Below are 72,089 nucleotides of genomic sequence, written 5' to 3' on the forward strand. Positions count from 1 at the left end.
GCCTCTCTTCTTCATATGAATAACTTGAACACAGTATGAGAGGGGGAAAACACACTTTGATTGAATTGCTCAAAACATACACCGGCAACTTCTAACATATTGCTCCATATTAATTGGTCACAAGAATAAAAAGGTCAGGAACTATTGTAATACATTTTCAAAAAGTTCCATACCCTAAATGGAGACAAACAACAACATTTACTGAGAATCATTAGTACCAGTGATTATTTCATATTTTAATGATATACAGAAAAGTAACTCAAAGTGAAGGTGACATTTATAGTGGTTGACTCTTTATTTGTATTTGGCGCCCTCTGGTGAACATTTTTAGCTATGGCAATGGCCAGCTAAAAAAGCAACCTTAGAAACACACAGCCTTCAACTTGAACACCCCTGTCTTGCTCGGCTTTCATCTACATGATAATCTACGTTCTGTAAACTCCAAGGTCTGTCTGACCCAGAACCCCAAATATTCAGACATCGAAGAACAAAATCTTCCCTGCGGGAATGAATGAGATATAACCAAAGAGAAAAGAAAATCTCGGCATCATCACGCTAAAAGCTTTATTTTCCTATCCTATGCTATATTTGCTCTCCGTCATGGTAACAACAGTTTCCATGTCTTGCTAATCACAGGCCCTCCGGTCATGGTTGACTATGAGATGAACTCAACACTGGTCTGACATTCAGAGTGGGTAGCAGGGCTGGATACATGTGACTAACTCATAAACAATTACATACACTGTGTCAAAGTGTAACTCATATCTTTTGTATAATTTCACGCTCATTCAAAAAGACAAAGAACTTTTTTCTCTGTGAAAAAGGAAGGAAAATAAATCAGCGCATAACTGTTTCATTGACGTCATACGTATGAATTATAATCAAATCTGACTTTAGGTACAGTGTGTAGCTTTTCAACCAAGTCTCAAGGCATTTTATAAAATAGTCACGAAACGGAAATCTTGTGATTAATGTTCATGGACATGAATTTTTCTTTTTTTTATGTCGCTCATCTCGAAACAGAATGCCAATAGAAAGTCATGGGTCCTTTTTTAGTGGTGGACACACAAATTAAAAGCATCCACATGACTATGCAACAGTCAGAGGTAGTGACCATAAACTGTATCTAAGAAGTGGAGGTACTCATCGTGAGGTCACCCATTGGTTTGTGGACTTCTGTTTGAAGCCTCTCCATCTTTGATTAAGGCCGTGGCCATATTTTTTTTTGCAACCGATGAACAGAAGGCTCCAGTAGCGGCAGCGACCTGTCAATCACAGTTAGCCCACCCTAAAGCATACTCTGCTTTATTGTTTATTTTACTCTAAAAGGAACCATAATTTACTAAATGAACATCATGCTGTATTGAAGAAGACTTTAAACTGGCGATTGTGACCATAAACTCTTGTTTACAATGTTTACTGAGGTAATAAATCAAGTGAGAAGTCATTTTCTCATAGACTTACAATCTGACTCCTTTTTGCAACCAGAGTCGCCCCCTGTGGGTCAGTAGAAAGAACGCAAGTTTTAAGACACTTCTGCATTGGCTTCATTCTGCAGAACCAGAGGTTGCCGCCTGGTAGTGACGTAGTTCTAAATATTGAATAAAACATTTATGGTGGTCGAGTCAAACAAACACAGGACGTTCAGCCAAAAGACCCGTTTTACAAATCGCGTCTCCCAAAGTGATGCGCTTGTGACGATTTTCTTAAACCTGATGTGGTTTTGTTGCCTAAATCTAAGTTTACACACATATTTTAAGCCCAACCATGAGGTTTCTCCTGAACGTGACTAAGTGGTTTTGTTGTACCAAATGACGGGAAAAAAAATGATGCAGGCACAAAAGATACTTCCAATTGAAATACAATAAGTTTGAATTTTGTGCTGAGCGACAAACAAAATGAAAAATTTGTGTTCATGTCCACAAATCTCTAGATCAAAATTACCTGTATCATTCTGAAAAGTCAGCTTTTAAAAACCAACATGGCTCAGGTCAAAATTTTGTTTCAAAACAAAACTCCTCAGTGTTGAGGATATATGGGGGTCTAGTGGAAGGAATGTAAATTTTGTAATAATATGTTTGTTTTCTTAACTGTATCACATGAGAATAAGAAATGTTGTGTTCTCCTACAGACTTGGAACATGGGACGAGTTGCAGTTGGATCCAATCTGCAGCCCCGCCGCTAGATGCCCCGAAATCCTACACACTACAACTTTAAAGTACACTTTTAGTCAACTTAACTTGATTTATATACTATTTAAACACAACAATTTGACCCAAAGTGCTTTACAGAGCACAGTGAAAAAGAACAAAAGGAAAGAAAAGTACAGAGACTCCTAGAGAGAGACAGAGCTGTTTTTTATGTTAACTGATGAAAGCATCAAAAGAGTGAGAAAAAAGTAAGGCCTGGCTCAATAAGGCAATTTGATCTCACAGAAATACTTGAAATGACCTTGCCCTTCTCACATGGTGATGTCAAGGAAAATTAAAAATATTATGTTGTCACCCCAAAAAAATTTCAAGCAACAAAACTGCGTCATTGGGTAAAACAATTTAATGTTTGGTTTTGGCAAAACTTGTTTTAAAACATACTTTATTGCAATTGTACCATTACAGATATTAGCATGCAAAAACAACCTTTGTTAGTTTGAGGAAACAAAACATGGCTTAAAAGAACTACATTTACGTAACTTCTTGTGCAGCCTATGTAATTTAAAAATAACTTTTCAGGACCTGAACATCTGGCTCCTGGTAGAAAGTCCCGTGTACTCTACACAAAAATGATTGCAGTTGATTTTCCATTGCCATTGTTTCTGTGGTGAAGGCACTTCATTTTAAAACATTCCATACCACCACCACGTAATGCGCTGTTAAGAAGTCATGGTCGTTTCACGTGAGATCAGGCTGCGTAAAGTGAGAGTTCAGAAATAATAATAATAATAATAATAATAATAATAATAATAATAATAATAATAATAATAATAATAATAGTATCTACTAATATTTTAATTATAAAGTTAATTTATACAGCACTTTTGAGGAGGAAAGATCACAGTTAATAAAAGACAAAACAAAACAGACAAGAAATGCAGACATCAAGTTAAAAACATAAATTCACCCAAAAAATCTTAACAAAAGCAAGTTCAAACAAATAGTTATTTACTGTTTTTTAAAGTTTACATAGGAGGCATGGTCCTCTTTTAGGAGCTGTAGCTGAAACAAGTTGGGGAAGGGATATAGAGGTTTGGCCACATGTAAAGAGTTGTAGTAATCAAGGAGAAAAATGCAAGAGGAGAGAGGTTGCATATGGATTAAACAGTGTAGAAGAACTCACTTACAGCTGAATCCATCGAGGATCAACAAAAACTAATTTGTTTGTTCCAAGGTAAGAAGCTAATAACGTTAGCTAGCTTAACACGTTAGCAAACAAGGACAGTTGATAATTTACTTTATTAATTTATGAGGTCCAGTGTAAGGATCAAGCTGTTAATGTGCTAGCAATATCCTGACGAAATTTTAGCGAAGGGTTAATTGCATTCAAACCGGAAGTGAAAAAATGGTCAGGGCAGCATAAGATCAACAAAAAAAAAAAGCTGATATAAAAGATAACATATTTAGACTGGGGCTGCACGGTGGTGTAGTGGTTAGCACTGTTGCCTCACAGCAAGAGGGGCCTGGGTTCAATTCCCAGGCTGGACAACCTTCTGTGAGGAGTTTGCATGTTCTCCCCGTGTCAGCGTGGGTTCTCTCCGGGTTCTCCGGCTTCCTCCCACAGTCCAAAGACATGCAGCTTAGGTGCATTGAAGACTCTACATTGCCCATGAGTGTGAGTGGTTGTTTGTCTCTATATGTCAGCCCTGCGACAGACTGGCGACCTGTCCAGGGTGTACCCTGCCTTCGCCCATTGACAGCTGAGATAGGCTCCAGCACCCCTGCGACCCTTAACTGGATAAGCAGGTTACGGAAAATGGATGGATGGATATTTTGACTGCCTGATATCATGAGTGTGCGGCACACTTAAGGGTCCCAGTTTGGGGGAGTGAAACATGGTCACCCTTGGTGGTGAGAAACTTTACAACATTTAAACAAATTTGATGATTGCTGTAATGTACTTTTTGTGCTTGACCACACTCCCAACTCCAGCTGATACCAACTCTTATTACTCGTTGCCTCTGTTGGTTGCGTTGGTTAGGTCTAGACGTTAGACATTTAGGGTTGAGGGTTAAAATATCAGGGTAAGCCAACCAGAGGCAGAGTAGGGTGGGTCATACCTTTGACATGGTAGGAAAAAAAATATTGCAACTATGAAGGTCCACTGACATCATTTTGCATAATAATTAGCCATGTGTTTTGTTTATAGCATGGAGAGTTGGAAGTTTCGGAGTAATGTGATTGTGGCACGGAATGTTTTAAAATGACATGCCGACATCACACAAACAATGGCGATGGAAAATCAATTAGGATTCTTTTTTGTGGTGGACACACAAATTCCCAGGTTCAACAGAAATAGGTTTTAAGCAAAGTCTGCAAAGGGAGGTGGTCAGGGTGGTCAGGAGATCTGTGTTTGTCTGCTGTCTAAAACCAAAGTCAACATTGACTTATTTTAAATTACTTAGGCCAGGTATTTTAACCTAATCCATTTACTTTTCTTTCCTAAACCTAATGAAACATTTGTGTTGCCAAAACAGGGATAACCCTAACCCCTGAAGAACAATGTGTATTTATTAGAGACTATTTAATTAGAATGTCAGTAAAATATGAACACAAGAAGTATGCTCAAGTAAATCAATTTATGGACTTATCCAATCATGACTACAATTTTTTTTACTGGAAACTTAAAATAAAAATCTGTAAAATATTGTAAAGGGGCATCTCCCCAGGATTCCTACTGGTCAAAGCATGATCCACAACCACCAAATTTCTTCTTTGTAATGAAATGGGCTCTATAAATTAGGTTGGCTTGCATGGAACTCTCCATTTAATTGAGCTACTTGTGGCCTTCCTTGGTTGGGTTGGTTAGGTTTAGGCATGAGGGGTGAGATGAGGCAGATTAAGGGTAAGAATATCAGGGTAAGACAACCAGAGTCAGAGCAGACTGGGCCATGGGACATTTTTGGGGTTTCAGAATAATGGGCCATCGGAACAATGGCATGGCAACCATTTCTTACTGTTGGATAGCTATTATGCTATATTGATAGATATCTTACACATATTACAAAAAAAGTATTTATTTTTTGTTCAAACGTATGGATCACCCTCCATATGATTCTTATATTAAAAGTTTAAACATTTTTATAGTAATAACTTTCTTAAAAAACACGGAGGCTTATTTTGTTGTATCAAAATATAACATCAAATTGCTTCAAAACCTCTTATTTATATTGCAACGCTATGGCTCTATCTAGTAGTCAGAAGGCAAATTACAGGCCGAAGGGGAATTCCCCCGGCTTACCCTTTGTTCCAACACCATGCACTGCTCTGTTCAAGAGTTCATGGTTGTTTCAAGAGTTTATGTGAGATCATTTTGATTATCTGGGTGTCAACAGTGTAACCAGAGATGTTGGATTTTTGTAGAATGTCATATAACATTGACATATGGATATAGAAAGAAAAATAACCTTGGGTGACCCCACAGCAGACAGGGGCTGAGGATGAAGACAGTGAGGGATCTGTTGAATAAATACAAAGAAAACACTCCATTCTTTTTCTCTTTCTATTTCTGATGATGAAAGCCTTTTGGTTGGGGACAAGGGACATCTGTGTCAATTCAAACACAACATGTAGGCTCATATAGCTGTTTTTAGCTTCAAAGAGAGGCTGAATTATGAAAAAAATACCAGATACACATATTGCAACAAAGCAGAGCTAGTGGTACCACTTATAGTACTGTAATGTTACCTAAAAATGTGGGTCAACCTCACAAATTGCAACAAAAACAAAACTCAATGGATTTGTGTCCTTAATATGTTCTGAATGAGAAAAAAAGTCCTCAGGAATTGTATGAGAGGAAGTTACAAAAACCAGGTCTGGCTCTATTCTACCCAAATCTGCCCTATTGTACCTAGATCTGGTGCTATTCTGCCCTGATCAAGTCCTATTCTACCCGGATATAGTCCTATTCTACCCAGATCTGGTCCTATTCTCCCCAGACTTGGTCCTATTCTAACCAGGTTTGGTCTTATTTTTACCAGATCTGGTCTTTTCCCTTTTTTTATGCCAAAGAGGATACCTTTAGGGGTGCATTACATGCAAAAAAGCTTTTGTTGCAGTTTGTGTGAGGTCAAGTGACATTATTGCTGGACCATTAGTTGTAGACCACACATAGATGTGATAGATAGCTCCTGTGAATAACTCATTATCCTGGCGAGAGAACACACAACGTTGCTTTGAATTGTCCTTTTGTGCGAAGACAACCAGCCTTGTAATGAGTCGCATCCTTGCACATGAACCAGCAAAATTAATTTTTATGCTTCACCCAGTTATGGAGCAGAGCAACACAGTGAATTTTTCCAGGGAGTTCTGCATGAATCAAAACACATCTGATAAGTCGTATTTTTTAACTCCACTTTCTGTGCAACGCATTATTGTTATTTGATGTGTCAAATGGGGATTTTTTAAGCTTTATGTGAGAGGATCTCAAAACACATATTTCACAACAAAAAAAAACAACTAAATCATATAAAGTGACTGAAACAAGACGATTGTTAATCTGGACTATGTTGGTATACTGCCATAAAAAGGTTGCGTACTACCACTGCCTTGTAAAAAGCTTTGCGATGGTATTTAACAGTCTCTCAACTCACGCAACTGGGAGGAAGGTGATGAAACAGTCTAGAAAGCACCTATTTTTGAGCTTCAGAATGGAAATGGCTGAATCACAACATATGCTTCCTGTTTTCAGTGGCTGCAATTGCTGTGCTACATTTACAATCCTGGAAAATTCAAGTTTCAAGAGGAAAACAGAGATTAGCCCTTAACATTATGTTCCACATGTATTTGTTTACCTGTATGATATTTGCAGTGGAGTCGTGGATCTTTGCTGAACATTAAAAAAAAAATCCTCATGAGATTGATTGTCATTAAACCTTCTGTGATGACCACTTAGCACAGTAAAACAACACTCTTAAACCCTATAAATCATAATTCCAATATAACATAGACACAATGCTGATCTCATCCAGGGTACTAGCTAAATCAAGGAAACAAGACAAGCATCTCTTTTGAGAATTTGAGGACACTGACCCTGTGGAGTAAATATCACGGCTTGTTCCTTGGTTCAGAGCTGTATCACCACTGTGAAACGATATGTAAAAGCTCAGCAGACACAGAAGCACATACAGTGGTTATATAAATTGTGCTTTTCATTTTGTGTTGTTCAGTTACTCAGGAGTGGGTAAGAGTTCCTCACCATGATGTTATTTGAGTATTATGACATTCTGAGATTACAGATCATTTTACAAGTAGTTTGTAAGTGAATAATAAATTGACAATAAGTTTTTTAAATCGACGATTTGGCTCTTCTTATGCAACATTTTATGAATTTATTTTCATATGATTTAAAGTAGCATTACAGTAATTCAGATGTACTTTCATGTACACAAATGGACAAAACAATGACAGAACACGGCGGGTTAGCTAAATCTAAGGCCACAGCCAGGAGATAGTTAGCTTATTGGCACAGAGACTGGAAAAATGCATATTCATTCTCTTGTTGAGAGTTAGATGAGAAGATTAGAACTGCTCATTAAATATAAAACTACCACCAGCTCAAATAGAAACAGGTGGAAGTAGCTAATGTTAGCTTGACTCTGTCCAATGATTCAAAAAAGAACAACAACACTTTGGAACCAAGTCACATAGTCCCGTTAGTGTGTTTAATTTGTGTATCCACCATGAAAAATAAATCTTAATCATCAAATAGCATACATCATCAAAACTACTAATGCCAACCTTATTTTATCAAAACAAAAACAATCCTTCATTTCCTAATAATTTGAATTGTATGTTTCTATGCAAATTAGCACTACAGATGATTATAACAAAGGATAATAGTTGATGATAATTAGAAATATTGTAGTTCATTAGCTATCAGCTTTCTAGAGATATTCAGATTAATAATCTTGGAAACTGATATTTTCTCTGACAATAATCACATTATCATTATTTCATATCGTCGCATCCCTAAGTGAGACCAGGCTGGGTGTAGTAGTCTACACCCAGTAGTCTACACCCAGCCAAGTAGTCTTTCTCACTTTTTATACCACGTCACTTTAAGCGTACTCACAAGTATGCGTTTACATTGCAGTCAGTGCAGACTACATGGTGTAAAATTAAATGCAAAATGCAAGAATGGCGTTTTTATTGCATGCTTACTAATACTAATACTAATTTCTGTTAATGTTAGTTAATACAAAAACACCGTAGGACACTGGGTGCCCCTGACCCTGATACTGTCACGGTCCTGCAAACATTCAGATAGTTTTCCGAGTTTAACCTTTTAGCTAAATTATTCTATAATCCATGGCTCATTTAGCTCAATTCACCAGCAGCAATGAATAGAGATAGTGTGCAAAATAACTGCTCCTGTTGCAAAACTTCAGAACTGCACGTCCTCCTTCCCTAAACCAATATGTCCAATCAAACCACAAAAGCCAAAACATCTGGGACTCGTCAATGTGTCAACTTGCAAGTGAGACATTATTGTGTCACACCAGGAAGTCCTGACATCCTAGAGAGCTTTAAAAGGACCTAATTCCTCAAACCACAGCAAACGTGAAGTGGGGACCCTTTGTATCTATCACTGACTTAAATGAAAATAAAAAGGTAAGAAACCTCCTTCATCTTCTGAAAATGTTGATTTGGTTATAAATTCACTGGACAAGTGTGTTATACTTGAGCTTGTAACATTCCCACATCCTAACAATTGGAAACACATCAGCTGTGTGTCTGAGATACACATGCACACTAATTATTTTCTACGGCCTCTTTTAAATGCTGACTGTAGAGAATCGGCTTTCTGTGTCTTCAACACAATGAACAGGCCTTGTTTGGAGAGAGAGCTGTCCTAATTTTCCAAACAGAAGTCAGTGAGACTGATTCTGCCGTAGACACAATGTCTTTATTCATTTAAGCGCAACGTTTCACCATGCTAGGAGATGATTGACACCGTTAGTGGGTCAAGGAGTTGCTGTTAGGTCAGGACATGTCAATGGATGCAACAAATCAGTGTTCTGCTTCTTCAGGGGAAAAATGAGCAGCGTACAGTCTACAGTATGGTCTACTGAGTCATGCGTATGTGCAACTATGAGTCTGCTAATTGTTTAAACCCTAAAAAAAATATGTTTTAAATCGGGATTGGGCTTATTTTCTTTTCAGAAGGCCATGCTGATTTATGTAAAGGAAGGTCCCTACATTAGGCAATATCATAGCATAGAAACGTTGACTTTTATCTTTTTATTTACAACTGTATGTGTACTCTGAGGTTACAATGGAAATATTACTTACATAAAACAATCCACTTAAAAAGAGCATCAACTTTTGAATTGGCCAATGCATCTTGCCAGTTGTCCACTGCATAGATCATTGATGCAACACATTGCATTGTTATAAACATGGAGACAAGGCAGACTGCTTTACAATGATGTTATATTTACCTTTAGAGTACAGAGCTGCATCACTGCATGACAAAAAAAATGAAGAACAAATACATAATCGAACTCGCAAATATATACATTCTTTATTTTTTCTTAAATCAATTTCTGTTCTGTTATTACTTGCATAACTGTGTGACAGTTTTTACTTCACTCAAACTTTAATACTATAGCAGAACAGACCTGCATCACTAAATGCTAAAAAGATGTTTGTCACTGAATAACTTTTTTTGTATTCATTTTGTGTGAATGAATACATTAATTCCCCTAATTAATTCCTGTGTGACTGTGTAACTAACCTGTGAGAATGAATTATGAATGTGAGATATTTCTGAATGACACCATGTGTCATGAAAAAGCTTTTCCTGTCCGTGTAATTTAGCCTGATGGGAACAATAGAGATGGTCGCCCCTCTTCGCAAGACCATCAAACTCTGGCGTCACGTCTGATGTTGAAATACGCAGCACGGACGACAGATGATCTGTGGCGTGACTTGTCGTAGATCATCATAGAAAAAGTTTGTGCCAAACAAAGCGAGCGTCCTCTCAGCTCCAGTTCTCAGTTCAGTCGAAACAAAAAAACGTAGAGACGCCTGTTGAACGAAGGCCGGATGTTTGGGAGAGTAGTGGCATAGTAGTGGTGTTGATATTTCCTTAGAGGCTAAATTGAGATGTTGAAATGTGTGGTTTAGATATTGTCGATACTTAATTAAACATTTTAAGTGACTAATATATTTCCTACAGAAGTGAGGAACAAGGTTTAACCACATCGGATATGACCAGAACATGACTCGCCCTATTTCTCTCTTCTTCTTTTTTTTGGGGCCAGTTGTGCTGAGACTTGTGTTTCCATACAAATATTCACTTTCAATGAATATTATTAATAAATGAAAATAGTCTACAATGTTTAACATCTTTAGGTTCCCAAGGATAAGGGTCATGTTGGGTCAAGATCCTGTCAATACACGCATGTATTCTTATTTATTTTGTATGCTTTAATCTTGAAGACAGGTTCGTTCAAGCGTGCTGCCCTTACAGGTGCAAGAACGTGAATGGCCGTGAAAGGCCCTTATTTACTTTCTTGCCTAGAGTTGGATGAGAAGATTGATACCTTTCTAATCTCTGTCCTTTATATATAAGGCTAGAGCCAGCATAACACAGGGGAACATAGCTAGCTCTGCTCAAATATAAAAAAAAAAGAAAAACAACAGCTCCTCTATAGCTCTCTAGCAGTCTTTATATGTTTTTTACTTAATTCAACTAAAATTACCAAGCACTGTGGAGCAATTTAATCAATAGTAAGTGCATTTCACTGAATATGAGAGACATATGCAGAAAACTACTGCTCGGATTACTTTGATTCTATGAATCACACTTTTGTCTCAGTCTGGGCTCGTATAGGATTCAAGTAGGTTAAGGCGTAAGTCATGAACAAGAATCTTTTTAAGAACAGGTGCAGATTTCTGTGAACTAATTAAGATATTAGGTAAAAAAAGAAAAAAAGAAGATCATTGCATTGCCATTGGTGATGTTAAAGCGATAGCTACAGACCGGGGGTAGATTTGACATGCCAGCCTAATTAGTGCGATTATCGCACAGCTGCACAGGCTGAGAGGATTTGAAGTGGTTTTATCAAAAGGATCATTTTCCCGGGGAATGCCTCATCCCGACAGCGTGTGCACTGCCAGATCCATTTGGGTTTGGGATGTGCAGGCGCTGTCTGCTCCAATATGCTGCAAATTTAAAAGGGTGAACTCAGTGTATTATTGCACATGAGTAAAGCTGCGAAGTTATTAGCTGCATTGTGTTTGCCAAAAGGGCACAGGTACATCCTCGGACCTCACAACAGACCAGTTATTGGAAGTGTAGTGGCACGTAATCACAGCAGCTTACCCCCTAAAGCATTCTCTTGCAGAGCTTGGATGGAAACCAAATTTAGGCCTAATCTTACCAAACAGATTTGGCCACTGATGGTGTGCTAATTAATAGAATTAACGATTGATGTAATGTTTCAGTTCAGCTTGGGATTTGTCTTTCTTTTACTAACAAAACAGGGGTAAACAGGAAGACACTAAATTGGGACTAAAAGCTGCTCCAATCAATATTTCCATTAACAGCAATGGATCAAATGGTTATGTGTTTGTGCAAGAAGTTGCATGCAATGATGAATCCGCAAAAACTTTTTGGATACTTTAAACAGGAGAATTGTCCATCATGCTGTCCGGACAAATATCTTTAAAACACTCAAATATCAATACTTAATTATCCCACTTTTACCACAATTAAAATAATAAAGATAATATAATTCAACACCGTTTTGTCTCTATGTGTTTTAATCAATCAATGTGTCATAGTCAAGGCTGTTCCTATGACTCTTACGGTTAACTGTCAAGCCAAAGAAAGAGTCGTCTTTTTCTAAGTAGCTCCAGTAGGCGTACTTCTTTCTTCGTCAAGTTCCCAGCAATGAAAATGCTGCATTATGCACATTACATAAGAGTGCTTTTTCGGTTGCACCATTGGAAATGCCGATATAAAGACCAAATCAGAGCTAAAAGGCGATTCAACAATGGACTTAAACTTGTCAAGTGGACACATATTTCTCTGTGTCTGCTGGATGTGGGAATAGGCAACAGTTTGTCATATCAGCAAGTTAATGAACCTTTGATGAAACATGCAAAATAAATACAGGTCTTACTTTCTACTTTATTGACATTATCAATCAGCACTTGTCTTTCCTCCCTTAAACATGAATGCATCTCTCATCATCATTCAAAGAACAATAACATATTCTCAATAGGAGAATCTCTGAATACCTAATATTGCTCACTAACTCAGCATTGCTCAGAAAAAATCCCACCTTGCTATTTCGCCTGGCCTGTTTAACTCCTCCCTCTCTCTCTTTGTCCTTGGGTGGGCTGGGGGTCCTCAGAGCTCCCCCGGACCTCCATGGCCCCTACAAGAGCCTCCGGAGTTCCCACCCTCTACCGGCCCTGACGTCACAGGTCCGGGTTCGAGACCAGCCACCGTTTGCCCATCGCCAGGGTCAAGAGCGCAGGGAGGACCGGGAGAGGAGGACCAGGAACCCTTCGTACCACGGCACCCAACACGCCTCCAGCGTCCATGTCACACGTCCCTGCGGCCGCCCAATGGAAGTTCTGAAGGTAAGCCCACCAACGCACTGGTAAACCTGTAGGAGCGGCAGCCGTGATGTGAAGGGCGAAAATGTTCTGTATGGGACATGCTGGGGGATACTCTTCTGATTCCACCTATTCCAAACTGGATTATGCATTTCCCATTTCTTTAAATCACAAATTCAACATGATTATGGACTTTGCCTTTAGTTATACCTCCGTCTGCGTCAGCTCCTGAGACACAAATACAGATCTCTGAGAGTGGACTGTGTTAAATCCATAGGGGGGATTATCTCTTGACAGAATTCCTGTTTCCAGACATTTGGCATTCAACACATTTAATCCTATTTGCTCCACTACACTGACATTTCATTCCTGGTATGACCAAAGGGACCCTGAAAACGTGAGAATTCAAAAGTGAGAAAATGTGTTTTGGAAGAGGAAGAACGCTGCACTTATCCTGGAAATGAACAAATCTAAGATAGCACTATTAGATAACAAGATCTGTCAAGGAAAACATTTTTTAACCCATAAGGAATTTCAAAGTATTTAAGTTTATTAAAAGAGTCTGTGAGAGAAAATTCCTTTCATCAGACACTTACACTTGTCAGATGTATAGTTGTCTGCATTGGATTTTCTCTCATGAGGAAAACAACTTCAAGTGTTTCTGCCAATTATCATAGATATGCATGTAACACTATTAAGTCCAATGCGTTCTGTAAGATACGTGTGACGTTTCTGCAGTTGGGTGATGGAGCAGTTCTTTTAAGGTCTTCAGTTGTTGACTGTATTATCATTTTCATCTTTTATGTATCAGTGTGTTTGTTGTTAGCCGAGTAGCATAATCCTTTAGCACTGTACCTCATCCAGTTATTTCAGCATGAAAATCACATCCAGCCAGTATCATCAGGAAATACTTTGTCGTTTTCATTTAATATTTCAGTGCTGTGAGAACATTCTGCTGTGTTTTTTAATGGGTATAGACATATTTTCTCTTATGCAAGTTGTTCTTAAAAACATGGCAAGCAAGAAAACTATTTGTAGGAACAATTCTCTCATACTGTATTATTTTCATGGTGAGTCCAGACAGCGATCCCAGTTTTCTAGCCAAATACTTCTTGACAGTTTGAACCTAACCTGTCTGTGGATTATCAAAGACCCCCCCAAAGCTGTGCAGGCGAGGCAAAATTAGCTTAGAAGTACCATGCAGAGCTGCTGGACCATGAAAGTGAAAACATAAAGCTCAGATGGGTTCGTCCAAAAGGGGAGGGGGACTCTTAATTAGCCAGGTTACCTCTGACCCATGAAGGATGAAGTAAAAAAAAATGTTCAAGGATCAAGACAAAGGCTTTATCACACACTCAACTCATAAGTCAGCAACAAACGATCGTTTGATTCCTGGGCTAATTTAAGAAAAAACTCTATATGGTGCTTGGTAATCTAAATTAATTAAACATTATCCTCAACAGTAAGTATTGTAGGCAAATTAGTTTTATTTAAAGCCACAGAAGCCAAACTGTCAGTTCAAAATCTATTACGTTTTATTTTTACAGAATAACAAATTTCTTTAAAGCAATGAATTCCAATATTTTTTATAATTACAATATATCAAATGACAATGTGAAAGGTGTTTGTGGTAGTGATGAACCTACAGAGAATGATCATATGAATGTGCAGCTCCCCTCGCTTCATGGAGCTCTGTAGTTACTTTTAAGCTCATTGTTTAGCTGTCTGAACGATAACTTTACTGTTTTGGTTCACTCTCACTGCTCTCATAGTTTTCAGAGAAAAAGCTCTATAAACCCACTGTACACTACCAGCTAAACGTATCCTCATACAACGTTTCCTATGATATCCTATGAAAATGTGCTTCTCATATTTTGGGTGTTTTCCGACCTACGACATCCTGCAACACATATCAATTTCCTTCGTTACATGCATAGGGTCTTTTCAAAATAAACTTTCGTCTTCATGGGAAACTAGGAAAACTAGTTAGGTTTAGCAAAGATTGTGAAATACTTAGTTAGGTTTAGGCAACAAAACCACTTTGTGTTTAGGAATAGTCGTTTGGGTTAAAATAACAACAGAAGTGCCGTTACGGAAGTATACAAGTTACGTGACAAAAACATCAGCGTTGACTTCTCGTTTCACATGGGGAACAACTGTGGTCCCCGGGGAGAAAGATTGCTGTTTGTTGGACCCATCCATGCACCCCTCCCACCATGTGAGTGATTTGGTGGACTTGTTGTTCAAGATTACGTGGATAACATACATAAACATTTTTGGGATATCTACAAATCAAGCTCAAACAAGATGTCAAATCCTCTAAAAATTGACGAGACTGTATGATTCAGAAATGTAACTAAAACAAAGTGGGCTTTTTATATACGGTATCTAATCTGAACAAGGACTACCCTCTAACATTTAACTTCTGGCCTGAGAACGCACTTTATGCACTGGGACCTCCTTTGTGCTACTACAGTGCACCACAGCTCGGAAAGTTTTCTTGCCTACGGGCTGCAACTGTTTTCATTAGAATTGAGTTGTGCCTACATTTGCGCCTTCTTGATTTTATCAGGGCTGTTATGACTGTAGAGCTAGTGGTAGTGTCTTCAGCATTGGAGGGGGGCTGTTTAGGCCTGATTGAATCATCAATCAGGCCTAAACAGGCAAAAGCTGTCCTGCAGTATATAAACTGCAATTTCAAATTTCTTTCATAAAACTGGTAACATGTATAGTGGTCAAAGGTGCTAAATTTTAAATTCTGAGCTATGTTTGGTTGATGGATTGCCTCCATATGGCTCTCAACATGGCTGAGCAGTTCAAACAACGGCAACTGTGCTAACAGAGCTAACAGTTTTGACCTGGTGTCATCTTTCTAAATTTGTGGTTCTGGTTTCTGTGTGTACACAGTATTAGTCTTCTGACTCCCAAAAGCATAGAGCATAGAATTGATCTATCCGCCAAATTTTCCTCCTTCATTTTTATTTATTAAAAGAATTGGATCAGAGATAGTCCCATTATTTCATGGCCCCGAACGCTCTGACTTTTAAAAAATCACCAGATTCATCTCCACGTGCACTCGTTCGTGGCTTACGCTGACCTTTTCCTCAAACTCCAGGCACATTGAGCTGAATAATGCTACATCTTTGTGCTCTTTGATTTTTCGGGACTAGACTCTGAGGTCTCAAATTTAGCTAAGAGAGCCTTTGTTTTATAAATTCATCAGAGTATACCTAGAGCTCTGTTCTCAGTGTCTAGTAGTCAGTAGATTCTTTAAGATAAGGTTTTCAGAAAGTTTCAAAATCCACCACAAGAATTTTCTATCAGTTTGCCTCTCAATGTAACAATTGTATTTTATTTAATAGCACTGCACTTCATCTGTAGAGCATGGTAGTGCTGCACTGTGTGATATTTGCTTTCTCTGCTTGTTGGGAACACACATTAGTATCTAACTTTACAGTTTAATTCTGTTATAGTAAGTTTAGCCCATTGCATAGCCCCTCACCAGGCATCATAACAAGGCTCTGTGTGTTTATGTTGTTGCTAAATTAAGCTCCATTGTTTGTCACTTAAACAAGTGCGTGTTCCTAATCCCACACAGACTGGACAATGTGCCTCATTCTTGGAATCGGATATTAAACATAATGTCGCCGCAGGGTAAGCAGCAGAGAAGACATCTCTTTGTTCCAGACTCCTCCTCTTGATTGGGTGGCCCGTCTTTGCAGATTGTTACTAAGGGCATTACGCAAGAGAGCATCCATTCGTCGTTTAACTAAATATCCCTCCTATCACCGCAGCCTCAATGTCACATGTAGAACATTGGGATCCACTTATAAAGAGGAAGCACTAGGGAACGCTGTCATTAAATTCACCCTCCAGTCACTGCTATGTCGTCTGCCTCCAACCCAACCAAGCACAAGCACATTTAGTATCTTCAATCATCTGAAGGAACTGCACTCTCCTGCCTTGGCTAGCCAGACTGATAAGGCCAGCAAGGTCACCAAAAGCTTGCCTTATCAGTCTCTGATCTTAAGGATATCTTCATGGAAGTATGTTGACAACAAAAAATTGAGAGAGCATTAAACAGATTTGAGCGCTATCTTTGAAAGCTCACTGCCGAAGATGATTTGCAAGAGGAATTGTGTTACCACATTTCAGCTGGCAACAGGGATTCTCCCGCTCGTAGGGTTCAAAGCTGCTTGCGCTTACTTTTCGGCAGTCTGAATGACCTGAGCAGAACGTCACCTGTTCCATTTGACCTGGAAGCTAATAGTCATTCTTCTACTTTCAAAATAAAAGCTGGGACAGTTGCATATTTTATTCAACAGATGGGGACGAGGAGCGGTTGTTGGTGTGTATTTTTTACTAAAAATCTAAATAAAAAGACAAAAAAACACATGTCTATGAAAACAGGTTTTAAGATAGAGATCACTGATTCAGGATACAACCAGTTAAAGCACAGCAGCAACATTGTGACCTAGACAAAGGCTTGTATTTTCCAATCATCAGTGGTTGATGCAGTAGTCAAGTCTTAAGAAGATTAAAGCATGAATTACTTTTACAGGTCTGAATATGACAGCCTTGGTTTGATTTTGGAGATAGTTCTTATTTAAAGGAAGCAGGATTGGACAAATGTTTTGATTTGTTGATTAAATCAGGTAGTGGCTCTTGGCAGTGGGCTCTATGTAATGGGACCAAGGCCACTTTCAATGATAAGAACATGATTTCTGAATAACAAAACCACTTTGTATCATTCAACAGTTGATTAGGTCTCAAGGGAAGGTATGACCAAGTGGGAGAGTGTATTTAGAAACAAAATTGGTTCTAAAATTGAACCTTGTGGTACACCACAGGTAATATGAGTTATAGACGGTGAGTTGTTACCTATGATGACCGAGTAGGTTCTCTCTCAAAGGTAGAGAATAAAACCAACTAAGTGTATTGTCCTTTATGCCAACCAAGGATTTAAGACGTTTGTTTAAAATAGCATGATCTACTGTGCCAAAGTTGCACTTACGTTTAAAATAATAATAAAAAAAACACCCTCTCCCCGTGTCAGCTACTCAAAGGAGGTAATTGGTTACCTTGAGGAGGGCGTGACTTAAACTACTCAAAGATGTTATTATGACACACAGAAGCTAAAAATGGGGTTGAAACCAATTTTCAAAAACTTTTGTTAAGAGTGGAAGTTAAGATATTGTACTATTTTTGCTAACAACAGAGGGGTTACGAATACATTTCATAGAAAGAATTTGGACCACAGCATGTTGAAAAGCGGATGGAAAAGTTCCTATTGCTACTGAGCTATTAATAATCGATCAAATACTGGGCCCAACAGTGACAATGACCTCTAAGAAATTGAATGGGTGTAAAACCAAGGTGCCACGTGGTTGATTTTATAAGGGCTATGCTTTCAGATAAAAAAGGACATCGATTTTGGTTTAGAAATGCTAGAATAAAAAAATAATATCCCTAATGACACATAAGACATGGTCTTAAAATGTCATGGGGAGTGGGTGACAAGGCAATTACTTTAAATAAAATGCTGTGGTTAGAGTGGTTTGCTAAAATTAAGTTTGAGATGAAGGAAGTTCTTGCTCTTTTAACTGCCGTCGATAAATTTTCATTGCAGCTTTCAAAGCATATAAAACACTTGTAATCCATTTTTTGGCCCATTTTCGTTCCTTTCTCCTACTTTCTCTCTATAATTCCTGGGTGGATTCATTAAGCCATGGTGTTCAGGTCCAGGACAGTCTGACTTGTGTGTTTAAAAAAGGAGACAAGCTCCACTGTGTTTAAAAGTGGATTAAAGGCAGTTAAAGAAGCAGCGGTAAAAAGCTTAGAAAACTTGCTAGTAAACAGTGTTGAAAACCCGGCGATGGACAGTTGAACTGTGAATAGCAGGTAGTTGGGATAAAACCACAATGAATAAAACTGCTTTGTGATCAGACGCAGTTATTTGAAGTCAGGTCTAGGAAAACTCTACGAAACCAGATAAAGGGTGTGACCCTTTCAATGTGTGGACTCTTATATTTTCCTAAGTGATGTTAAAAAAAATCAAAACTATGCATGAAATCAGCAATAAAAGTGAATCATTTTTACAGAGAAACTCATTAGATCTATAATAAGAAAAAAACATTTATGAATGATGCTGATTGTCACTTCTGAGCGGAATGCTGACCTCATAAAAATAACGAGGCCGATATGGTTGGATTTACTGTGATCTGATCCAACTCCATGTGGGATTTTAAAAAATGTAATGGTTCAAACAAAAACAAATTATTTGTTTTCGAAAAGCTCACATTTGTTTTACCTTATGCGGCTTTTAACCTAGATCTAATGACCCTGACGTCTGATTATAGTTGTGTTCAGTTTCAGCTTGCTGATGAAAATCGGTTGGCGAGCAACCGATCTAAAGTGCTGGAAAAGCAAAAACACCTGAAACTGAGAACAGACTCCAAAATCAGCTGAAACTACTTGGTTATGTTAAGAAATAGTTTGTGGTCTGAGTAAATAAGTATTGTTACGTTGTCTTCGTAGCCCAACTAACAAATTTACAAGTATGTATTCAATGGCACTGATTAAAAGTTTTCTACTGAGTTGCTTTGATTTGTACACAAATAATTGCAAGGTCCATTTGACCCTCTACTCACATTAAAGGAACTTGGCTTCTCTGACAAAAGCTGACCTTGTTGTTGGTCAGTTTCCCTAAACAAATAGTTTTAATGTTACATGTTGCAATGTTCATATCTTCATTGAGGCTCTTAAGACCCAATAGCAAGTCTGGACATGTTTTTTGCTGATTTGCAGAAACATTATTTGCAATGGTTTCCAACAGGGAAAGTCCATCTGTCAATTTGTATAAAAGCTGCAATATGTTCTACCAACTTGTGTTTTTATAGTAGTTTGAGTAAATTTGCTCTGCTGCTAATCTAATAAAACCATAACCATAATAGTGTCAATGTCATCATTTATTGACATAAAGTCTTAATAAACACATGCTGATTACCAGTTTACATTCATCTGTCCGAACCTACAGATGCTGATGAGTACATAGTAGATAACAAAATCACCCAGGATACAGGTCTAACAGTACGTGTCTAACTTGTACATTGGTTCACACTACACTTATTGGCAATAAGTTGCTGAAGTTTGAAACAAAATTGCATTGCTTATTTAAGGGTGGCGATATTATATAAGCTTTCATCCAGCTCAAATTAGCTGGATCCACCGCAACTGATCTCTGGTTATCAAACGCACATGACGTATTTGGAGCAAATGCCAAATGAGTTCACATCGCATTGCATCATTCACTGTGGTTTAGATCAGATGGAAAATAAAAAGAGATGGTTTGCCAACAAGTTATTAACTCACCATTATAACCAGTCTGCCCTGTGAATCATTGTCTGCATTTTTGTGTGGAAGGTGTGGATCGTTATGTGCGCTTAGAAATTGCTTGGCCTCAATAATATCATTTAATATTCAAATGATGTCTTCTAGGGTAGTGATTTACAACCCAGGGGCACGTATATTCCAAGGTTACTTTATCTTGTATGAATTGAAACAATATCTACTCTGGTGTTCACATCTAGATTAAAGATAGGGCTGAAAAGATTTATTGATTAATTTATATATTAATCGTCAACTATTTTAATAATCGATTGTTAAGTCCTTTAACAAGCACAATGCTATACATTCTTTGGTTACAGCAGAGGGTGTTTTGCTCTGCTCTGTTTTATTTTGTTTTAAAGTGGTTGGACTGACAATTTGAAGAATTAACTTTTGGCTCTGACAACTTGCAATAAGCTTTTCCCACTATTTTCTGACATTTAATAGGAATAATCATGGAATATAATTAACAGATTAATCAACAATGAACATATTTGTTAGTTGCAGCCCTAATTAAAATCCATTCAAATTACCACACTTCAAACACATCGGGTGGTGTTGATGAAGTGCTGTTTGCACTAAATCAGACAAAATGGTTGGGGAGCCCCTTAGTGCGTGAGTGTTACTGCTTATTCATTAATGAATTAAAGACTTTCCCCACCCGAAAACACTTTGGTCCATGGACCTGGACATCGATTTTATTTCATGTGTATTTTAATGCTCCCTTTATGATGAACCTTGATTTTGGTAACAATTCTTACAAAAGAAATATGAACACTTCATGTGCAAAACAAATGCCCCGCTCGACTTGGCCTTCCCAACATGGTGGACAACATAATGTACGCCAATGTTATTTTTGAGAATATATATAGTAAATACACAATGGACATTGCAAACTCTAAGGTTCTTTAAACTTTAAACCCTGAGCTTTGAATATGTAAACCTCTTATTTAACACCAAGCTTATGTTTCCTAAAACAGAATATCAGCAGCATCATTAAATCAACTGATATCACATCAATGATATATGATCATCAATGATATTCTTATAAAGAATAAAAGTCATGAAAGGGTAATATTTTACATCAGTAATGTGAATAACCCTCTCTCTCACTAGAGGTCTGGGGTTTATTACAGAAACTTCATAAGGCTGAAATCCTATCTTACCTCAGTTAAGGATGACATTAAGGATTTTTTGTATTACAGAAACATACTGATTACATTTAGGAAAACCTCCAGAATTGTCCTAAATCAGGGATGTCAGGAAAAATAAATTAGGATGGCATAGACTCTGTCCGGAATTCTAAATAAATGCCAAACATGGCAGCAGCATTGTTGTTAAGTCTGTATGTCAATGACAATGAAGACGGGGAACAACACTGAAATGCAATGATTGAAAAGCTACTAAAACCATATGATGACACTTTGCTGGACCATATATGAATAGTTATATGTGGACTGTCAAGATGATTCATTTTGAGTAAAAAAATTGTAAAGTTGAACGCCAGCCTTATTTTTGTCATGATAGCAAGCTAGTGTACATTCATATCAAAGATACAGGCACTGCAACACTTTTATTAGTCGGTCCACAAACAAAAAGTTCAGGTTAAATCAGAAGTCTCGATGCGTGGGCATCATTTTCGAAAGAACCTTTCTTTCATTTAAAAATAATTGCAAAGGTACTGCAGTTCTTTCCCCAACAAGATGCCCAAAAATGTGCTTATGCCTTTATTTCAAGCAGATTAGATTACACTAATGCTCTCTTCACCGATGTTCCAAAACAACCCGATAACAATTAATTCATAAATCTTAACTAGAACAATAAAGAAAGAGCACATCCCCCCAGTTTTAGTTGAGCTGCACTGGCCCCCAGCATCTTGTAGGACTGATTTAAAAACGTGTTTACTTGTTTACAAGGCTCCTAATGGTTTGGGACCAGCCTACATTACTAATTCATTATTTATGGCATCTTGGATGTTTTTTGGGAGAAACAGAAATCAGAAAATTGGCGTATGATCCTTTTTAACCAGGCGCCAAAAGTATGGGATTCCCTACCCAAAGCTATAAAAGATCCAAGCATTTTCAAACCATAATTAAAAACTTCTTTATTCATCATTGCCTTGAACTCACAGTCACTCTTTCTTAGTTTTAATGTTTTGGATATTTTATTATTCTTACGCCTTCCTCTGTTTTGTTGTTTGGTTTTGTCGTGCCGTCTTTGCATGTTTAATCTGGTTGTTTTTATTCATTCTCTTGTTTTTTCAATTTGTTGTAAAGCACTTCGAACTTTCCCCCTGTGTATAAAAAGTGTTATTTTAAAAATGATTAAAAAAATGATTATAACCATGACAGGACAAGTGCCGATTGAAGAATCAAATTTGTAGTTATAGTTCAATTCGAAATTTAAACGAAGAGGTCTGAGATTGGATAGCACATATTCATGAGATAAGAAATTGTTTCCATAGGACAAGCAGTTATAATATTTTACTTTAATGAGCCTCTGGTTTATGTTTATCACTTACATATTATTGATTGTGTGTTATTTATGTGTTACTGATTTGCGTTGCCTTTGATGTGATTTAAAAGCAAAGACAGAGCTCTAGCAGTTTAAGCACTTTAAGCACACTCTAAATGTTTAGCATCCTGCTTTCACAAAAATGCCCCCAAGTGTTGCTGGTTACCAAGGAAGTAAGAAACAGAGTATATATGAGAGACAGAGATATGAATGGATCTGTTTCTTCAGGGGTCAAAGAGTGACGACTATTTCTCCAAATGTTACTGGTCCTCAAGGCGCCTGAAAAATGGGCCCATGTGCTCTGCTTTAGAAGGTAATAAACCCCTGTCTCACAAAGAGTCTATGAATAACGTGAGAGATCGGCTTGCTGTAGGGTTGAATGAAATACATCCCTTGTTGATAGTTCCTTATCAACCCAAAGGTTTGTCTGAAGGAAAAGGCCACACTGCAGAGGGGAGACAAAGAAAAGCTCTACTATGTGTGTACAAAGAAGGCTTTCTCTGTTTTTTATCGTACGGGGCTCTGTCCAACCAGAGGGCACTTCCCCTGTGTTTGTGTTCACCTCTCCAGCTCCATAGTGAGTTTGCTCTGTGCATAACACGAGATGCAGACGCAGGCGTTTGCGTTAATTAGCTGCACGGCTGATGGCGCGTCATTGCATGCGAGGCTCATGAGAATAAGCTTAATTCCTTGGATAAACGTCTGATTCTGGGGATAGTTAACTATTCAACATCATGATTAGATAAGCTTTTTAAATCCTCTGTGGTGACAAAAATGTAAATTGAAGTCAAGTCAATTTTATTTATATAGCTTAATATCACAAATTTGCCTCAGGGAGTAGTGTAAATAATTGAGGCTTCCCTTGGAGCAAAACATTTGAAGTACTGTAGTTGAGTGCATTATTAATACGCAGCACTGTGGCATTATACTCAACAGTTAAATCGGCCCAAATTGTAAAAGAATTTGGCATGACGTTGATGTTATTCACAGTCTATTATTAGTCACAGTCTAAAAAGCTACACATATTGTTTTGGTGGCACAAAAGCATACACACAATTTATCCAATGCAGCTGTGACACAACAAATAAGTAATTATGAATAAAATTTTAAATAAACACAGATTATAGGGGATGACTTTGAAATGGTCATTGTCTCTTTTTACCCTTAAATGCCACTTATAGCCAACAGAAAAGTCATATGAGTTTATACAACATCTTATTAAGGGCTTTCTGGGAAAGCTTTGATGAGTCAGTATTCAAAACCTTTGAACTCCCCTTTAGATGACGATTGTTTTGTGTGTGCTAGACAAAGGGTAAAGGAGCTTGTGTGGTGTTAAAATTACATGCTATATATTTACTGTATGGACTGACTGTATTTACTGTAAAGACAAAGAGCGCAAGACTTTAATCAAAGTCACATATTTCAATAGCAGACATTATTGCCAATCATCTGTCTTTGACCAAGACATTGACCCATGGTTCTAGAAAGTAATGCCAACTGAATGTCCAAAAAGGAAATTAAATAATTGGTTTGGTTTATGTTTGATTAACCCCCTTTTACCTACATATTAATCCTTAATGTGAAAAAGAAAATCAATTTCATAGAAACATTTCAAATTTCCAGGAAATAAGAGCGCTTGTAGAATGCTTGCTACTGTTTTCCACCACTAAGGACATGGTCGCACGTGCACAAAATTCGTATCGCGTGGAGTTCAACTTTGATGAACTTTAACAGTCAAAATCTCAACCTCAATCAATAGAAGATGAAAGAAGTGTTTGTGTTTGACCCCATTTGGCACTGCCTACATTCAGCACAAATATTGTCTCAATGATTGCATTGGCTCATGTGTGACTGTGCCCTAACACTGAATGTACCGCAACACAAGATGTACAACAACAGTTTGTGTCATCTGGTGTCTTCTCAAAAACAGATAACTCGACATAAGCAGCAGCTACAAGCCATCAAGGACCTGTTCCAAGCCAGAATTGGGAAACGGATAAATAGACACATTATGTATAACAAACGGCAAACAATACAAAATATTGTGCCTTAACACAATGTCCTTAGAAAGGTGAACTTTTACAGATACTCACAAATTACCAAAATATTTGATGATATAATAAATACAGTGTAACAGTGCACTTTGAGAAGGTGTTTGTTTTAAATGAATTTGACAATAAACTATTCAGAAGGCTGTTCTCAGATATTGACATGGTCGATCAACAATATGATAAGATAAGATAAGATAAGAGTCGTCAGAGAACTTTTGCAGGTGGCAGGTAGCAGAGTTATATTTGAAGTCCGATGTGTAAATGGAGAAGAGGAATGGAGCCAGAACGGTTCCTTGTGGGGCCCCCTTGCTGCAGGACACCAGATCTGACTCACACTCCCTTATCCTCACATACTGTGGACGGTTGGTGAGGTAGTCCAGGATCCACGCAGTGAGGTGGTGGTCCACCCCAGTCTGCTCCAACTTGTCCCTCAGAAGCAAAGGCTGGATGGTGTTGAAGGCACTGGAGAAGTCGAAGAACATGACTCTCACAGTGCTTCCAGCCTTTTCCAGGTGAGAAAGGCATCTTTGTAGCAGGTAGATGACAGCGTCATCCACCCCGATGCCAGATTGGTAGGCGAACTGAAGTGGGTCTAAAGATGAGGTCACCAGGGGGCGGAGGTGCACAAGGACCAGCCTCTCCAGGGTCTTCATCAGGTGGGATGTTAGAGCCTGAAGCTGTTGAAGTCCTTGGCCCCCGGGGTCTTTGGGACTGGTACCACACAGGACGTCTTCCATAGCTGTGGTACCCTCCCCAGCTTCAAGCTCAAGTTAAAGACATACTCCACTATCCCGCACAGCTGGTCTGCGCAGGATCTGAGGAGCCTTGAGCTGATGCCGTCCAGACCCGTGGCCTTTCTCACCTTTATTCTCTTCAGTTCTTTTCTCACCTGGTTATTTGTGAGGGACAAGTTGGGGGAAGGGGGCTGTGTGTTGTAGGTTGTTGGAGTGGGGGTGGAGTGCTGGTGGAGTGCAGTGTTTGAGGAGTGTGGAGGGGGACCGTACAGTCCTGGTGTTCTCCACACAAGAGTTAATATAGTCTGTAATGGTGTCAGTGAGACCGTCGATGTCGATGTGAATACTTCCCACACAGTCGAGTCAAAACAGTCCTTAAGAGCCTCCTCGGCTTCATCGGACCATCGTTTGACTGTGCGGGTCACAGCTGGCTGCCTGTGTACAAGGGGTTTGTACACAGGCTGGAGGTGCACCAGGTTGTGGTCAGATCTTCCTAGGGGAGGGAGGGGTGATGAGGTGTATGCCTCCTTGGTGTTGGCATACAGCAGGTCCAGGGTTTTGTTGTCTCTGGTGGGGCAGGTGATGTACTGGGTGAATGTGGGCAGAGTGGAGGACGGAGGGGCATGGTTAAAGTCACCAGAGAGGAGGAGGAGGGCATTGGGATGTTGTGTCAGCAGCCTGCTTATCGCCAAGTGTATGACGTCACAGGCCGCTTCTCCGTTAGCAGAGGGGGGAATATACGCAGCTATCATAATAAAATGCGAGAATTCCCTCGGTAAATAGTCCGGCCTCATGCTAACGGCCAACAGCTCAATGTCCTCTGTACAGGTCTGCTCTTTAACAGTGATGTGCCCATAGTTACACCATCTATCATTCACAAACACTGCCAGACCTCCTCCCTTCCTCTTACCGCTCTCCGTCGTCCTGTCTGCCCGTATGATGCGGAACCCGTCCAGTGCAGCGTTGGTGTCCGGAGTCAGCTCGGTGAGCCATGTCTCCGTGAACACCATGACGCTACACTCCCAGTATTCCTTCTGATGGCGAGTCAGTGCTGATAACTCGTCCATCTTGTTGGGGAGAGACCTCACGTTTCCCATGATGATGGAGGGGAGGACGGGTTTGAAACATCTCCTCCTGCCGCGACGTTCTGCCCCAGCACGGTATCCCCGTCTCTTCCTCCTCAACTCACGGGGAACCTTGGGTCTCTCCTCCGGCAGCAGCGGCGCCGTGTCCCGGAGCGCTAACAGCTGACCCCTGGTGTAAACAATGGGGGTCATGGCTGCGTGCTGAGTCTCCGGACACGGTGGTGGAAAGTGCAAAAAACTGCAGGTAGAACACGACGTACTTTACGTGTCTCGCTGCCATAGTGCACAAGTGTTTACAACAATTAAATAAGTAAAAGAAAGTAACAAAAAGTAACAAAAAAACACAAATTTAAAGGAAAAAGCTCACAGGTGAGCAGGAGCTGCTGTAAAAGGCAGCCACTCGCGCGGCGCCGGAAGTAGTCACTCATGATAACAAGAAGACTATGCCGACCTTTTAGTGGCTCGTAGTAATTGTGACAGGAGCGAAGGAGGAAGTCAGCAAAGTGATTAGGGTTAGGATGGTTTGAATTGTTAGGATAGTTGGGTCAAGCAACAGGATCCTTACCTGGTAAAGTGCTGTTTGTGTCCTGTGTCAAACCAAAAGTCGAGTTATTTAACTGTTTTGTTACGTAACTTACAAACTTCATTCACCCAAAGTTTCGCAAGATACTTAACAAACATACTTATTTTAATCAAAACCATGATCTTTTACTAAACCTAACCAAGTACTTTGGTTCCCTAAAGCGAAAGTCCTCTTGCTTCAACGTTAACTTTCACTTTCACAACATGGCCCTTGCAGTTTTGGTGGTAAAGTTTACTGTTAAATGATTTACTTAGGACACATTTTTTGCCTGTCATTGTGCATTTTAGACAGCTTTGGAAGGGAACCGTATGATCTGGTTCGTAATGATCCCAGCCTGTTTGCAACAGTTCCACAGTTCCACCATGCATCTGTGGCTGCAGCTTTTTTTCACAAGTCAATCACCACACCCTTAGGGCCTCTTCCAGTACACCACTGAGTGTTCTGCCTTGATCAACTGATTCACGTCAACAAATGCTATAAAAAGCCTCGGTAGAGACAAACTGTCTTCCCTTTACTGCTGCTGCATTTCGAATTTTTTCCTAGACCTAAAACTATCCCAATCGTTTGTAAATTGTAACACTTTGAAACAAAAAACATAATTATTTTGGGAAATATTCAAGGAAAAGTAGGTGAGAAGGCGTGGAGATAGTCAGCAACCATACTCAGGTAGGCGTTTAAACAATGCTCAATTGGGACAACATTCAGGATGGATCCATGCTGTCATGTTGTTTACCCCAAATTCTGACCCTACCATCTGAATTTTGCAGCAGAAATCAAGACACATCAGACCAGCCTACGTTTTTCATCCATCCATCCATCCATCTTCTCGAGGAAGCTCATTTTGTCAATCTCATTCTTTCAATTACTACCCAAAGCTCAGGCCCATAGCTGAGGGTCAGAATGTAGATGGAGTGGTAAATCACAAGCTTTACCTTCTGGCTCAACTAACTCTGCACCACAACGGTCCGGTACAACGTCTGCATCATTGCTGACACCGCACCTAACCGCCTGTCCATCTCCCGCTCCATTTCATCCTCACTAGTGAACAAAATCCTGAGATATGAAATAGAACCATGGCCTCAGATTAGGAGGTACACATTTTCATCCTGACCCCTAAACACTTGGATGCAAACCGTCTCAGTTTGCACGGAAGGTCATGGCCTGATAGAATAAACAGACACATCATCTGAAAAGAGTAGGCAATGTTTTTGCAATTTTATACTGTCTTCTACTGTCCAATTTCTCTACTTCATGCCTTGGTTGTAATCGGCCATGTAGTCTGGCCAATCTCCTCTGACCTCTGTTATCAACAAGGAAATCTCGCCCGGAGAACTGCGTCTCACTGGATATTTTCTCTATTCCAAACCATTCTATGTAAATCCTGGAGATGGTTGTGTGTGAAAATCCCATTAGATCAGCAGTTTCTGAAATACTGACCAGCCCGTCTGGCACCAACTTCTATGCCACATTAAAAGTAATTTACGTCACTTTTTTTCCCCAATATGATGCTTGGGTTGGATTCCGCAGTTTGCCTTGAACATGTCTACATGCCTTAATGCATTAAGTTGTTACCAAGTGATTGGCTAATTAGATATTTGCATTAACAATAATTTGAACTGGTGTGTTTATTAATAGTTTTATAAATTATGGGTATACCTAGATGCACTGTGTTATCCTGCCATCACTATTATTGCCTTCAACATGTTTAGTCACTCTATGACCACACTGAACAAAGCTGAGTAATTGCAAATGCATATATCAATACAAGACACATTAAAGATGAGATGTGCCAAAAATCTTCGTCCAATCTTTATGTTAACATACTTTAAAAACCTTTTGTTTAGGAGCTTTGATGCAGCCATCCTCTTTTCTAGGGGCAGCCAGGAAGTGAACCGCTCTGGTCATGTGACTATTTATACTTAACATGTGACACTGCACATATTTCATTTAGACATTTAAATATTTGCTTGAAATACATTGATAGTAACATATTAAGAACCTTATAACTAAAAAAATTTCCAATGGGATTCTAGGGTTGATATCCAATGCTTTCTTGTACAGTGAGAGCGGAATTAGGCTGGAAAAAACGCTTATCTTAATACTTAAATCCAAAACCTTACCATTAAGCCTGCAAATCCAGCAGTTCACCTTCTTTACCCTGCAAATGTGACTGCATAGCAACTGTAACGGTTAAATAAAATTAACCCCCAATCCCAAAATTCTCAATAAATTCATGATTTCATATGGCTAGTTTGTTGGGAAACAATGGTATCAATTGTGTTCCCGGGTGCTCAGAACAAATAATGTTTTATACCAGATGAGCAGAACTAAAGATTAAACGTTAGTTAGCCTTGAGCAAGCTTCAAGTCGCAGGCTACTGGCCAATCAGTAAAAAGATTCCTTTGTGAGCCGCTGGTGGTGACGTCAAATGGGCTCTATAAAGAAAAAAATCATAGTTAAACTGGAACAACACAGCAGTGGGAGGATGAGTCTCAGTGTCCTCCTCCATTCCTTAACTTGCATAACTAATGAGACATAAAGTCTGGATAAATTCCGCAGGACCAGTGACTGCTCTCAGATTTGCACATGCTTGCTCTTCCCAGTGTAGGCTAACAAGATAAAGGGGTTATTTACTGTATGTAGATTATTTTATCATTTGCTACTCAAATAACATGTTGGAAATGCTTGAATACAGCCATTATCAGGTGAGGGGTGAATTTCTTGTCTTTGCTATTTTGAGAAAAAAAAATGGATAAATAGAATCTGAAGAAGAAGCTATTATCGAATTATTTTGTTGGTTGGAATGGTATTTATGTTGAGAGCATGTGATGTTAAAGATTGTGTCATTATCCCTCTCTACACAGTTACCAACACTTGCTAAACACAGTACAGAAAAGTTAAGGCTACAGAAACTTACAGAAAAGCTAATGAATGCTAAATTGTTCTTATATTGCTGCATGAGTTTTTTAGGTGCTGCATAAAGTTAAACTGTTCATAGATCATGTGACAACACTGCACTGGACCACAGTGTGATCTGTGTAGAGAGTATTTGTCTCGAGTATGTAAAATCGGCCAGTAGCAGGGTGAATGATGCTGATAAAATAAAAAATCTGCATTGCGATATTTATATTGTATTGTAATGGAAAAAAGCCTGCTATCGGCCGACAGAAGTTGTCTCTAAAATTTTGTTTTTGTGCACATTGATTGGCAATATATAGAAGATTAGTAGTTTTACTGCGCCACAGCAGTGCAGCTCGACTCCTTGTGAATACTTTCTTAGACAAGCTTATTATTTGGATTTAAAACAGTAGCATCAAACATGATATCATCACATTCAAAGCATTGTTTTAAACGAAAACATTTTATTCATGAATTACCCGTTGTTTGTGATCCTTAATCTCTGCTTCCTAAAGTATAAATATCATATAGTAGACTTGATAAAAGAATGAAAAAATCCCGGATTGTAATGTTTACTGTTGCTCATGTAGGTGCAGTCCCACCTGGAGAACCCCACGAAGTACCACATCCAGCAGGCTCAGCGGCAGCAGGTGAGGCAGTATCTTACCACCACCCTGGGTGGCAAAGCCGGCAGCCAGTGTCCCAGCCAGCCCCCCGAGCACGGCATGCCGCCCGGCCACGGCAGCAGCGCCCCCAACAGTCCCATGGCGCTGCTCACCCTCAGCTCCAACTGTGAGAAAGAGGTACGCCTGCTGCTTGATTTCATTCTACATTCAGATACCCATGAAGCTGTAATTATTTAACGGAAAGTGCTTTTGTGCCATACAGATGGATGATGTCATTGATGATATTATTAGCTTGGAGACAAGTTACAATGAAGATGTTCTTGGACTTATGGACCCAGGACTTCAAATGAACAACCAGGTAATTTTTCCGGAATAGAGGAATATACTGCTTATTGTAAATATGACTGTTAAGTCTCTGTAGTACTTTTGCTGCATCAGTCTTTTGAATTTAATTTGAATACAATAAATAGCTGTGCTTTTAAAGCATGCATTATAATGTCATGTCTTTAATACTCCGTAGCTCCCTGTGTCTGGAAACCTTCTTGATGTGTACGGCAACCAAGGACTTCCACTTTCGGGCCTCGCTATCAGCAACTCCTGTCCATCCAACATTAAGAGAGAATACACAGGTAAATTACTGACTCAGTTTTTATTCTTTTAAATGCTGGTTTACTGTCCTCAGATGTCATTTGGCTTGAATCTAGCTGCGAACAATACGATATGTGCTGTACATTCAGACTGTGAAATGTTTTTCCATGACTAATATCTGACTCCCAGCAAGTAAACCTCTATTAGATCTGGTAGTCAAATCTGATTAAATGCACACTGAGAAAGTTTGTTAGTTCTACTTATCTATGATCTCATACCGTATTAGACTGTCAGTTATTTTGTTCAAGGGGGATTCAATTAATTTTCCGATAGGATGTTTAAGGTGAAAGCATGACTGTAGGCCAATGTCTATATTGTGTGCCATTTGGAAATGCACAATATACTATTAAGTTAATTGTTTGCCAAATAATTACTCCAGCTCCTGGCATGAAGCAAGTGCTGGACAAGCCTGACCCCTGTAGCCTGTATGAAAACTATCAAAGGCAAGAGGGCTTTCCAGTAGGTAAGCAAAGCAAAATGAAGAAAGTGAAAAAGATGATGTTTTGTATGACTGTAAAAGCTGTTTTCCATCTGATTTTCAGAAACTGCATAGATAGTGTTTTGTGTAAGACGAAATCGCACACAATACAAATCAACTGTAACTATCTTGGTGATTAACATTATTTTAACTTTATTTCACATTTAAATTATTCCTTATGGTTGTGATTATCCAGGATAACGTCAAATGCTCTTGTAGACAAAAAAAGCATTTATTTCTAAGATACTCACATGAAATTCCACACATTTTTTAGACTTAATGCCTTGTTACCCATTAATTTAAACAATGAAGTTATCTCAAAGCACTTACATTCATGTTTCTCTTTGCTTCACAGAGGCTGAAGTCCGTGCTCTTGCTAAAGAGAGACAGAAAAAAGACAACCACAACTTAAGTAAGTAAATACAGAATCATCGGAATGATTGTCTCAGCGGTTACGTGATGTAATTATGGCAAATGGCATCTTATAGTCTGAGATATCTGAGATATCAGACATTAGAACAAGTTAAAGAGGTTTTCTATGAAATACTATTTTCAAATTTTTTTAATCCCAATTTTTTTTAATTTAAGTTGTGTTATTTGAAATATTTTAATTTAATTTTTAAATGTTTTACTTTTATTTCCACTGGCTAGTTTTTTTTAATGTATTTCCATTTTTCAAAATAACGAAATAAAAAACAGGGAAATAAAAAACTAAAATCTCTCAAAAAGTTGATTTATTTGTAGAATTATGTTTATTCATTTTATGACCTTTGATTAAACTTTCAAAGACTGGTTTCGAGGCTGCCGTACTTACTGTTTATTCTATTTGTCAAATTCTAGTTGAACGAAGACGGAGATTCAACATCAACGATCGCATCAAAGAACTGGGAACCTTGATACCAAAGTCAAACGATCCGTAAGTATGCTTTTCATTAATTTGTGCGTATATATGCATGTGCTACCCGCCTGTAGCAATGTCTATTCATTAGCTTTACTTTTAACATCCTCCTCTTCATACGTGTCTGTAAAGTTTAATGGCTCATATGCTTAGAGGGGCTGTAAAGAATCCTGTGCTGTTTTGGTCAGCCGGTCAGCTGACTCTGACTGTAGGCCTGTCTCCTGAATACCCCAGAGACATGCGCTGGAATAAGGGCACCATTCTCAAAGCCTCAGTGGACTATATCAGGAGGCTACAGCGGGATCAGCAGAGAGCCAAGGAGCTTGAGTGCAGACAGAGGAAGGTGGAGCATGCAAACCGCCATCTGATGCTTCGTATACAGGTGGGTCATTTGTCTTTGATGGAGCAAAAAGTACAGTAAAGCCCAGAGCCCAGTTTTATTCCTCTATTCATCTACCAGTGGCTTATGTTAGCAGTGGCAGTTAGTTGCATATATTGACATATTAATATTATACATTGTTTGAAATATCTCAAAAATGAACAATTTTATTTTCACAAATCAATGAATGCACCGTAGAGAATAGATCACTCCCTAGTAATATATAGTTTTTCTTTTGTCCTATTTTTTCTCTCATTGTTCTATATGAGTATGCATCATCTGAAGATCTGTATATAAAGTGTACATTATCTGAAAGACATCTATTATGGGATGGATTTGCATGAAATTCAATACACACATTGATTCCCAACGGGATGAATTGTAATAATTTTGGTAATCCACTGATTTATCCTGTAGTATCACCATCAGGTCAACATTTCAATTTATTTTATATTTTAGCGCACACACTACATACTCAATTTTACGTCATACTGAGTATGAAAGTGTGTAAGTATGCGATTTCGAACACAGCCTAATATGGTGAAGGTAATCATACAGCATGTTAGCATTGACTCAGTGAGTATGTTTGCAAGCTGACATTAGCATTTAATCTTTCCGAGTGTTGTAGAATGTTTATAAAAATCATATTTTGTTTATTTCTATAATCCTCTAGGAGTTGGAAATCCAGGCCCGTGCCCATGGCCTTACAGTGGTGTCCTCCTCATCTGTCTGCACATCGGATTTGATAGGCCGAGCCATCAAACAGGAGCCCGTCCTCGGCGACTGCCCCGTGGAGCTCTACCAGCATAGCTCTGCTCCCGACATGTCCCCTCCGACCACGCTGGACCTCAACAACGGCACCATCACCTTCGACCACATTCCTGCAGATGGCGATGACTATGGAACCTCCAGGACCTGTAACATGAAGGATTTGGTAAGGGACACCCTGTCGCCGATGTCCCCAAGTGATCCCCTGCTATCCTCCATGTCCCCATGCGGCTCCAACGCTAGCAGCCTCAACAGTTCCAGCTCGAGTATGGAGGAGAAGGAGCATGGCTGTTAGCATACTGACACTTTCTATGTGTAGCATCACATCAATGAGGTGCTTGACTCAAAGTGACTTAAAGGTATCCATATGACCGAGTGGAACCCCTCTATTATAAACTCTATTTTTATCTTGATTCCCATATTTTTCTCTAACTTTTTGCCAATTCATTGCTGAACTCTAATGTTCAAAATACTGTATGTAAATGTTACTGAGGTATTTCTGTTCCTCGATTGTACACTGTATTTTTACTTTACTATTCTTTTGATCTTGATGCTGTATAGATGGACAGTAATATTAGACAAATATATAGGCTGCAAGGTGACATATATGATGACAATCCGCTGCCACAGACTGGTCAACTTAATGACTTTACTGTTTATTTTTGTCTTTTAGTAAAACTAGGGGTTTCAAATGTTTGTCCATGGAGATAACATACATGTGTGAAAATGTATTGGTAGTTAAGCGCAAAATGTTGATTGTAATGTTAAAACAAATCAATACTTTCAGAATATTAGATTTCTGACTCAGTCAATGTAACTGTGGTAAACTTTGGATGGTTCCATTGCAAGAAAATGCACAAAACACATAAAGGTATTTAAATATTTAAAGATCAAGCAAGATACTATCGCATATTAGGAATCGTTTCTAAATATATTTATTTATATTCTTTCTTTCACCCCATGCTCTTAATGTATTATGAAGAAATTAAATCAATCCAGAAATATAAATAATGGTAATTATAGGTGTTATATATTTTGATCTTTTTTTATTGAACAGAGCTAGTTTTGTTTTGTGTTTTATTCAAATATATAACAGATCACAGACACGTTATTTATCTTTTCCTATCCTAACGTGATTTATGTACACATTTTGACTACTCAAGGCAAATGAGACAGTAGTAGTCTGTGAAAATATTGGGTAAATATAGGGTATAATGACCTTAAATTGATAATCTACCCCAATCTTTTGTATATGTGGGTACAAAAAGAAAATAGAGAAAAGACAAATAAAGCTTTGTTTTGGGTCCACAGCTGACAAAAGCATTGTATACATTATAACTAGCTTGTAAAACCTTAAGAAGTCCTGACAGGATACAACATAATTCTTTCTTAATAATGAATGTGAAATAAAAATGGAGAAATATATGACTAAAATGTAGTTTAAATTTGAACAAAGGTTAACAGGATCCAAAACGTATCAACTATTCATCATTATCTTGCATAACTCAGAGCTGAGATGTATACAGAGGGGACCAAATTATTGATACCATTTGAGATGTTTTTTTCTAATGTTTGTTATGTATGTTGTAAATGAATAAAACAAGATGCTGATATGTTGTGTATGGTGCCAATGTTTTATTCGGGAGTCTTGTGTGTGAGATAAATTTACTGATCTATTTCCCCTTTTATATTTATATCACATTTTATGGGAATTTTCAATTCCCGGGCTGGACAACCTTCTGTGTGGAGTTTGCATGTTCTCCCTGTGTCAGCGTGGGTTCTCTCCGGGTTCTCCGGGTTCCTCCCACAGTCCAAAGACATGCAGCTTAGGTGCATTGAAGACTCTAAATTGCCCGTAGGTGTGGATGTGAGTGTGAATGGTTGTTTGTCTCTATATGTCAGCCCTGCGACAGACTGGCGACCTGTCCAGGGTGTATCCTGCCTTCGTCCATCGACAGCTGAGATCGGCTCCAGCACCCCTGCGACCCTTAACTGGATAAGCAGGTTACGGAAAATGGAATGGAATGGAATGGCGACTTGCCTCGAGTGGAATCTGTCTTTGCATGCTGAAACAGGCTGCAGCCACTAGCCACAGGGGACGGAGGTACACCAGATGGATGGATGATATAGAGTATGGTCCCTAAAGGTAGGGTGAAGTTAATATATAGACTTTTTTGCAAGATAAATCACTGAATATGAGCAGTGTGCCATCATGGCTTCCTAATTGTCCCATCATAAGAATACTTTTGCAATTTAAGTCTTCCTCTTTCTGACGCATGCAAATGGTTTTAATGCCATATTTAAGCACCTTTTTTCAAAAGAATATCCTACCTTTATATAGCATCATATTTGGAATTGTTGTACGTTTTGACAATGAAACAGCTATATTAAGTTTGTCGTTTAAAGCAAAAAATGTAGCAACCTCCTTCGTCATATGACAGCTTTCTCAATCTCATATCCCTAAGGGGGAATTTAAGAAGGGATAAGAAGGATGTTTCACTAACCAGACACCTTTGCAAAGAGTAGAACTTTGCAAAGGTATATATATACATACACACATAGGGAACATTTGTTAAAATAGCTTGAAAGGTTATCCAATACTAGTTGGACAGCTGGCTGGATTTAAGGGGCTGCACAGGCAACCAATTTGTTTCTCAAATCAGACCTTCAAGACAGACTGTCCAGACTGTTATTTGCCAATGATCAGCTCGGATTTGTGTGTCCAGACCGTAGATATAGATTTGAATGGAATGAAATGAACTGTTTTTTGAACTGTTTTCTAAAAAAATCTGAATGTCAGCGTTTCACCCAAAAATTATCATTGGGACACGTAGCTAAATTACTGGAGTATTGATAAGCCCCAATGTTACTGATGTTTTTATTTGTACTTTTAATGTTTTTATGTAATTTATTATCACGCTGCAGAGAGCACTTGCCCTGCTAGTTACTGTACGTGCAACTCACCACTAGAAGTCCCTAAATCTTACACACTGGGCCTTTAAGGAAATGTTTATCCTATTTCATTAACTTGGTGTTAATTTAGTCCGACTATCATTAGTGAGCTGTGGCCTTGCCTCGTTGTTCAAAAGCTGTAATAATATACATGCCATTTAAATAAAGTCAATGAAAGTAGGGAGGATGTTAAGAACATTTGAAACATTACTAAAACACGTGCACACCGTTTGATAATTGGCAAAAATCTTTAATGAGGATGCTTACAAATAAACTTGACAGACATAATAAGTGATTTAATGGAAAGCTGCTTGTTACATTGCTAGCTGGTGCAATGATGTTCAAAAACCAAAAAGTAAAAAAAGAACAACATATCTCTCACTTATTTCATCAGGTTGTTTTACAACTCTTTGAAATTCATTGCCAAGGCCGGCAGCATCTGGTATTGAGACTATTTGTGTACAAAGGACAGTAGGAACACATGCTGGACAGAAGCCTGTAACACTGCTAATACATTTACCCCTTGTTGCCATAAAGGGAATTTCTTTTCCCAACAATTTGAGGATTGACTAGAGTACAAATCCAGAATTACAATTTATACACCTTCATACGAAATGTAAACATTTCCCTTAGAAAACGATTGAACTGAGGCAGCTGTGGTATGCGCAGGTTAAAAGTCAGTTGCTGTCAGAGGGACCGCTCAGCTCATCACACCATTTCACGAAAGCTTTGTGCAGCATCTCACAAGATGTGTCATTAGAAATGTCTGCAATGAAAGAAAGGAGAGTAATAATAACATGCTTTAAATATACCATACATATATTGCATGAAGTCTGAATAACGTAATAACTAGTTCATACTACTCTTAAAGAAAAAAAGATGGTTGTTCCTGCATTCAAAAAAGCCAAATATGAGCTAATCTGGTGTCTTTTTTTGGGAAGAAAATGCACCATGTTTCATGTTTAGGCAAGTATAAGTTATTAGTTAAAGTGAGGGATACCATCATAGTTGAAGACCGGACAAGACATCTGTCTTTATTGTGAAGGGGAAGACTTTGGAAGTTAGCGTGCTGAATAACTATTCTGGCATGCTACTGTCTGTATCTTTGCCTGTTAGCTGGTGAATCACAGTAATTTGCCAACTAGCCCGACAAGTAGTTCAAGTATTTCACTAAGCTTCCAGAGCTACATATTTGCATGGAGACGCTGACTTGTGCTGCATTCCAGGCTTCACAGCCACTAAGAGTTTTGTGGGACAGAACAGAACATCACATTACTTATTGCTTGCTCTTGAGCAACAGTTTAACTGATTCTTACCTGCTTCCCCAAGACCAACAGGCAGAGGCATTCTAACCAGGCCTCCCGAATGCTTCAGCCTTTCCTGCAGGGACTTCTGTATGAGCTCCATGGTACACTCCTCGTGCCAGACGGGCAGCTCCAGGCCCACCATGCAGCTGATGATCCGTTGCTTTTCGTCTTCTGTCAAAAGACCACGCTCCTTTGACACGTACACCATATACGACATATCAATGTTCACTGCCTCGCCATGCAGCAGAGATGGTAGAACTTTCTGTATTCAAAAGAGAGAGACAAAGATAATGTGAGCATGTGGATGTTTGTCTCCCAAAAATTCCCCATACAACCTGGATTTAATTGTTTAGCTATGTTTGCCATAAAGGATAAGTTACCATTTCTAATGCTGGGCTGATAAGGTGGCCAAAGTCCACCAGTCTGTTCAGGTCATCCTCCCAAAGGTTTGGGGCAAGCTCCTCCAGCATGGTTATGATGGCTATACGAGTCGCTTGCGATGCAGCCTGCAAGCAGTTGTGTCCGTAGACGCTGTTGTCAGCCTGGAATTTAGTGTCCAACAGCATGCGGCCGTGTGTCTCAAGAAGCTCAAAGAGGCCTCGGTGTTTCATCAAGGCCATCTGCAAGAACGCAAAGAGAACTTCAATGAGTTCAAACCCGAAAGAAGAAATAGACTACTGCACCTAAAATAACTAATCTCTCAGAGTCAATAAGCATCAAGTTACTGATGGGTTTATATTGGGAGTTAGTTTAAAGCCCGGAGCGTCCAGTATGTGGGGGTAACGACCAAGCAGCGATATTAACGAGTCGGGTGTGAGAACGCGTTGGAAACATCTCACCTGACCCAAAATAGCAGGTACACTTTGATAATACCCTACAGTACGGAACCTACTGCTTTGTACTTGCTGTTGCACTTGCACAATTGAAATATATGTTAATTATAATATTATTGAAGCATGTCATGTTATAAGATGATTATCACGTTAATACTGGAATGATCAATCTTCAGTTTGTATCAGCTTTAAGGTAAATATTCCACATCCAGGGACTTTAACGTACCTTTAACATCTCTGCTAGCCCATTGGAGATGTGTCGTCGTGGCACAGTTTGTATGAAGGACAGGTCAAGGAAGGCTGCGGCTGGTGGAATGTAGGCGCCCAGCTTGTTCTTGCAATTTGCAAAGTTAACCCCCGTCTTTGCTCCCACGCTGGCATCGATGTAGGAGAGCAGTGTGGTTGGGACCCTGATATAAGGGGTGCGTCTTCTGTAGAGTGAGGCCGCCAGGCCCACTATGTCCAGGCACACCCCACCACCGATGGCAATGATGGGCTCTGTGCGGCGGTCAAGGGAGAAGTTGTTGACCTCCTCTAGGATCTTCAAGGCCATTTTCATGGATTTGTTCTCCTCAGTGGTGGGTAGAGACAAGATCTTGTACAGGACATTGTTGGCTTCTAAATATTCAGTTAGCTTGGTGCCATAGATCTTGTAGACTTCTTGGTCAACGACGACAAAGCGTTTGATTGGCTTGTTTGATTTTTGAATGTCTTCCAGCTGCTGCGGGTCGGTGATGTGGCCCAGCAGGAGGGTGTCGTTGCTGGGGTCCAGCAAGTGCCGGGTCTCTGTGACCTTGTAAGTAAAGACGATGGGGCTGACCACTGTCCAACTGGTGCCCTGTTCTGTGATGCTCTCATAGCTGAAAAACAGAAATATTTATTATAATGGCATGGGTTACAGTTATTATAGAGGTCCTTTTTTCTGTTTCTGTCAATGCATTGCACTTTATACATCCTATTTCAAGTTAATTTGCTCAAAAAACAACAGTCCTCAACACACTGATGATTGTTTCTGAAAAATATGCACAGGATGTATTATTTCCAATTTCTGAAGACTAAACAGACGTCAGCGCCTCCAAAACTCCTTGTCCCTGTTTTGGCTGGAAGCAAGCAGCAAGATAATCAGGTCATTATCAGACCACTCTCTCCATGAGGGAACAAACATGGAAAAATACTAAAATATTCCTCTCCCAAACTCACAGAATAGGCAGATCAACAGTGCTCGTTATTTCTCAACATTATGGTTCCATATTAGATGATCTGATTTCTGACGGTGCAGTAATTTCCACACAATCCCTGTGCATTATTTTGAACACTAATTAAATCCACACTATTTGTAGATTGCAATTTTCTCTCTTCATCTAAATCGACTACCTTTGCCGTTTCCTTAGGTCACATATATGTCAAACAAAACTCAGGCTGGTCATGGCAAAAACTAGTTCTCCTACACGTTGGTAAGATGAACTGAACCCCAATACACGTGACCCTAGTGTTCTAAGAGTGTTCTAGTGATTGACAGGTAAATTACTTTCCCTACAGACTGGTATTTTCAGTACCTGTCAAATTGCCAAATGGGCTTCTTATGAAAATGAGGCACTCTACTTTAAGTTGACACAAACTCCGATCCTATCATTAACCACTGTGCAGAACATCAGATTATACCCAGATTCCAGAGAAGCACAACTTGAACACTTGTTTGACCATTAATGTTTATATTGGTAGCATTCAGCAACATATCCCATGAGCCAAAGATGTGCTTTAAAACAATTCAACCTTTTTTATATATTTGTTTGTGATGAAATGAAGGTGATACATTCTACTAGCAAATACAGTGGTAGATACAATCCAGTAAGGCTCAAATAAGGACAATGGAATTGGAATGCTTTTTGAAAGGGAAGATTTCTGAAAGTGATGTTAAGTGATGTACTGTGCAAAACATGATAGGTCAAGGATGGTTGACACTACACAGAATGTGACATTGCGAGTGGACACCCCAGTTCAAAGGCTATCGCCTACCAGGTTAATTAGTTGCCACAAAGTCAACTTTTCTTTCCTTAACTACAACCACAACTTTTCCCTTACCTAACCTAAGTAGTTCACTTGCACAAAGATTCTGTAACTGCTTCCTTGCACCTTTCCACCGAACCCCACCCCACAACGCCACAGGTGCTTGAACAAAGATATGTAAAGTATGTGACAAATAAAAACTTGAAATAAAAGATTGCTACTTAAGCAATACAATTTAATCTCAACATCTTGATTCCTGACTAGACTGCAATATACTTTTAGCTCAGTTCCCTGCCTCCAGGGAGCATAGCTCTGTGTTTTTAACTATATCAATCCAGATTTCACACAATATCGCTTTCTGTATATGTGGCTGTCTAATTTTACACCTACTGTACAGATTAGTAATACATGTTAAGCCATGCTTGTTGTTAGAGCAAACATATTTTATAATTATGAAACTATGTGGCCGTGTGCCAGTCAGTACCATCAGGCCAATAAAAAAAAAAGCAATACTGGTATCGTACTTTTTTTAATCAAAGACTGCTAAAGATTGTACTCACATTTTTGCAGCAGAGACACAGTCACCTGAGGCCTCATTGACCTTCTTTCCCAGTTTACACTTCCAAGCACCCATGACCCGCACTAAACTAAACTCAGTTTTCTTTTCTTTGGTATCATTCCCTTTAAGATGTACCTTTCCCATTATTGTGGTTTTGAGTGTGCCTTACAGTGGTGAACAGAGCTAGCCACAGCCTTGTGAATTCCACTGAAGGACTCTTTAAATAGAGTTTGACATTTAGAGGATGCCCCTGGGAGGAGCATCGGCTTTCAGTAGGCTTCACACGTGTTCATCATTATACAATTTTTGTGTAACTGTGAGGTAACACCTGCTCTCCCGACTGACAAATAAAACTGTGTGTATGGTATTACTTAACACTGATGTGCTCATGCACACGAATACACATCTCAACAATACTTATGCTTACAGAATGATATCTTTTGGGCAAAATTAGTGAATAAGAAAACCAACAAACCCAAGGGAGCACTGCTTTTAATAATTATCTTCCGGATAACAAAACCTAGACCAGACAAAATGTAATAATCCTATATTTATCTTAATTAAGCTTAAAAGGCGGCTTTAAATCCATACAATCCATAGTTTAATGTGGCACAAACTCACATGACACCCAGTCTTACTTACTATCTCCCTGAAGGGCCTCTTCTCTGGCATTGCATTCCCACTTGCAGCTGACGATAGACCGTTTGTTGTGGTGGAAGACCAACCTTGACAGATTGGAGAGAGCCTTACAGTGTCGTACAGTCCTAGACAGAAATACCAAGAACCCTGGCCTCAAAAGTAACATAGAGATGAACTTTGAAGCAATAACCGACATAATAGTCCTTTAAGTATCTTCTAAGTGCAGCCAGTAGCTGAACGAGACCAGGCGGAACCTTCATATGGCTGGAATGTGTATCACATGACACGGTAGTTAATGGACGTTCATCAAATTATAATCGCTTTTTTCAACAATGTGCTGTTCTGGATTTCTCATAGGAGAAGGTAGGTAGGAGGTGGAACAGATGATTTATCGCAGAGGCAAAGATGTCCAGCATAATGAATAAGCCAATGGGCAAACACCGTATCGTAGTGTAAACTTCATCACTCCTTTTGATCAATGGTGTTAATTCACTCACTCAGTGACAGACTTTCACGTTTACAGTGATGTCCCCTGCTTTGCTTCAATCTAGCTAAAAAAGGTGACTGACTTTGTTCCTAAATCATCCCCATGACATGCCTCATCTTGCTGGTTGTAGGTTACTATAAGGTGGTTATGGCCTTAGGACAATCCTGGCATTCCTGTGAAAAACATACTTGTAGAAGTATATTGGAAATTCAGTTTGATGCAACTTTTCTGCAAATCACATGTGGGGGGCTGTCCTTACAGCAGGTAACAGGTAAGGTTAGGCAAGGGCGGCACGTGAGAAATAAACGCGTTTCGGATCAAAACTATTCATACTGTGAATAATACAAGTTTGAAGCAGTTCCAATGCCCTCAATAAAAGGTATGAATTGATTTGAGCAGGCAGTTAACAGTGACGCAGTTTAGGGCTTTTCTTGTGGAAGGTAAGAATGGAAAGAGTGGATCTGGTATGCCCTGCCTTTGTTGATGTTGAAAGGAGTAATAAAGTTTGCTGTCTTGGTTCGACTTACAGTGCTTCCCTGTTGTTGTACACTATAGGGTTTGTTTTGAATGAGTTATTTGTGGTACGAAAGCTCAGAAAAATTATGTCCCATTTTTTGCAGCATAATATTCACGTTCTGTGGGAAAGTACTGATTACAAAACACCAGCCCAAAAATATATAATGATGTGTGAATTGTTTGCAAGAAAATAAACACACCCTTGGGCCGTTTCTCAATACCAAGTATGGTCAAGTGTGGACTTGCAAACTTGCAAGTTCAGACTTGGATAGTTCGACTCGGGAGTACAAACTCCCGAGGATGGGAGGACGCAGTACGGTCATTTTGCAATTGGAACAGCAGCGAACTTGATGACGTCACCAACGTCACGACGTCACCAACTCAGCTCGTCGGTCCCGCCTACTCCGGTTATCTTCAGTCATATATATTGACAATAAAACGAAATATGATATAAAACACAACCCTGCCTTTTTTCGTTTTCATTTAGAAAATATTAAAATATTAATATGTATATATTTTGTGTTACATCTGCAACCACAACCACAGAGACACCGGAGCCAGCGGCACATCTGGAGAGGCCTTGCCGAGATAAGGCTGCTGTCAGCGGGCTACATGAGCATCACCGCCCGGTCTCCTCTCTGGTCCTCTCATATCTCTGACAAACGTTGGCGCTTTTTTCAAACAGGCTCTATCTTGATAAATTGACCGCATATTTTAAGTCTTAACAACTACATTCTCGCTTAAAAAAATGTTAAAACTAAATTCCGTTACACAACAACAGCAGTATTTAGACAATGATAACTGACAGTTGTGAGTCGTCTCCGCCACTGTCGTCTCTTGTTTGCTGGTGAAATGCATTCTGGGATACTTGGCTGTCCAAAGTCCACACAAGTCTCATCCGATGCATCCCCGATATAATGGGCGGAGCAAGGACACTTCCGGGTATTTGGACCGTACTTGGCTGAATGCGAACTTGTGTATTGGAACAGTACTTGGGCCGCGCTAGATGACGTTTCACAAGTTCAGGAGGACACAAGTACAGAGAAGTTCACTTATCGAGAAACGGCCTTGGTTTTAAAGGTCTTTAAACCACAAGGTCACTTTTGAAAGAAGAAATAATAAATAATAATAATGAAAAGATAAATTCATCAGAAAAAAAACCCTACAATCTTGCTCAAATTAATACAATTATGGGTTTTGCTGCTAGCTTAATTTGATTTGGGTTGACCGGTACTGGAATGTTAGCTAACGTTAGCAAACTAAGCTGTGTAACTGATATTACTGAGTGAGTTTTCTGGAAATATGACTCTTCTCTTTTTGTGCTACCTTTAAGCTTTTTTTACATTTACCATTACCCTGTAATTGTCCCTATTGGCCATTGTTTGGCGACAAGTATGTTACATAGTTTTGCTTAACTCTCCTGAAAGTTTTGGTTAAGCTGAACCCGTTCTTGTCTAAGCTAGTCAGATGCTAAGTGACACAGCAACAGCCCAATACATGTTTTGTTGAATACAGAACTTTGTTGTCAGTGTTTTATAGCAAACAGCTGAACAAAAACTATTGCCGTGTTATTTCTAAAGTTATTCATGTTAAGAGTTCTGTTAATCATTGCAATTTGATCACTAGTTCTTTGATTTCATAACAGCCTGACACTCAACCATGTCTTTAGTTACAATCATTTGGTTCACTGTTATAATAAGAGCGTTCCACGTTGTTCCTTTTTTTCCCCAGGTTTTAACACCTGGCTAAAATGAGCATGTACCGCACTAATTGGATATGCAAGGCCAGACATATATCAACAAATTTAAAAAAAAATTTGGAGCTCGGAGATTACTTTTGATCAGATAGAAATCAGCTGGACAAAGTCAGTACACCTGTGAAGGGCAGCAAGGACTGACGTGATGTGGTCGCTTCTCTTGGATGTGTTAAAAGCCTGCCAGCAGCTTTTTTAATAAATTGCAGTCGTTGGATGGTTTGCCTGCTGATACAAGAATAAAGCGCGTTGCAATAAGTCTGGAGGAGATAACAACATGGATGACCTTTTCTCAATCTGCATATGAATGAAATGATCTGATCATGGCTACATGTCTCAGTTGGACCAAGCAGGGCTACACCACTTTATCAAAAGACAACTCTGAGTGAAGAATAACATCTGTGTCTAAGACAATTCTGCTGCTGTCTCTAATAATCCCCCTGCTGAACAAGTGTAATTGTGTGAATGTTTAAAAAAGATATATTTTGGGAAAAATAAATCGTTACCAGATTTACTTCTCACATTCAGACGCATGTGTCGATTATCGAAATCTGAGTCTTAAAATATAAACTGCCCTGCGACAGACTGGCGACCTGTCCAGGGTGTACCCTGCCTTCGCCCATTGACAGCTGAGATCGGCTCCAGCACCCCTACGACCCTTAACTGGATAAGCAAGTTACGGAGAATGAATGAATGAATGAATGAATGAATGAATCAAGATATAAACTTGATCAGATTCAATACGTCCCTTTGTAACCCTTAATATATAATATATATGTTATATAAAATCTTAAATTTGCCGAAATATAACCTTTTTTAAATATCAAGGTATATTGAATCTGAAGAAGATATAAAACAGTTAAATGACCTTGGAAGGATCCAAATCACTTTAAAGAAGCACTATACAACATTCAGAGCATTAATATAGCAGCTAACAACTGAATTAATTCACTCTCCCTCTGTATGTGTTATCCAAGCTTATCCTTGTCCTGTTGACCTAGCCGGGCCGGCTAGGTCAACATGTTAGTGCATGTTCATGCATGTGAGCGTGCTCACTTGTTAGCTCACTGCCCTCCCTGCACTGCTCCGATGAGTCGATTACAGCTGATACGCAGCCCCTATCGACCGGGTTGTAGAGGAAGCTTAGCACCCAGCCTCCAGCTCCCATTCAGGTTAACACAGTTAGCGCTGTTAGCACGTTTGTCATGTCGAGTTGCATTGAGAGGCAAAAGAAAAGCTTCCAATCTCATATCTTGCATCTTTAAACTACGCAGTTTTTTTGCTTTACACAGCTGGTGCCAGCATACAGAATGGCCTTCAATAGAATGTTACAAAAATACGGAAACAAAGAGAAGCCAGAGATTAAAAACTGTTTTTCGTTTGACCCAGTATAGTGAGATAAGTAAGGAGATCAAGGCCACCATTTGATACCATTGTCTATTCCCTATCATGCGGGGTCTCTTCCCATCTCCCTTGTCAGAAATGTTTTTGAATATTGGCCTCTGGCTATAGTTGCACAATACATTTTATAACAGTAGATCAAATGACTGTATATTATGTAAAAGGGGTTGCACTTGGTGAGAAACCAACAGAGAATTATCCCCTAACTGCTGTCCCCATTGGTTATAAGAAGCATTTAAGACCAATATAGAGGTAAAAGGAGAGAGGATATTGAACTCTCGTTTCTCATACAGAAACAAGACTAACCAGTAAGCTACAATGTTGATCATGTCTAGTGGAGGTTCAAATAAGCAACAAGTGTTCCATAATTTTAAAGCAAAAACATTTAAATTGAGTGTTTAGAGCTTGTTCAACTGCTCCATAGTGGCCAAAAAAATCAAGAAATTACGAATTCAACTTTAGGCTACATGAAACAGTATAGGAATATTACTTTCGACTGTAACACGCAGTGAAGCTGAACATTGTCCATTTGAACATACCACCCACATTGCAATGTTAAAAAGCCGCCTGTAAGTCTGCTAATTTCCCCTTTGAGTAAACCAAACATGTTCGCCTACATTCCATCTCATTTCACCAGACAAGCACCAGCATGCACCTTTAAGTAAAGCCATGAAACTGACATACATGAATGGAATACAGGTGTTGATAATTGAATGCCAAAAACTTAAATTGTAAGTGCTTTTTGAGTTATCTTAATGGTCCAATTTCTGAATATTTCACAGAGGGAGATGTTTTTTTTTTGACATTTATAGTGTTAACCTCTGTTTAGATGTTATGTATTATATTAAATACAGCTAAAGAATGTATGATATTTCTCTATTTCTTTTAGCAAATTGAGTTTAACACTAGAATCAACCGGCCATTCATGGTGCTCAATCTAGAACAAAACCCACCCAACTAAATTTGATTGCTTCCTGTATCTAAGTGAATTACCTAGGAAACCCTGCTTGATAGTCGCAGGCACCAGAAAGGGGCAGGGCATTCTAGTTTTTTTCAAAACTGCTTTTAAATTGTTCCAGTGTCAGTGTGTTTGTGCCAAGCCCAGACTGGCAGGTTTTTCATTGTGCTTGCTGCCTTTCCAAAACTTTTTGTTAGCCTGCTGGTGGGTGGTCAAGAGCTGTTTCCTGCAAAAAATCTCGAAAGTAAAATGGCAGCAGGTCAAAGAAGCTGCGTCTTCTGTAACTCTGCTGGCATAACTGTGCACATCCTTATTTCATAAACACACACATTGCTTGTAAACTTTCCAACTGTCTCAATTAATTTAATTATCGATTTTGAACGTTTTGGTAACTTTCACAAATGATTTCCCTGCCACCTACACCATGTGACCCTCATCCTACCAACATATTTAACATACAAAGGACTATAGACAGAATATATTATAAGAAACGGCCATCATAGCAAAATGTTCATTTATTTCTTCTTTTTCAAGATTTTTTTTGCAGATCATTTTAGGGAAGATACAGATGATTTGCATATTGTGTACAACGAAAACGGACAAAGCCCATGAGGAAATGTGTGTCTGCTGCATCTGTGTCTGTCTCCTTCTCTTTCATCGCCCTGGTACTTTAAATTAGGACCCATAACAAACATTTATCTATGTATTATATTTTATCGATTAAAACTGCAGTTTGGTTCTTTCCACTGTACACTGTGACCCCCAACACATTGGTATTCAAAATACATAGGAGGAGTCAAATATGGATCAATGAATGTTGGTGCAACTCACCTTTCACCCCTCAGAACTGGAGAAACAGTGTCGTAACTCCGCCTCCAGCACGTGTGCTTATAAAACCGCCTGTTGTGCAAGACATTTTCATATACGGTATATGTACAATACATTGTTCACTCCCCCTCATCCGACCAATTTGCATAGTTGTAGTGATATAACAGTCAGTCCCCCCCACCACGTTGCAAGCTACTTCCACTGTGGCTGACAGCTGCCGAAAACGTCACGCCCACAAACGCACCATGCCAGCCGAGAAAGGTAAGGAAAATCGCTTAACCTTTTTTTTTTTTTTTTTTTTTTTTGTTGTTGTTGTTGCAATGACAGGGTCAGAGTAAATAACATAAGAGCATAATGCATATCATATCTGTGAAGAACCAAAGTCCACCGGAGTCCGTTGTGAATCTACGCCTCATCTAACAAACCAAATGTTAAATACGAGCACTGCGCTGCCTTCACTGAACGCTGTTTGTAGTCCGTGTTCATAAGAAAACGCTGGGGGAAAAAAAAAGATTTACAATGATAGTAAAAGTAAATATTACATAAATGTCTGTGTGTGTGTGTGTGTGTGTGTGTGTGTGTGTGTGTGTGTGCGTGTGCATATAATTGTAATTTATGTATCAAGATGCATAGGCTACCATTTTAAGTTTATATTGTCATTGATATAAAGTGGCTTTTTGGACTAACTATGAGACGTCACGTTTGAGTTTAAGAAAACTGATGGGTATTTATACAGACCATATAAGACCCATCAAATAATTGAGAAAATTATTTTATTTTTTTATTATAATAAGATAAGATAAGATAAGATAAGATAATCCTTTATTAGTCCCGCAGCGGGGAAATTTGCAGACTTACAACAGCGTAGCGTAAAGTGCACACAAGAGACATAGTAGAAGAAGACAAGCTAAAAATAAAAAATAAAAATAAAATAAAACAAGTATTATAAATAAGCAATAAAAAAAAACAGTAGAAAAAACAACAATAACTGAAATATTATATTTACAGACAGAGAAAAAAACTATTTTAACTATTTTTAACTTTTTTAACTATTATTGCACAGTGTAATGTGTAAGTGTATAGTTCCCAGCCTTACATTGTATTGCCTGGAGCAGGAGAGAGTGGTTGATTTTCTAAACTGAAATCACATCATGTTACTCCCCCAGTTCCCGACACCCCGGTGGAAGTCCTCGTGGATCTCCTGACAAAAGCCAAGGAGGTAGCCAAATCAAGTGGCAATGTGCCAGAGGAGCTGACAAGTCATCTGCAGAAGGCTCTGGACATAGCGAGCGGCCTGGATGACTACCTGGAGGAAATGACCACACAGGAAAGTGAACCTCTGGCAGAGCTTTATAAGTATGTCTTGGCTTCCTACATAGGCTCATCTATAGCTCAGAAAATACTACCGTGTGAGATAACATTTGTTAATATTGTCTTTCATACTTAATTGTAGAAAAACAATCTCGCATGACTGGGATCAAGTGCACAAGGATGGCAAAACTATGTTCCGGCTTCCTAAGGAGTGCATCACTGGACACGTTGAAGGTTGGAGATTAACATGCAAACTGCTACATTGCCATTATATTCATTGGTTTAGCATATTGTGATAACTTGCTCTTTCGTGTTTTTTTTGTTATTGTTTTTTTTTTTTCAGGTCAGACCCTGAAGATGCTGATCCACATGAGTCAAGCTAAGAGGGTTCTAGAGATTGGGATGTTCACCGGCTACGGAGCACTGTCAATGGCCGAAGGGCTTCCCGAGGACGGCTGCTTGGTTGCCTGCGAGTTAGAGCCATACCTCAAAGACTTCGCTCAGCCCATTTTTGACAAGTCTCCGCATGGCAGGAAGATCACTGTCAAGACTGGGTCGGCCATGGATACCCTAAAGGTGAGAGAAACTGTCCATTTTTTTAATGATGCTTTAGAAAACAAAGCGGAGCATTTTGCAATAATGAATTTATACATTCAAATTTTACATTCACAATTGTAGATGCTGTGTGTTGTGTTGGGTGCTTTGCATAATGAGAGCAGCCAAGGGTTAACCCTGACTCTTCTTTTTTTTTTTTGGGTGTTAATAAGTTAACAGCCTGGGGCACCAGACCAGTTTTGTAACAACTCTCTATCTCTTCCAGGAATTGGCTGCTGCAGGTGAGCAGTTCGACATAGTCTTCATCGATGCTGACAAGGATAATTACATCAACTACTACAACTTTATTCTGGAAAACAGTCTGCTGAAACTGCGTGGGGTCATATGTATCGATAACTCGCTGTTCAAAGCCAAGGTTTACCTTAAAGACACGACGGATGGCAACGGACTGGCACTTAGAAAATTCAACCAGTTCGTCCGTGATGATCCACGCGTGGAGCAGGTAAGCTTCAAACATGCTACTGTATGTGTTTGTAACGTTTTTGGGTTTTATTTTAACATTGTCCCTCTTGTTTTAAAGGTCATTATCCCTCTGAGAGATGGCATCAGTGTTATCCGTCGGGTATCTGTGGCCTCCGAGTGCTCAAGGACACAGGTACTGTTTAGATAACCCCAGCGATCAAACCTCCATGAGCCAGTACTGACGTGGGATCGAACTGCTGTCATCACACTTTCACTGAGGATTTTCTCTGATAGCCTCATTCTCACTGATCATGTCTGCTTATCTTGTTTATTTCTATATAGAGTAAAATAACAGACGACGAGGTTTTCCGCGGGGTCAAGGGGTGCCCCATCCTGGATCGGATGCGTCTCGATGGAAAGGTGGCCTACGTGACGGGTGCTGGGCAGGGCATAGGTCGCGCATTTGCCCATGCCCTGGGGGAGGCCGGCGCAAAGGTGGCCGTGGTAGACGTGGACCGAGATAAAGCCGAGGCAGTAGCTGGAGAGCTCTTCCTCAAAGGTAAGGGGTGTTGACGCAACAAATGTAGACTTAAAGGGCCAGTGTGTAGGATTTAGAGGGCTTTATTAACAGAAATTGTATAGTAAGAGACCCCCATGTTTCTACAAAAGTCAGAAACAAACTAATCATTCGTTCTAGAGAGGGCCATTCACATCTTTACGCTACCTAAAAGCCAGGCTTCAGTAATTTGCAACCTCACCACTAGATGCCACTAAATCTTGCACACTGCTCCCTTTGAGCATGTCTCCATCCTTTTCCCTCTCTTCACATAGGAAAAACGGAAACTTTAAAACAACACACTAAGCCCTGCAATGAGTCGACATTTTCAGTAAACTGTCACACAGTTGTAATAGTTTTAGTATGAATGCACATTTACTTCTTGAATTGAGGTACTTGTAGGGTTGCAAATAACTTTATTTCATCTGCTGATCGTTTTCTTGATTAAAACATGTGAAAACAATTATAGATGCCTCTCAAAGCATTCCAAAACTTAAAGATATTCCGTTCACAGTAATTGTTAAGACAAGCACAAGCTATTTGTCATTTTTGCCTTAAAAAGAAATGGCCTAAACAATAAATCAACTATTAAAATAGTTGCTGGTTACTTTTCTGTCAACTGACTAATTGATTTATGGACTTAAAGGTACAGCTCTACTTGCAAGTTGTCTGCTCCCACCGTTAAATACTCATTAGTTCATTTGGTGTGGATTCTACTGTGTATTTCAGTGTTTTTCTAGTGTTGCATAAAGAAAAATACATCAGTCATAGCTTCCTTTTGAGAGTTTAATTTTCCTGTAATTGAAATGTATTTCTCACAATTCCCCTTTAAAGTTATTGCAATTTTTACAAACTTAAATTAACCAAAAAAAGTGATTTTCACAAACTATAAATTAACACAAAAAGTATTTTGGGTGGCAAACACAGCTCTCTGCTTCTAAATCTAATTGACACTACAGCAAACTCAGGGAGTGTTATCATTCAGCTATTAGATTCGGTTTTGTATGTTGCACATTCAAAGATCCTACAAATGGTCATGATGTACATGTCTTATATTTAACAAAACATGATTGCAGAAAGTAGAAAACTGTCAATCTCAAGACTCCTGAGTCAAAATGAGCGATTATATTTATTTTAACGTTAAACTGGTGAAGTCGGTCCATCTGCAGTGACCGATGGACGAGTGGTCCTCTCAGTACTAAACCATTAATTGGTAGAACATCAGCACATCTTCAATCACTACGTGAACTCATGGAGTCTGGGTTTGTTCACTTCAAAGTTTTGCCAAATGTCATAAATTGTGAGTGTGCTCAGGTCTTGGCCAGCAGGTGGCAGCATACTAAAGCATAAAATATACTGTGTCAGGTTTAAACATGTTCCTCTGAACCCATGGATGTGTCATTTTTCCCCTTTAACTTCTTCTTAAAGAATGACCTGTTCTACACATAAAAAAAATATATTTAATAGTATTTTTCATAATAAGTTTTTATTATTTATTTATTTTTACACTTCTCATATTGTAATTTCTAAAATAAATCTTTAAATTGTTACTAGATGTCCAAAGTATTTCTAACAGACCTCCATGTTTTTGGGTTCAGGCATCAATGCCATTGCGATCACAGCTGACATCGCAAAATCGGATGATGTCCAGAGGATGATCGACAACATTGTTTCCAAATGGGGGGCGATCCACATCGCCTGCAACAACGCCGGCATCAACATGAACTCGGCCAGTGAAGACACCAGTCTAGAGGAGTGGGACCAAACCTTCAACGTTAACCTGAGGGGGACTTTCATGTGCTGTCAGGTGTGTATCACCAGCTGTAAAACACACACGGGTTCATTCCCTATTGTATTGGTGTGATGTACAATTTTCAGACCGACCAAAAAACACATTTAAACATAAATAAAATGATACAATTGAGTTGAAGTTTCATTTATGTTAATGGTTTAGCGCAAAAAATAGTGTCATAAGATTTTCACTCAAGTCCCATGCTGCTGTAAAATTAGATGAATGAGAAAAATTATACTATTATAAAAAGAGCTTTTAAATCTTATGGGCCGATGCGCGATGTTGTAATCCACTAAAACAATGAGACACTTAGTTCAAATTGTGCATGGCTCACTTATATAAGGAATATTTGGTTTGGAAGCTGGAATTATTGTGCAGAAATCAGACTAAACTTCAGTATTTAACACACAACAGCATATGAAGCAGATGTCGAGAGGTGTGTGTGATAAGGGCATTTCTTTTTTAGGTAAATAAATAACTTTGTTATGAGAAAGTAATTCAGTCATTTTAGTTATTAAATCACAAGTTAAGAAGAAACACAATGTATTTCTCTATAGTCCAATAGTTTTTAAATGGTATTTGTAGCTTTGGAAGCAGCAGTATTTTCTTAACTCACAAAGGAACCCAAAACGTCAAAATCACTCATTTTTGGAGATACACGTTTTTAATCAACAATTAAGCGGACACACTGTTCAGCAGGTGCAAATAAAGCAAAGCCACAGAGCTCTGTGTGTTTTTTATATTTAAACAAGCATGCAAATGGGAATTTAGTGTAGTTATGTATGCTATATTCCAAATAAAAATGGAGAATTTGATTAAATTTAAAGCCTAAATATTATTTTATATATTTTATTTTTTATTTTTTATTCTATCATCAATTTGAGAGAAAAACTATGCCTAAAGAACCAAATTGATTACGTTTGTTTCTGTCAGAAGTAGTTAGATTATGACCTAATTACTGATCCAATCAGCTTTAGCTGCTCTGTTTAATCAAAACAAAGTGTGTGTGTGTGTGTGATGTGAGATATATATATATATATATAAAAAAAAATTTCTGTCTCCAAGGATAAACTAGATGTTTTTGTGTTGATCTGTGCTCAGGCTTATGGCAGCATGTCAGTGCCATAATAAGGTGTTTAATGTGCCTCTTCCCCCCTTGAATCCTCGCCTTAGGCAGCAGGTCGAGTGATGTTGAAGCAAGGATACGGCAAGATTATCAACACAGCCTCCATGGCCAGTCTAATAGGTGAGTGATGATTCTATTCCCCCACCTTCTCTCTGGAGCCCCTCCATGTCTGCTTTTAATCTCTCCATTTGGCGTGGAGAGTTGGGTCGAGAGGAGGAGGAGGAGGAAGAGGGGGGAGGAGAGGAAGGGAGAGTTAAATACATTTGTGCTGTGCAGCTATGTGCGGGAGTACACATCACATGAAGTCGTTTTTTTTTATCCTCAGACAGAAAGTCGTCAGAACTGACTTTGGACCATTACAGTATATAATAATATATACTTTTCAAACAACATTAGCCAGTTCCTCTCCTTTGCAACTTTTACCCCAGTTAAACTGTTGTGTAGCGATGCATCCGGCCCTGCGTACGGTAAGCAAAGCAGGGAAGTGTCGGTGATTGCGTCTCGCCGAGGCGCTTTTGCATCATAATAAACATCCCCTCTCTGCGGAGCTGTCTGGAGGAAGTGGAAGGCAACCTGAGGTCCAACTTGGGAGGGGAGGGTTCCTGTGCCTGCAGCCTTGTTTGAACAGCGGAAGACACTCTCAGAGTTTAGTGAGAGCCCTAGTAAAAGCCTTGTATAATGCCCCCCCATCCCCCCATCCAACAGGTTCCCTCCAGAGGAACAGCAACACTTCATCAGCAGTATAGTCAAATCGCCAGTAAACCGCCGCGCCATATGGGCCCCCGGTCCCGACTGCAGGGGCATGCTGGTAAATAGAGGGCCAGCATTAAAAAAAATGATCAATTACTCGCATTACGTACAGTCCTTCAGGAATTTACTTTATTGGTCTGGACATCTGTTATAATATTGTCATAATGTGTAATCAGATGGGACCTGTTCTAGCCAAGTGGAAGCCCAAAAAAAGCGGCCGTAAATGCCCAATTAAAATGCACAATGACAGCTTTTTGTCCATCTGCTGAATGGAACGTGTGTATGCCCACTCACACCCCCTCCACACACACACAATACCGACCATCAACCACCATTTTTCTTTTTCTCTGAATAATGGCCAGCAGCTCAAAGACACCCAGACAGGAAATATCCAAGTTGATAGGATCACACCCGGCTGCGTGATGACCTTACAGAGGGATTGTGTGACTCTCACACTCTTACCCGCAGATCTCGGCTGCACAGCCAGGTACATTGCAACAGCCACCCCATTCTGGGGAAAAAAAGAGTGCATCATTTGAACTCCAGAGGAATTTCAGATGTAAAGGCGTGCCTGATAAAGAGCATGTTTTCTCCCACTTGAAATGGGCAATAAGCAGCAGGGTGAATGTTAAAGAGGGCTTTGGAGAACGCTCTCCTTCTACCTCCCTTTTCCCTTCTCTGGGGATTACCGCTCTTTAAGACGTGCGAAAAACATCAATGCAGGTTTATTTAAAGGATGAAGGCATTTTCTGAATGGTATTTTGGGGCCGTATCATCAGGTCTTGAGCGAGGATTAGTGCTGTTAGGCATTTTGAGCTGTGTTTCCTGTCCTGATAAGTCGGATTTCACCTTCAATCTGCGTGTAAGCCCTGGGCTCCGCTCCTCCTCGCCTGCTCCTCTGAGGTCCTAGCCTACCCTTATCCAGCCCGGCCCAACCTTCACATCCTCCGCTATCTCGCCCACACTCTGCACAATCCCACTCAAAGCGTGCTCTCAGCTTTGGTGCCGTTGTCCCACCCTTTATTTTATTTATATTTCACATCTTATTTCTCCCCTAACTTTTACATCCAGCCTGCACATTTTTCTCCCCATCTTCATCCGAGCAGTGTACTGCTGGACTCTGCAGCCTTTTTTTTTCTCCCCAGGACCGGTCCCTGCCTCTCTGCAGCTGGCCGGTATTTATCATCCCGGCCTCACACTGAAGCCATTTGGCAGTCAGATCGGCGGGTGACGAGGTTAACTACTAAAGTTGTATGTAACTTGGAGCCCTCCTTGTGATGATTAATCAACCAGCAAGAAATGAGCCCCTGTCCCGTTCTCCCATGCAGCGTGCAGCATCTGTGATGGTCAAGGCAAACAAATGGCTCCCTGTCTTTTGTTGCCGAGGACAGAGCAGAACTGGACATTACAAGCAATTAATTTTACATGGCTTCGTCCTCAAGAGTCCCCAGCAGCTAATGGAGGAGCATTTTAGGTGGTAACCACAAGAAACTGCATGAGCTGCAATATAAAAATGTATATGTTGTCAGCTTTTGCAAGAAAGCTTTTTTGTCCTTCTCTGACATAAATAAATAACTCAAAAAAATGTAAATGACCACCTGGGAATTGTGAAGGTGCATACCATTGTTAATGAATGTCATCTTTTATAAAACGCCCTGTTCTTTTTCCATATTCTACCCCGCAGTCCCCCATCCACAGAAGCAGCTTTCCTACAACACGTCCAAGGCCGGAGTGGTCAAACTGACTCAGACTCTGGGCACTGAATGGATTGACAGAGGAGTGTGCGTCAACTGCATCTCACCGTAAGTGCCGTCTATTCTCGGCCTTCCTCTCCGCTTGTGCCAAAAACACCTTTTGTGAGTGTTGTAAGGGATTGAGCTGCAAAAAGCAAAGTGGTGATTAGTGCGTTTGCTTTCATATGAAGGGCCCCATTTGAGAGCGATGCACTAATTTAAGTCCTCAAACAATGCATCCGCGCTTTAATTAGATGACGTCTTGAGGGATGAATCAACCAAACACTCGCTCTAATTGTTCTATTCAATTAGGGAATCAAATTTGCAACATCACTCCGAGTGTCGGCGCAACAATAGCGCCTTGTTTGTATCTATTTGTCTGTGAAGCTGAGCAGAGGGGGGGGGAAGAAAGGAGGAGAACACAGGAAGGGCTGTGTGTGTGTGTTAAGTGGAGCATCCCTTAGCCCCAGCCATCCCTGAGCAAATCCGTCCGGTGGCAGCGGGCGAGCCAGGCCCAGTCACAGCCCCAGAACAAAGCCCTCGCACGCCGGAGCCTTTATTTATCAGCAGCTTGTTTGCTAATTTTAATTTGCACAGAAGCAATTCTCTTACTCCCCCCCCGCTAACCGGTCGTCTCAATGGGCCGCTGATTTCTTTGAAGTGACAGTCGGTAAATATGCATATAAAAAAAAAATGGGGACACAATTAGCGCTTGCGAGGTTGACTGGAGCCCGATTCCATTGGCAACTTTAGCCGCAGCGGTGATAAGCTGCATTATCTGGAAAATTGGCTGAGGGAAAACAGTACCTCTGATTGCCAGCAAAAGGTTCCAGATAACAGGGCGGCTGAAGAGAAATATAATTGAGGTGGAATATGTTAACCAAGGTGTCACACGCTCCTTGGAAGTGCTAATTTAGCCAAATGTTGGAATTCCATATCAAGGCGGCAGGATGCGACGAACAATGATTCGGGCCTCGTGGTTTTTAGTCACTGTCACGTCGATTGTTGTCTAGAGTCAGAAGTCGTCTCGTATTAGGCGCAGGCGGGCGTGTTGACATATTTATTCAAATGTTAGCTCTGTGATACCTTTTTGTATTGTATAAAAGTGGAGGGAACTGCATTTGTTGCTAGTATTGGTGTCACCACCAGTGCAGCCACAAAACCAAAACACCCGTTTTCTTATAAATCCCGCCTCAATACTGCCTCAACATCAGAGTAGCTGAAGCACATTTCAATCATGAGTTGCGTGGAATAAGTGCTTAACCAAAGGCCTTGAGCATATTATGCCAGAAGTCCCCCTCACACCCGTGGGCTCTCTCTGAGATGTGCCAGCAGTCCCACCGTAAACACCATCAGAGATGCCATGCCCTGCCCTTTCTTCAAAGGATAATTGGGTTTATTTTTGTCACCAAAGTGGTGGCTCTGAAACAACGCTGTCACTCCTGGCTCTGAGCTGTGATGCCTTCTGATTTCATTGTGGTTTTTTTTTCTTTCTCTCTCTCTCTCTCTCTCTCCCCCCCATCCTCTTTCTCATCTCTCTTTTCAGGGGGATTGTTGACACCCCTCTCATCCACTCGGAGAGTCTGAGGCCTCTGGTGCAGCGCTGGCTGTCAGATATCCCTGCTGGTAGACTGGCTCAAGTGACAGACCTGCAAGCTGCAGTGGTCTACTTGGCATCTGACGCCTCCGACTACATGACAGGGCATAACTTAGTCATAGAGGGTGGGCAAAGTCTGTGGTAGAACGGGGTAGATGAAGAGATGAAAACTTTTTTTTTTTTTTTTCCTTTTCCTCTTTGCTCTCCTGGGATTAGTCTCAGAAATAGGTGGCATTCACATTATCACATTTTGATACATTCCCATCAGTCTTAGCTAAAATCTTAGTGGGTGTTACACTTTTCAAGAGTTAAAATCAGTTTTTATTGTGATGAGATAACTGGTAGCTTTTTGTCCTGTCAGGCAAAGTTATGCCCCTTCCGGTGTCCCCCATGAGACCTTAATCGGAAAAAAACAGCGAGAGACAATAATTGTTTTGACCCCTATTTAAATTGTGCCATGAATTACCCATATGGTTGTCAATTTTCTAAATAATTTCGCAAGTTTGAAAAAGTTGCAGTTTGTCATAGATTTGTCGTAGTATCCTTTAATTTTACGTGAAACTGCTCAGTGAACTACATCTCTCGTTTTGGGCCATGCTTATTAACAGCATCAACATGGCCGTATCCTTGGCTAGCTAGCTAGCTAGCTAGGTAACTTAGCTATGTCAAAGTAAAAATGTAACGTTATCTTCCCTGATGTGTTTTATCCAGCGACTTGTTTTAGCAGCCCGGAAGCAAAGGGAACAAACAAGACCCTTTGTTTGTTTGAGTACAACCTGGTATGAAACATACAGGGCTTGCAGCTTCAACGAGAGACTTCACTTTAGCGACTTTTGGGTGTGTAGTCTTTCTGATTACATAATTTCACAGTCTAATACTTCAACAGTTTAATATCAAAATGAGACTACCTTGACTAGCAAAATTATATTTAAAATACACAAACATTATATGAGTAAGTCATAGCACAACTCAAAGGGGATCAGGTTATTATTTGTCTCTCACCGTTGAATATCATAAATATTTATTTCATAAATAAGGCCCCATGGTGGTCCACTGGAAGGGGTGTGTCTTCGCCTCTCTATAGGTTCAGTGTGTCATGACATTAGCTTTTTGGTGGATGAAAAAACACTGTTTAATGTTAAATACTAGAAAGAGTCAACATGGCTGCCAGTTGTCTTGTCACACAATGAAAAAGTCCTAGAAAAGTTTCTGAGAAAATCTCTGTGAAGAAAAAAAAAAAAAGGAAAACTGTTACTGTGCCTTCAAAAACGTGTCACAATAATTGCTGTATGTTATCTTGACCTCATTTTCTTCAAATACTTAAGATGCTGTCGAAACACAACCATTTTGATAAATGTGACTGTTAATGTTGTCTTCAATACCACTGGAAGAAACTTGAATTTGATGCCAAATAAACAAATGTCTATTGAGATTGTTTTTATAGCAAAATGCTTCACAGGATATGGCAGTTTTGTATTATGATGAACAAAAATGCAGCTTCTTTGCATGCGTATTGAACTGTAAGTGGAATTTTTGATTGAACAAATAAATTGGAACATATAATCTGTAGTGTTTGCTTCCCGTTATACAGTTTATGTTGCCACCAAAACCTTGTTGTTTAAATGTTCTCATAAAATACTCTGAAGGCCCCAGAATGATTGTTTCAGTGATGACCGCCATCGGAGCAGGATGCCCGTGAGTTGTATCGTGCACCTTGACTCACCGCTCCCTCTGGTCCAAGACTCTTGTGTACGATATGCAGGATTTACAGCCTCCCAGTCTGCCTCTCTCCAGCCTTTTTCTTGTGAAATGGTCCCTAGAAGTGGTGCTTGTGAGCGCCATCTTAATTGCGCCATTAACTGTTTGCGCACTGAAAAACAATACTTAAAGGAGAGGTCAGCCGAGGACGTGACCCCAGACGCTGCAATTATACGAAAAGTAGCGGCCAATTAGCGCCCTCTGCAATGTGACACTGTTGCTGTTTATGTGAGCAACTTCAACTTCTCACTGTTAGTGACCGTTTCACTGATTTACATAATTGAGGGATTGGTCATTAATGGGAATGGCGTGTGAGAGGATCCCATTAAGATATGGAGTGAGATCTGATCATCTCCTCTGCTCCGTGCTATTTATCTCCGGCTGCATTGGCACATTAGAAATTATTGGGATTCTTATCCTCGTACTTAACGGGGAAAATATCAAAGTTTGCCGCAGTGTGCATGCAAGGTCTTGCAGAATGTGTTCACACAAAGGCAAATTGTCTTTCTTTTAAAAAAACATTTGCCTGTTTTGCCACTGAGGGGCAGTATAAAGACAGGCAGCTTCAGCACTGACACAAGGACACAATGTTACAAGAAAAGGTTATCACATTATTTGCTATCATCTAAAGGTAATAACAGTGAACTCTGTCTTACGTGCATGCCATGAAATAAGTACACCTCTCCAATTCTAAAGTGCAAACAGCTCAAAGTGTCAAGACAATCAAAGAAATGGTGAATAAATACTCATATTTTCAATTAAAAGTGGTTTGATAGTGGACTGTTGCATTTCAAATGTATTAAAAATGTAATTCCAATCATTTTTCAAGAGGAGATTGGAGTAGCCTTTAGAGTCCAGAGACAATGAAGTGCAAATATGAATCTGTAACACTAGCTGGTAAATTATGGACTGAAGACAAATAGGATCCCAGTTAACAACCTGAGTGTTTTTCATTGGTTTTGACAGTTGCTGCAAATAAAAGGGATTGCTGCAGTCTACCAGAAGGGATGCAAAAACACACAGCTGAGATCAAAAGCTGCTCTTCTCCTCTTTCCAGCATTTTACGGTCATCATTTAGCAGCTAAACTGTTGTTTTTTCGCCGTAATGTTTTGCACAATATTAAACTCTTTCACAGCCCACTTGGAGGCCTTGTTTTCCTTTACAATTGCAGCTAAAGGGACCAAATCTATAATTTGAGCAGCAGAATGCGATATCCCCTTGAATGCCATACAGTGGCCTGCTTCATGAAGTGTAAGTGATCTTGAATCCATTATTTATGACCTCCTTTTGCTACCATTACACTGCCGAGCGGGACCCTGTTGTACAAAGCGCTGTTGTGCTAAACACTTCTCCGGCAGAAAGAAGAAAAAAAAAAAGGCCACTTGCGCCCTCACACTTGAAATCAACTTTGATTAATGCTCGGCTATGTCGCGGCATGCAACATTTTACAGCAGCAGGCGTTCAGAGGGAGACCCGGGTCGATGCTGAACAACACGATGAGGCAATATGTGTTGCTGAGCAGGCTCTGTCCCTGTGACAAGAGGACCCAAGGGTTTATGGATGACATATTAACATATGACAATATCAATACACTTTTATTGATGTATTATGGCGTCCTGTTACATAGCCACTCAGTGAGGTGTTTGAGGATGAAATGTTACCCCTTATAAATTGAGTTGGGCCCCCTGATGCTATCATCTGAGGCAGGACTGTGCAAGAGCAAAGGGAAAATGTCAACATTTATCTTCTAATAAGGGCTGGTGGTGCTGTGTGAACTTCTAACTTAATGACCCCAAATGATTCAATTTGACTAATTACCTCATGGAATTTTAATTGTCATTTTGCTTCAAAACAAAAGTAAAACTTTAACCCCCTAAACCCCTAGCCTTGTCCCCTGGAAAAAATGCCTTAAATAACATACCCAAAATGAATCAGGAATAGCTCCTAAGCCATAAGGCTGATTTGCATATATCTGGTCACCTTTGAAAGGAAAGAGGCAAGGAATATGAATCAATTGAACGTAAACTAAACTGTATTACCCTTTCAGAGGAAATGGAGAAGCAATGAAGGAAACAATAAGATTTTTTTCCTCGCCTAGTTTCAAATCTAAATTTCAGAGGCAATATCACCATTAAAATCAAGATCCCATAGACAATGATGCAGCTGAATTTCTTCTACTACGCTTTGATTTCAACTGTTACTATACATTTGATAGAAATACACTAAAATACATATTTATGATAAGATGTATAAAGATATACTCTGGCAGCCTAAGTGTTTTGGCCATATTTGCTGTTTACACGTGGGCTGTTTAGTGTTTTTTTTACTTCAAAATACTATTTATTCCCATATAGCATGTTACAAATAACATTAATCTCCCGAAAAAATTGAAATAGTACTAAACACATAAATATTGATAAATACTGGTATGACTCAAGAGTTCTGTGCTATACAGACGGATACATTGAGCATGCAAAGGCCCACAGTGCTCTATGGCATATCTACAAATTCGTTTAGATGAGACGAAGACAATGAGCTAGTTTGTCGATGTCTGTCTCTGTCTGCTGGCTGGATCAAGGACTAGGAGCCAGCATTTGGCTAAAAGTAAACGTATAGTTTCAGTCTATCCATAGACTGTAAATAATAAGTGGAAGTAGTTGTCGTTACGTCACCCATTGGTGTGTGCACTGCCGTTTTGAAGCCTTAAATCCGGCATTCTGGCCATCGCCAACTTGTTTTTTTTGCAACCAGTGAACAGAAGTAGCCATATATGTACTGCGGAGGAGTGATGTAGAGACACCATGTACAGCTCTGGTAGCAGTAGCCACCTGTCACAAGGTATATCACCTTAAAGCATACCCTGCTTTATGGTCTATTTTACTCTAAATTGGACCATAATATACTACACAGACGTCATGCTGCATTTGAGGAGACTTGAAACCATAAACTCTCATTGTCCTTTCAATTTCTCATAAACTTCTATACAATCGGACTTTTTTTTGCAACCAGAAGAGTCGCCCCCTGACGGCCAGAAGAGAGAATGCAAGTTTCGGCTACTTCCACATTGGTTTCACTTGTCAGAACCGGAGGTTTTCGCGTGTTTCTATCCAAGACTATCTGTCTGGTTTACTGGTGGATTTTATTCGCTGCAGACATGTAAGTAACTATAATTTCCGTTTTGGTTGAAAACGGAATTCTTATTTGTGAAACAATTGACAGAACACCAGAACATAGATTTACATCAGTGTAACTCTGTGAAGTTGGACGCCTTCGTTTCCACGTTGCTAGCAGCCGCTGTGTGTTGTGATGCGAGATGCGTTCATGTTCATTAGAAAGCTCGGAATTAATAATGTCTAATGATGCCAAGTATGCTATTGTGGTCTTTCTAGAACATTATCCCCCATTTTCCCCCTTATATTAAAGAAGTTTATATCTGTGAGAGTTTATATTAGCTGCAGAGGTGTGGGTAGGCGTTTCGTTACCTCCGGTCAGACCTTCTCATGCTTCCAGGCTGAATGCTAAGCTAAGCTAACTGGCTGTTCGAAGCAGCGTCGTGTTTGTCGTACAGACACGAAGGGGCTATTTATCTCCCCGTGTATTATTATTATTATTACTCGGCAAGAAAGCAAACTAGCGTGTATCACTACTCTACAACTTTTATTTTAAGACATAAATAACAAACAGGACAAAACAAATGAATTCAAAGTTCATGTCTATTTATTCAATTTAATTCTCCTCACAAAAAGCATCGGCACCAACTATTGACTGCTGTTTCATTGTGATCGTGAGAGGTTGCATCAAGTTAGATAAGCCTTTTGTGTCCTCATGTGATTCTGAGTGTACGTGCATGCGTGTGTGTGTGTGCGTGTTGCACTTGAGTCGCTGAAGGCACTGGATCATTGTCTACCGATGTTTGTTATCTCATGTGTTATTCATTGAAAAGGCTGTTTTGCTGTTTGCTCTCCTCATGCTACGTGCTGACTTCACATGGGGTCACTTTAACTGGCTGCTGTGTGGACTCAGATGGATTGCCAATAAATACAAGTGTGAGGACTTTGTAAAGCTGCATTATTAGGCTATATTGTATTCCCTTTGAATGCCTGTGAGATGACTTGCACAATCTTTATTAAGAACTTTTTTTTTTACCGAAACCATGTTTCACATACTTAAGTTGTGTTCCCTTTTAGTTTCTTGGCTTAAAAGGCAGGATTTGTAATAATTAAATCAAAACATACCTTATGTGTTTTTCTTTCATTATTTGCCGTGACTGCAATAACACAGATGTGTTCCTGCTGCATTATCTTTTTTTTTCTTCTCCTTTATTTCACTGTTTGTATGAGATATGATACTAATGCTTTTACCAAACATGATTATGATTGGTTTTATTTTCAAAGATGCCTCCTTTGACATCTCAAGAGGTGTCCAAAAAAACAATCCAAATGTCCACATCCTCTATCCGCGTCGTAAATGTATCAGGCTTTTATTCACCGTTAATACTGAGCCGGGGAAACATTGCACTCCGAGTTCTCTAATTACAATGCAGCTAATGTGTTATTTCCCCCCCATGTGGGATTACTTTCATCTTTCCCATTAAGATGCACATTTTGTTTGGATACTCAAATTACAAACCCCATATTAAATCTGACTGTGCAAAAGGCATTGATCATAGCCCCGATAGCTGCACTCCAACTTTGATTTAATTTGCACTTCCATTAATATCTATGAGACGTCCGATTGTCGTCTTGGGCATATTGATGGTATTGTAAGCCCTGCCTTCATATAATGTTCCCCAGCGGCAATGAGGAAATGTTACAGAGAATTAGGCCGAGAAGCAGGCTCAGTGGAACTGGCACTGCAGTCGGAAATTCATTACCCTAATAAATAGAGAGGGGGATAGAAAGCGAGAATCTTAAGAGAAATTTCTCTATCCCTCTCGCCACAAAAACACAAAAAAAGCCCTTACTTTGGCCCCAGAGTGGATGAATGTTACTTAGGTGCTTCTCATTATTGCTGCCTGTGCACCTAAGGGTCTTCTTTCAAGACCATGAGAAGTCTTTAAAATGTGCCTGATGATGATTCAATAGAAAAGCAGTCACTTTCTGCCTGTCCATCTTGAAGCTTTATGTCTCCATACTGAGCTATTTGGACACATGTGGCTGCATCCCTTTTGATCATTACAACAATGAGAATGCAGCCCAAATCTCATTAAAAACCTTCAGAATAGAACGAAATGAACATAATTTAAAGAAAACACAATACAGTCGTAGATTCATTGTGAAACCAGATAAGTGTCAAGCCGCGCTGATTTCGTATGTTGATTAATGAAGTGCCAAGTAAGTATATGTACTGTTGCGGTCCTTTGTTGAAGCCCTGACACGTTGTTTTCTACGGGGAAAACACTACTGGAGCCGAGAGACGTGAGTTATGCTGTAATTAATGCAATCATGAAGATGAAAATAGCTGTTGTTGCAACTAGAAAACGACAATGAAGAGCGTGTGAACCGTGGAGGAGGGAGATTCATTGTTAGGCGACTGCCATCGGAGACCGCCACGTCCTCCGAGGCCCTCCCTGAGGCTCCACAGTGTATCTTTCAGTGAGATGCACCTCTGAAACAAATATGTTCCACTTCATCCCCCTGCTTCCTGCATAGCATCGCCTTGCATTCCAGACACCTGCAAGCTTTTTCAGTGGATGGCACAATTTCACCTTTTTTTTGTTTTCAAAAAAAAAAAAAAAGGGGGGGCTCCGCTTCTCTTACGATTCTGCCAGAGTGATTCATTTGCGGGTCATTAAAAAACTCGTCTTTTGAAAGCGTTAGGCTGCTCAGGTGGCGAAGCCCGTGCAGGGGAGACGTGTCGTAAATAAAGGGCCGCTGCATTTCAAATGCCATAAATAGGGGACACCTAAGGACCTTGCATGATTGCAGACATCTAATCATTTAATTTATGCGTGTCTAAAGGAGCCCTCATTAACATTCAAGTAGCACTCATCTGTCTAGCGGGATCACTCCGAAGGCTGCATCGCTCTCAGATGGAACCTATCTATTTGGGCAACACAGCATGGCAACACACTCAGCATGCACCTTAACAGCCCCCCCCCAATGTCACGAGAGACACAGCATGCAACTCTCATAACTTACAGTGTGTGATTTGTGATCCAGTGATTGTGTTGCTGTTAATATCGGGGGAAACCTTTGACAAAGTTAAAGTCGTATTCTCTAGGTCACAGTGCAGTGTCGGGACCATGTTGGGGTGGATCGTCTAAGCTTTTCTCGTCTGGACAAAAGGTGCATCCCCGACTGTATTTGCAGATGATCAAATCATCACCCCTTTTGATGAGGACAAGAGCCTGTGATGTTTATTTCTGAAGACTGTCTGAAGTCTTTGTTAGCACTGCGATGCTGTAACACACCTCAGCGTCTGCACAGCAGATGCATGCACGACAGAAACTCAATAATAATTGGCGTGGATTGCTTTTGACACGTGCTGGTTGCTGACAGCTGCTTTGTTCTATGGTCAGATTTCATATTTAACACATCAAAGAGTTGGGATACTTCACACTCTGCTAAGGACTGATAGCAAGTCTGACACTTTGCTGTTTGGAGAGAAGAGAGTTTGAGTTTGTCTTTCTCTGGCGGAGAATAAAGTCAAGTTGCGTTTATGTGTTCCCTTTGTTTTTTTTGCTTTCCAGCCAGATAAATTAAGTTATACTGGGGCACTCTTTCACATGGAGCGCAGTAAACATCATAGCGGAAGTGTCATGTTTACAGTGATGATGAAAGAATTATTGGCAGGAAATTCCTGCAGCATGAAAGCATTCTTAAAAAGCTGTCCCTTGCATGAGTAATCTTTACTGTAAGCATGTGGATTTCATAGCTGATGTGAACATGCTCTGGGGTTGACACTGTGGAAGTGTCTGTAGAGGAAGAATGACCATGCAGTTGGATGATTTATACCAGTGGAACGGTTAAAAGAATACTCTTAGCTAAACCTCAATCTAATCCGCTTTTGTCCGAATAGTCAACCAAAACAAAGCACAGCAGGCCTTTTAAAGTTTCGATTTTCCAGTAGTAGTAGTAGTAAGAATTGGCCCTTGAAGAGTTTGGAGGGTTATTTTTTTTTTCAGCCTTTCTTAAAAGAAAAACACAGAAGCTAAAGTGTAAGGAATTGTCTTATCTGCTGCAAAATGAGCTACAGTTGTTAGCATGTCCAGCTAACTAGCTTGCCATCACAGTAAGTATAACCCAGGACCATTTCTAAGGCCAAGAATTGGCATTTTGTGAATGGACCACGTTATTTTGTGGTGTTACAGGTAACAAAAAAAACAGTTTACAACCAGCTCATCCACCTTGTAGTATTTTCCTCACTGTGTTCATAGCTGGGGAAACTACTCAATCAGAATTTAGGCTAACATTCAGCATACTCTTTATAGGATTTGGGGTTGTTTACACTCCAGCAAACCCGGCCAACGATATAGAGTTATGTTTGCCAAACACATTGGTTAATCCTCCTCATAGTAGTGCTTCCATTTGTTATATTAATTGTGTGCAAATATGAAGCAGTTTATTTTAAGCAGCCAAACCGATTTATGTTAAAATGGAATAAGATGTCCATGTCTTCTACATGGAACATTATCTGCATGGTCATGGGGTTGATTTCTTGCCGAGGACATGTAGCTTTAGCATCAGTCTCTTAGCGTCAATGTATATTTGAGACCCCTTCCACAGTTTTGTCATACATATATGAGTAAAGCGCCAGCAACAGTTGTCATCGCCAGTAAGATCAACCGATGCTGGCTTTAGAATAATAAACCCCCTCTTCTCTTCCTCTGTTTGAAATCAAGAACCCGTTGAATTTTTCAGCATTAAATCTGCCACTGTTACCACTGTAAATGAACGGAGCGAATGGAAAGCTTCACAGGTGTAGTCAACGGTCCGTTAGAGCTCACACATCGTCAGCACAAGCCTTGAAAACGCACTGATCCTGAGTCAGTGTAGCTCTCATTAGGTTTGAACCCAGAGGGCCTTGGGGAGAGTGGAAGTCAGGGGGATGTGATAAGTACCCTCATCAGCCAAGAAGACCTGCAACACCCCCCACTTTATAAGGTGAGGAACAGCAAGGCGGGGGCCCCTTTAATGGCTCCGAGTTAAACTCCACATCTTAACCGATGCACAAGGGGTGAGGGAGGCGTGCTCTTCTCTATAGGCAGCATTCAGCATTCATTTTGATGTCTCTAACAAGAACACAATAAATTGTTCCTCATTATTCAGTAATTAACTCCAATGCGCCGGGTCCCCATCCCCCTGCGCTACGCTCTAAATCACCACCCTCCTCCCCTCCTCTCCTCCTGCTGCACAGCTCTTTAATTTCCTCTTTGCTGTGGGGGGTGGGGGCAAAAGATGGTGGAACAGGGGGGCACACGCAGCTTGATGCACTCCATCATCCCCTTGCCAACCTCTTGTCACCCCTTTCACCCTATCCGAGCCACACCCACCTCCATATTCCACCCTCTGGTTCCCATGCCAGCTCCTCCACCGATGTGTGCTCTCCCTACAGGATGCAACCTGGTTAAAGGAGGGAGAAATGTCACCTGAGCTGGGACAACTGGCTCCGGTCACGTTCGACCCAGCGAGATCACATTGTCCTATCAAGGCATCAAAGCTCTCTACCCCCTCGCCCCAGGCCCTTTCTCGCTGTCTTCTTCGCTGGGCTTTCCCCTTCCTCCTCTGCTCTTAATTGTTAAAATTAGGTCATTAATTGGAGGCTGAGTCAAATCACCTGTCATTTCAGCTGGGAATCATCCGCTGATTGAAAGGTATCATAAAAACCGGCCCAGGGCCTGTTTTATTTTTTTTTGCGGTACCCGCTGGGAGCTCCCTTTGTGCGTTGACAGCCTCCGCCCATGGGCACACAACTCACTTTACTTTCTCTGGCGGAGATTAGGCGGGTAGTCTTGGGTGACACACATCCACACTCGTGGCCCAAATATAGATTCAAGAGAGTCAGTGGTGTCAGGCGCAATTCCTGGAGGATGTTGTGGGGAGTGTTTCGTTTTCCACTGTACTATTATAACGCCCCTGACCTAATTGAGAATGATGCTCACACACACCACTTCCCTATATGCGAGTGAGGTCAGGTTCATTTGAGGGGGTAATTGTGAAATTGGCATGTAAACTAGGACAATAGAACAAATGACAAAAAAATGAGGACAAATGACAAATTTCTTGATAGATTTTTTTTATATATTTAGACATATCCTGCTCATGTAGTCCAGTAATAAATGTGAATGGCATGAACTTGATTATGTGTTTTGTAATGTTTACTGTCTTCTAATGGTAAATGTTATTTTGCTCTGACAGTGTTGTGCAGCTTGGGTGTAACTCTAAATGGGGGCTTATGAGAAACACATGCATCACATTTTTGAAGTGACGTCAAGCCGAATGCACCCAAACAGTCCTCACCTTGTGACAGCTACATTGCACGCTGCAAAAGGTACAGAGAGCGCTACTCTCAGCCACTTAGAAATGCTCCATTTGTTTAAGAAAATCACGGTGAAAATGTTGGCAATATTAACACAGAAAGACCATTAGAAAAAAAACTTAAATTATTCCGAAGGCACAGTGCTACGCAAAGCTTCGGGACCCCATTTTCCACATGGACTTAATCTTGAGGAACGCTACATAAGATGCTGACAAACCCGCTGTTTGAAATAAAAATTCTCTAAACACATGGCATTAATATTTAATGGGGCTGCTTCCTCGGGAGGCCACTCTGGGCTGCAGCGCTGTGTCTGAGGGGAGACGGAATTAGTGCTGTGTGCTCTGAAGGAAGAGCAGCTTCACACTAATGAAGCGATCGGGGCCTGAACTCTGAAGAAACCTCATATCCGATTAGCGAGCAGAGATGCATGTAAACACTGCGAAGCGGCACGCGATTAGATCACTTTGTTAATGCGAGTCTTGTGTCACCAAACACAACAGCGGAGGAGCAGCGTTTTGAAGTGTTCTTGCCGGCAACAACACGTTTAATCATTTCAGCATTGCAGTTTCATTTTTTGACCCTCTGCACACGTGTTTTGATTTAAGCCACAAACTAGCACGCAAGCTAATGGGTTACCGCTATCCTCTGAGCAGCCGTTAATGTGCGTGCATGTGTTGTGCGGCAGTGAAAACCACCTGACCTTGTCCACATCCGCCCGGCCCTGTGATGGGGGCCGCATCTGAGCCCGGGCCAGTAAAGGACAGGCCATTTGGCTGTTAATAAAAAATTAAAAACGAAGCCCATGCTACTCCCAACGCCATCAGGTAATTTGAAAGAGATCCAGCGAGTTTAAGACGTGCAGATGTTTTCGCTTTAAAACTGGCATCTGTTTATGCAGACGCACTTTATGTTCGAAAAACCACAAAGGACCCCCGATAGGTTTTATGGAGCAGTATCAGCTCGAGCACTCAGCTTTGTAATTGTGCTGCAGCAGGTAATGAGAAAATTGGTCGCAAGCGGTGTTCCCTGTAGATGTAACCCCGCAACGTACAATTTTGCACAGCATGTGCAGTATCTACATTTATATTTTCTGTGGTCTGTGTAGTGGTGTCTGAGCTCCTGTGCAGCAGAGGTCTAGCGTGGTCACAGTTTAGAGCCCTAATACTGCAAGAGGACTATATCCACCTAAAAAACACTTTTCATTCAACTTCATGCGTGAAATAGCACGTAAAGGACGTATAAGTTAGCTTCTTCAGATATTCAGTAGGGAAATATAAATTATATCATGTTTGAATCCAATCCCTTTGATTTTCCCTTTTAAGAGCAACTGATTCCAAGAGAATTTGAACAAAATGTTTCAGTCTGGCTTTCATAAAATAACAGAGCTGAAACAGCCTCAGCTCAGAGTTGCTGATGATTTCCCGATGAATGCAGACTAATCCTTGTTTGTGCTGTGTGACTAAACTGCAACTTTCAGCACAACTGATCAAAGTTTTATAATTAAAAGACGGAGGATTTGGGTTATTATCTCTGTAGCTGCTCCGGCCTGGTTTGAATATTACCCGCCAAACAACTTTCATCCTCTATTAGAAAATTATGCACCAACAAACCACTACATAGGACTTGTCTCAAGGCTCAGTTATTAAGCTAGTAAAAATAATATGGACCAATATGTCATTTCAACAGGATGTTAATATATACACATATTCATGTGCACCACTTGGGCATACAGGACACAAATATGAGATAAAGTACTGTAGCATCATCAATAACATTATTTACCTCTAGTCCTCCATTTGCTGCTGTCAGTAGTGGAAATTTTACATTTTATCAAAAAAAGGGAATACATTTCCCTCATTTCACATGCTATCATAGATCAAACCTGTTGTACAGTTAGTAACAGACATCGTGGAATGGAGACTTTCTTAAATGTAATAATTATGGGGGTAAAAACAGTACTGTCAAAGTACCAGAAGATGCTAGGTTTGGTGTTTCTCATAACAGGTTATGTGTCCTTATCCACTGACAGTGAATGTCAGCCCTGCTGCAAATAACGGCTTTTTGAAGCTCACAATATGTTGGGTTTTATTTAGACTGTATAGGTTATATGTCACTGACAGGGGTTTTGCAATGTGTTGTGACTGATGCAATTACAGAGGGGTGCAATGGAGTATTTTGCTTCTCTTGAAGCCTGATGATAAAAACACTGTTAGTTAGCAATGAACACATTATGTTAAGTGGTTAGCCTCAGTATGTTTTGCTAATATATATTTATTTGTCAAGTTAATTATATGGGGTTAGGGTTGACATAATTAGGAGTATGCTAGCTTAATACTTTTAAGTGAAAACAAGCTCTCAGCAAATAATTTGGTAGTTACCATTTGTTGCATTTTAAACATTATACAACACATAAAACAATTTTATTGTTGCACAAGAATACACATCTTTTCAATTTGCTACTCTTAAAGGGCCAGTGTGTAGGATTTAGTGGCATCTAGTGGTGAGGTAACAGATTGCGACTAACTGAAACTTCTCCCGTGCACCAAACGTGTACTTACTGTAGAAACATGGCGGCTGTACCCACAAAGAGTATCCTCTCCTTTTGATAGAAGGGGCTCATTCTAAGGTAATGAAAACACGTTTCTGATGATAATACACAAATGAAAACATACTTATTGATGTTATATTCAATTTAAGCCAATAGATCACCCTAAATGCTACAGACTGGACCTGTTATTAAAAAGCCATACTTGTTCAGGAAATCCATGCTGTGAGTGCAAATGTTTTTTCCCAAAACCAAGAAATATGACATTTTGGGGCTCAGTGGCAATGTACAGTAACAGTTCAGAAGCAACTCAAGAATAAACTATTTCTGAGCTACAGAGCAGAAAGAAG

General features: G+C 39.9%; 3 protein-coding genes across 8 annotated transcripts; 2 read left to right on the forward strand and 1 right to left on the reverse strand.

Annotated features, from left to right (window-relative positions):
- Positions 1-29,810: 29,810 nt before the first annotated feature.
- On the forward strand, positions 29,811-34,128 carry mitfa (melanocyte inducing transcription factor a). Of its 5 annotated transcripts, none has more exons than XM_054616307.1 (9): positions 29,811-29,843; positions 30,627-30,839; positions 30,925-31,020; positions 31,183-31,291; positions 31,681-31,773; positions 32,144-32,200; positions 32,629-32,704; positions 32,921-33,068; positions 33,739-34,128. In XM_054616307.1, exons 1-9 carry the CDS (start codon positions 29,811-29,813, stop codon positions 34,126-34,128), a joined length of 1,215 nt encoding a protein of 404 aa, XP_054472282.1. The 5 variants fall into 5 exon arrangements, with proteins under 5 accessions (XP_054472282.1, XP_054472283.1, XP_054472284.1 ...); XM_054616308.1 differs by having other exon boundaries at positions 31,690-31,773; XM_054616309.1 differs by lacking the exon at positions 31,681-31,773 and having other exon boundaries at positions 30,907-31,020; positions 31,183-31,304; positions 32,139-32,200.
- A 3,091-nt stretch (positions 34,129-37,219) lies between these two features.
- Positions 37,220-48,202, reverse strand: eevs (2-epi-5-epi-valiolone synthase). Of its 2 annotated transcripts, none has more exons than XM_054616790.1 (5): positions 48,077-48,202; positions 39,152-39,785; positions 38,473-38,712; positions 38,102-38,354; positions 37,220-37,551 (listed from the first exon to the last, which is right to left on the reverse strand). In XM_054616790.1, the coding sequence occupies exons 1-5, from the start codon at positions 48,187-48,189 to the stop codon at positions 37,463-37,465; spliced, it is 1,329 nt and encodes a 442-aa protein (XP_054472765.1). In that variant the 5' UTR covers positions 48,190-48,202; the 3' UTR covers positions 37,220-37,462. The 2 variants fall into 2 exon arrangements, with proteins under 2 accessions (XP_054472765.1, XP_054472766.1); XM_054616791.1 differs by lacking the exon at positions 48,077-48,202 and adding an exon at positions 42,134-42,191.
- Positions 48,203-48,251: 49 nt separating this feature from the next.
- zgc:113054 (uncharacterized protein LOC541322 homolog) lies at positions 48,252-59,506 on the forward strand. Its single transcript, XM_054616789.1, has 11 exons — positions 48,252-48,334; positions 49,240-49,429; positions 49,527-49,618; positions 49,728-49,960; positions 50,205-50,441; positions 50,520-50,594; positions 50,744-50,960; positions 52,556-52,764; positions 53,923-53,995; positions 56,310-56,427; positions 57,905-59,506. Exons 1-11 carry the CDS (start codon positions 48,319-48,321, stop codon positions 58,098-58,100), a joined length of 1,656 nt encoding a protein of 551 aa, XP_054472764.1. The 5' UTR covers positions 48,252-48,318; the 3' UTR covers positions 58,101-59,506.
- The last annotated feature ends 12,583 nt before the right edge of the window (positions 59,507-72,089 follow it).

Source organism: Anoplopoma fimbria, chromosome 17 (genome assembly GCF_027596085.1).
Source record: "Anoplopoma fimbria isolate UVic2021 breed Golden Eagle Sablefish chromosome 17, Afim_UVic_2022, whole genome shotgun sequence".
Classification (NCBI taxonomy): domain Eukaryota; kingdom Metazoa; phylum Chordata; class Actinopteri; order Perciformes; family Anoplopomatidae; genus Anoplopoma; species Anoplopoma fimbria.

What these genes read in the sequence shown, in the direction of transcription:
- mitfa (XM_054616307.1), top strand. Translation starts at nt 29,811, where the DNA reads ATGTTGGAAATGCTTGAATACAGCCATTATCAG. An exon ending in GCAAGAGGGCTTTCCAGTAG is followed by an intron (nt 31,774 to 32,143) that starts GTAAGCAAAGCA and finishes TTTGCTTCACAG; the next exon opens with AGGCTGAAGTCCGTGCTCTT. An exon ending in AAAAGACAACCACAACTTAA is followed by an intron (nt 32,201 to 32,628) that starts GTAAGTAAATAC and finishes GTCAAATTCTAG; the next exon opens with TTGAACGAAGACGGAGATTC.
- zgc:113054 (XM_054616789.1), top strand. An exon ending in ATGATCCACGCGTGGAGCAG is followed by an intron (nt 50,442 to 50,519) that starts GTAAGCTTCAAA and finishes CTTGTTTTAAAG; the next exon opens with GTCATTATCCCTCTGAGAGA. An exon ending in TGCGTCAACTGCATCTCACC is followed by an intron (nt 56,428 to 57,904) that starts GTAAGTGCCGTC and finishes CTCTCTTTTCAG; the next exon opens with GGGGATTGTTGACACCCCTC.
- eevs (XM_054616790.1), bottom strand. Translation starts at nt 48,189, where the DNA reads ATGTATTGTACATATACCGTATATGAAAATGTCTTGCACAACAGGCGG. An exon ending in CCAGTTCTGAGGGGTGAAAG is followed by an intron (nt 39,786 to 48,076) that starts GTGAGTTGCACC and finishes TCTGTTTTTCAG; the next exon opens with CTATGAGAGCATCACAGAAC. An exon ending in GGCTAGCAGAGATGTTAAAG is followed by an intron (nt 38,713 to 39,151) that starts GTACGTTAAAGT and finishes GCGTTCTTGCAG; the next exon opens with ATGGCCTTGATGAAACACCG.